The sequence below is a fragment of the Narcine bancroftii genome, unplaced genomic scaffold, assembly GCF_036971445.1.
Source record: "Narcine bancroftii isolate sNarBan1 unplaced genomic scaffold, sNarBan1.hap1 Scaffold_157, whole genome shotgun sequence".
In the NCBI taxonomy this organism is placed as follows: Eukaryota; Metazoa; Chordata; class Chondrichthyes; order Torpediniformes; family Narcinidae; genus Narcine; species Narcine bancroftii.
The window spans coordinates 3,712,134-3,784,222 of NW_027211892.1; positions in this window are offsets into that span (position 1 = coordinate 3,712,134).

The following is a 72,089-nucleotide window of genomic DNA, read 5'->3' on the forward strand; positions in this document are numbered from 1 at the left end:
GATGCCAGATGTAGAATGGTTTTCTTTTCCCAGATGCAGGATGTGGAGTGGTCGGCCTGCCAGATGCCAGATGTGGCATTCTCCACCCACTTGATGCCAGATATTGACTAGTCTGCCTGATAGATGCCAGATGTGGACTGGTCTGCCAGCGAGATGCCGCATTTAGAATTGACTACCTGCCAGATGCTGGATGTGGAATGGTCTGCCTGTAAGATGCTGAATCTGGTATCATCTTCCTGCCATTTGCTGGAATTGGACTGCTCAGCCTAACAGATGATGGATGTGGAATTGTCCACCTGGAAGATGCTGGATGTGGAATGTTCCTCTGACACATTCCGGATGTGGAATGGTACATCTGCCAGATGCCAGAGGTGGAATGTTCCTCATGTGAGACTCTGGTTGTACAATATAATTCGTGCCAGATGCCAGATGTGGAATTGTATGCTTGCCAGATCCCGGAGGTGGAATGGTCCTTCTGTGAGAATCCGGATGTGGAATGGACTTCATGACAGATGCTGGATGTGAAATGGTACAGCGGCGAGATGCCAGAGTAGAATGATCTTCTGGACAGATACCGGATGTGGAATGGAATTCGTGCCAGATGCCAGATGTGAAATGATACAACGGCGAGTTTACACTGTGGGACTCACTCACCTAAAAAGGTTACACTGAGGAACTCACTGACAAAACATGTTCAATATCGAATTTAGCAAAATTACAAGGTAACACTGTGAAACTCACCCGCATAACAAGTTTACACTGTGGGAATCTCACACAACAATGTCACACTGTCAAACTCACTCTCTAGCAATGTTACACTCTGAGGCCCACTAACTAGACAGGCTGACACTGTGGAATTCACTTCCATAACAATGTCACACTTTCAAACTCACTGACATTACAAGTTTACTCTGTGGGAATTTCTCACATAATAAGGTCAATTTGTGGGACTCACATAATAAGGTCACACTGTGAAAATTACCCACATAACAAATTTACACTGTGGGACTCACTAACATAAAGTTTACAATATGGGATGCCCTAAATACCCAAAATAATACTGTGGAACTCACCAAAATAACACGGTTACACTGTGGAACACACACACCTGAACATGTTTCATTGAGGAACTCACTAACATAACATGTTCAATATCGAATTTGGCAAAATTACAAGGTAACACTGTGAAACACACCCACATAACAAGTTTACACTGTGGGAATCTCACACATAACAATGTCACACAGTCAAACTCACTCTCTACCAATGTTACACTCTGAGGCTCACTAACTAGACAGGTTGACACTGTGGAATTAACTTCCATAACAACGTCACACTTTCAAACTCTCTCATATAACAAGGTCAAACGGTGGGACTCACTCACATAACAAATTTATACTGTCCATCGCCAGATGTGGATTTGTTTGCTGCCAAATGCCAGATGTGGAATGGTACTCCTGCCAGATACTGAATGTGAAGTGTTTGGCCTGCCAGATGCCAGATTTGGACTGGTCTGCCAGTGAGATGCCCGATTTAGAATTGACTACCTGCCACATGCTAGATGTGGAATGGTCTGCCAGTAAGATGCTGAATCTGGTATCATCTTCCTGCTATTTGCTGGACATGGACTGCTCTGCCTAACAGATGCCAGATGTGGAATTGTCCATCTGGAAGATGCTGGATGTGGAATGTTCCTCTGACACATTACGGATTTGGAATGGTACATCTGCCAGATGGTCCTCATGTGAGAATGTGGATTTACAATATAATTCGTGCCAAATGCTAGATGTGGAATTGTGCACCTGCAAGATGTCGGAGGTATAATTGTCCACCTGCAAGACGGCAGATGTGGAATGTTCCACCTGCCAGATGCCGGAGGTGGAATGGTCCTTCTGTGAGAATCCGGATGTGGAATGGACTTTGTAGAATGATCTTCTGGACGGGATGCCGGATGTGGAATGAAATTCGTGCCAGATACCAGATGTGAAATGGTATGCTTGTCAGTTGCAGGATGTGGAATGGTCCTCTGCCAGATGCTGGCTATGGAATGGTCTGCCTGGCTGAAGCTGGTGTGGAATAGACCACCTGCCAGTTGCAGGATGGGGAATGGTTTTCTGCCAGATTGCAGATGTAGAATGGGTTTATTTTCCCCAGATGCAGGATGTGGAGTGGTCGGCCTGCCAGATGCCAGATGTGGCATTCTCCACCCACTTGATGCCAGATATTGACTAGTCTGCCAGATAGATGCCAGATGTGGACTGGTCGATAGCGAGATGCCGCGTTTGGAATTGACTACCTTCCAGATGCTGGCTGTGGAATGGTCTGCCTGTAAGATGCTGAATCTGGTATCATCTTCCTGCCATTTGCTGGAATTGGACTGCTCAGCCTTACAGATGATGGATGTGGAATTGTCCACCTGGAAGATGCTGGATGTGGAATGTTCGTCAGACACATTCCGGATGTGGAACGGTACATCTACCAGATGCCGGAGGTGGAATGTTCCTCATGTGAGACTCTGGATGTACAATATAATTCGTGCCAGATGCCAGATGTGGAATTGTATGCTTGCCAGATCCCGGAGGTGGAATTGTCCACCTGCAAAAGCCCAAATGTGGAATGGTCTGCCTGCCAGATGCCAGATGTGGAATGGTCCAACTGTCAGATGCCGGAGGTGGAATCGTCCTTCTGTGAGAATCCGGATGTGGAATGGACTTCATGACAGATGCTGGATGTGTAATGGTACAGCGGCGAGATGCCAGAGTAGAATGATCTTCTGGACAGTTACCGGATGTGGAATGGAATTCGTGACAGATGCCGGATGTGAAATGGTACAGCGGTGAATTTACAGTGTGGGACTCACTCACCTAAAAAGGTTGCACTGAGGAACTCACGAACATAACTTTTTCAATATCGCATTTAGTAAAATTACAGGGTTACACTGTGAAACTCAGAAACATAACAAGTTTACATGGTGGGAATCACTCACAATAAGGTCACACTGTGTAAATGATTCACAAATCAAGTTAACACTGTGGGACTCACTTACATGAAGTTTACAATATGGGATTCCCTAAGTGAACAAAATTGGACTGTGAAACTCTCTAACATGACAAATTTACACTGTGGAACTGACTCAGATAACACGGTAACACTGTGTAATTCGCTCACTTTAAACGGTTACACTGTGGAACTCACCTAAAAAGGTTACACTGAGGAACTGACTAACATAACATTTTCAATATCGAATTTAGCAAAATTACAAGGTTACACTGTGAAACTCAGATACATAACAGGTTTACATGGTGGGAATCTCTCACACAACAAGGTCAAATTTTGGGACTCACATAATAAGGTCACACTGTGTAAATGACTCCCATAACAAGTTTACATTGTGGGACTCACTCACCTAAAAAGGTTACACTGAGGAACTCATTAACATCACATTTTCAATATCGAATTTAGCGAAATTAAAAGGTAACTCTGTGAAACTCAGACACATAACAAGTTTACACGGTGGGACTCTCACACATAACAATGTCACATTGTCAAACTCACTCTATGCCAATGTTACACTCTGAGGCCCACTAAGTAGACAGGTTGACACTGTGGAATTCACTTCCATAACAATGTTAAACTTTCAAACTCACTGACATTACAAGGTCAAATGGTGAGACTCACTCACACTGTGGAACACACTCACCTAAAAAAATTGCACTGAGGAACTCACTAACATAACATTTTCAATACTGAATTTTGCAAAATTACAAGGTTACACTGTGAAACTCACCCACATAAAAAATTTACACCTTGGGAATCTCACACATAAAATGTCACACTGTCGAACTCACTCCATACCAATGTTACACCCTGAGACTCACTAAGTAGAAAGGTTGACACTATGGAAATCACTTCAATAACAATGTCACACTTTCAAACTCACTCACAAAACAAATTTAAACTCTGGGAATCTCTCACATAATAAGGTGAATTTGTGGGACTCACATAATAAGGTCACACTGTGTAAATCACTCACATAACAAATTTACACTGTGGGACTCACTAACATAAAGTTTACAATATGGGATTCCCTCAGTACCCAAAATTATACTGTGCAACTCTCTCACATGACAAGTTTACACTGTGGAACACACTCACCTAAAAAAGTTGCACTGAGGAACTCACTAACATAACTTTTTCAATGTCGAATTTAGCAAAATTACAAGGTTAGACTGTGAAACTCAGACACATAACAAGTTTTCATGGTGGGAATCAATCACATGACAGGGTCACACTATGTAAATTACTCACAGAAGTTTACACTGTGGGACACACTAACATATAGTTTGGAATATAGGTTACACTAAGTAAACAAAATTATACTGTGCAACTCTCTCATATGACAAGTTTACACTGTGGAACTGACTCACATAACACGGTTACACTAGGGAACTCACTCACATAACAAATTTATACTGTCAATCGCCAGATGTGGATTTGTTTGCTGCCAAATGCCAGATGTGGAATGGTACTCCTGCCAGATACTAAATATGGAATGGTTGGCCTGCCAGATGCCAGATTTGGACTGGTCTGCCAGTGAGATGCCGGATTTAGCATTGACTACCTGCCAGATGCTGGATGTGGAATGGTTTGCCTGTAAGATGCTGAATCTGGTATCATCTTCCTGCCATTTGCTGGACATGGACTGCTCTGCCTAACAGATGCCAGATGTGGAATTGTCCATCTGGAAGATGCTGGATGTGGAATGTTCCTCTGACACATTCCGGATTTGGAATGGTACATCTGCCAGATGGTCCTCATGTGAGAATGTGGATGTACAATATAATTCGTGCCATTTGCTAGATGTGGAATTGCCCACCTGCAAGATATCGGAGGTATAATTGTCCACCTGCGAGTCGCCAGATGTGGAATGTTCCACCTGCCAGTTGCCGGAGGTAGAATGGTCCTTCTGTGAGAATCCGGATGTGGAATGGACTTTGTACCAGATGCCGGACGTGTAATGGTACAGCGGCGAGATGCCGGATGTAGAATGATCTTCTGGACGGATGCCGGATGTGGAATGAAATTCGTGCCAGATGCCAGATGTGAAATGGTATGCTTGTCAGTTGCAGGATGTGGAATGGTCCTCTGCCAGATGCTGGATATGGAATGGTCTGCCTGACTGATGCTGGAGTGGAATAGACCATCTGCCAGTTGCAGGATGGGGAATGGATTGCTGCCAGATGCCAGATGTAGAATGGTATTTTTTCTCCCAGATGCAGGATGTGGAGTGGTCGGCCTGCCAGATGCCAGATGTGGCATTGTCCACCCTCTTGATGCCAGATATTGACTAGTCTGCCTGATAGATGCCAGATGTGGACTGGTCTGCCAGCGAGATGCCGCATTTAGAATTGACTACCTGCCAGATGCTGGATGTGGAATGGTCTGCCTGTAAGATGCTGAATCTGGTATCATCTTCCTGCCATTTGCTGGAATTGGACTGCTCAGCCTAACAGATGATGGATGTGGAATTGTCCACCTGGAAGATGCTGGATGTGGAATGTTCGTCTGACACATTCCGGATGTGGAATGGTACATCTGCCAGATGCCGGAGGTGGAATGTTCCTCATGTGAGACTCTGGAATTACAATATAATTCGTGCCAGATGCCAGCTGTGGAATTGTATGCTTGCCAGATCCCGGAGGTGGAATTGTCCACCTGCAAAAGCCCAAATGTGGAATGGTCTGCCTGCCAGATGCCAGATGTGGAATGGTACACCTGCCAAATGCCAGATGTGGAATGGTCCACCTGCTAGATGCCGGAGGTGGAATGGTCCTTCTGTGAGAATCCGGATGTGGAATGGACTTCCTGACAGATGCTGGATGTGTAATGGTACAGCGGCGAGATGCCAGAGTAGAATGATCTTCAGGACTGATACCAGATGTGGAATGGAAGTCGTGCCAGATGCCAGATGTGAAAGTGTACAGCGGCGAGTTTACAGTGTGGGACTCACTCACCTAAAAAGGTTACACTGAGGAATTCACTAACATAACATTTTCAATGTCGAATTTAGCGAATTACAAGGTAACACTGTGAAACTCAACCACATAACAAGTTTACACGGTGAGAATCTCACATGTAACAATGTCACACTGTCGAACACACTCTATGCCAATGTTACACTCTGAGGCCCACTAAGTAGACAGGTTGACACTGTGGAATTCACTTCCATAACAATGTCACACTTTCAAACTCACTGACATTACAAGGTCAAATGGTGAGACTCACTCACACTGTGGAACACACTCACCTAAAAAAGTTGCACTGAGGAACTCACCAACAAACAATATCGAATTTAGCAAAATTACAAGGTTACACAGTGAAACTCAGACACATAACAAGTTTACATGGTGGGAATCACTCACATAACAAGGTCACACTGTGTAAATGAGTCACACAACAAGTTTACACCGTGGGACTAACTCACATGAAGTTTACAATATGGGATTCCCCAAGTGAACAAAATTATACGGTGCAACTCTCTCACACGACAAGTTTACACTGTGGAAATAACTCACATAACACGGTTACACTGTGGGAATCTCTCACCTAAAAAGGTTACACTGAGGAACTCATTAAAATCACATTTTGAATATCGAATTTAGCGAAATTAAAAGGTAACTCTGTGAAACTCAGACACATAACAAGTTTACACGGTGGGACTCTCACACATAACAATGTCACATTGTCAAACTCACTCTATGCCAATGTTACACTCTGAGGCCCACTAAGTAGACAGGTTGACACTGTGGAATTCACTTCCATAACAATGTTATACTTTCAAACTCACTGACATTACAAGGTCAAATGGTGAGACTCACTCACACTGTGGAACACACTCACCTAAAAAAGTTGCACTGAGGAACTCACTAACATAACATTTTCAATACTGAATTTTGCAAAATTACAAGGTTACACTGTGAAACTCACCCACATAAAAAATTTACACCTTGGGAATCTCACACGTAAAATGTCACACTGTCGAACTCACTCCATACCAATGTTACACCCTGAGACTCACTAAGTAGAAAGGTTGACACTATGGAAATCACTTCAATAACAATGTCACACTTTCAAACTCACTCACAAAACAAATTTAAACTCTGGGAATCTCTCACATAATAAGGTGAATTTGTGGGACTCACATAATAAGGTCACACTGTGTAAATCACTCACATAACAAATTTACACTGTGGGACTCACTAACATAAAGTTTACAATATGGGATTCCCTCAGTACCCAAAATTATACTGTGCAACTCTCTCACATGACAAGTTTACACTGTGGAACACACTCACCTAAAAAAGTTGCACTGAGGAACTCACTAACATAACTTTTTCAATGTCGAATTTAGCAAAATTACAAGGTTAGACTGTGAAACTCAGACACATAACAAGTTTACATGGTGGGAATCAATCACATGACAAGGTCACACTATGTAAATTACTCACAGAAGTTTACACTGTGGGACACACTAACATATAGTTTGGAATATAGGTTACACTAAGTAAACAAAATTATACTGTGCAACTCTCTCATATGACAAGTTTACACTGTGGAACTGACTCACATAACACGGTTACACTGGGGAACTCACTCACATAACAAATTTATACTGTCAATCGCCAGATGTGGATTTGTTTGCTGCCAAATGCCAGATGTGGAATGGTACTCCTGGCAGATACTAAATGTGGAATGGTTGGCCTGCCAGATGCCAGATTTGGACTGGTCTGCCAGTGAGATGCCGGATTTAGCATTGACTACCTGCCAGATGCTAGATATGGAATGGTCTGCCTGTAAGATGCTGAATCTGGTATCATCTTCCTGCCATTTGCTGGACATGGACTGCTCTGCCTAACAGATGCCAGATGTGGAATTGTCCATCTGGAAGATGCTGGATGTGGAATGTTCCTCTGACACATTCCGGATTTGGAATGGTACATCTATCAGGTGGTCCTCATGTGAGAATGTGGATGTACAATATAATTCGTGCCAGATGCTAGATGTGGAATTGCCCACCTGCAAGATATCGGAGGTATAATTGTCCACCTGCGAGTCGCCAGATGTGGAATGTTCCACCTGCCAGATGCCGGAGGTAGAATGGTCCTTCTGTGAGAATCCGGATGTGGAATGGACTTTGTACCAGATGCCGGACGTGTAATGGTACAGCGGCGAGATGCCGGATGTGGAATGATCTTCTGGACGGATGCCGGATGTGGAATGAAATTCGTGCCAGATGCCAGATGTGAAATGGTATGCTTGTCAGTTGCAGGATGTGGAATGGTCCTCTGCCAGATGCTGGATATGGAATGGTCTGCCTGGCTGATGCTGGAGTGGAATAGACCATCTGCCAGTTGCAGGATGGGGAATGGATTGCTGCTAGATGCCAGATATAGAATGTTTTTTTTTTTTCCCAGATGCAGCATGTGGAGTGGTCGGACTGCCTGATGCCAGATGTGGCATTGTCCACCCACTTGATGCCAAATATTGACTAGTCTGCCTGATAGATGCCAGATGTGGACTGGTCTGCCAGCGAGATGCCGCATTTAGAATTGACTACCTGCCAGATGCTGGATGTGGAATGGTCTGCCTGTAAGATGCTGAATCTGGTATCATCTTCCTGCCATTTGCTGGAATTGGACTGCTCAGCCTAACAGATGATGGATGTGGAATTGTCCACCTGGAAGATGCTGTATGTGGAATGTTCCTCTGACACATTCCGGATGTGGAATGGTACATCTACCAGATGCCGGAAGTGGAATGTTCCTCATGTGAGACTATGGATGTACAATATAATTCGTGCCAGATGCCAGATGTGGAATTGTATGCTTGCCAGATCCCGGAGGTGGAATTGTCCACCTGCAAAAGCCCAAATGTGGAATGGTCTGCCTGCCAGATGCCAGATGTGGAATGGTCCACCTGTCAGATGCCGGAGGTGGAATCGTCCTTCTGTGAGAATCCGGATGTGGAATAGACTTCATGACAGATGCTGGATGTGTAATGGAACAGCGGCGAGATGCCAGAGTAAAATGATCTTCTGGACAGTTACCGGATGTGGAATGGAATTCGTGACAGATGCCGGATGTGAAATGGTACAGCGGTGAATTTACAGTGTGGGACTCACTCACCTAAAAAGGTTGCACTGAGGAACTCACGAACATAACTTTTTCAATATCGCATTTAGTAAAATTACAGGGTTACACTGTGAAACTCAGAAACATAACAAGTTTACATGGTGGGAATCACTCACAATAAGGTCACACTGTGTAAATGATTCACAAATCAAGTTAACACTGTGGGACTCACTTACATGAAGTTTACAATATGGGATTCCCTAAGTGAACAAAATTGGACTGTGAAACTCTCTAACATGACAAGTTTACACTGTGGAACTGACTCACATAACACGGTAACACTGTGTAATTCGCTCACTTTAAACGGTTACACTGTGGAACTCACCTAAAGAGGTTACACTGAGGAACTGACTAACATAACATTTTCAATATCGAATTTAGCAAAATTACAAGGTTACACTGTGAAACTCAGATACATAACAGGTTTACATGGTGGGAATCTCTCACACAACAAGGTCAAATTTTGGGACTCACATAATAAGGTCACACTGTGTAAATGACTCCCATAACAAGTTTACATTGTGGGACTCACTCACCTAAAAAGGTTACACTGAGGAACTCATTAACATCACATTTTCAATATCAAATTTAGCGAAATTAAAAGGTAACACTGTGAAACTCAGACACATAACAAGTTTACATGGTGGGACTCTCACACATAACAATGTCACATTTTCAAACTCACTGACATTACAAGTTTACTCTGTGGGAATTTCTCACATAAAAAGGTCAATTTGTGGGACTCACATAATAAGGTCACATTGTGAAAATTACTCACAGAACAAATTTACACTGTGGGACTCACTAACATAAAGTTTACAATATGGGATGCCCTAAGTACCCAAAATTATACTGTGGAACTCTCCAAAATAACACGGTTACACTGTGGAACACACTCACCTAAACATGTTTCATTGAGGAACTCATTAATATAACATGTTCAATATCGAATTTAGCAAAATTACAAGGTTAGACTGTGAAACTCACCCACATAACAAATTTACACTGTGGGAATCTCACACATAACAATGTCACACAGTCAAACTCACTCTCTCCAATGTTACACTCTGAGGCTCACTAACTAGACAGGTTGACACTGTGGAATTCACTTCCTTCACAACGTCACACTTTCAAACTCTCTCATATAACAAGGTCAAACAGTGGGACTCACTCACATTACAAGGTCACACTGTGTAAATTACATAACAAGTTTACACTGTGGGACACACTAACATATAGTTTAGAATATGGGTTTCACAAAGTAAACAAAATTATACTGTGCATTTCACTTACATGACGTTTACACTGTGGAAATGACTCACATAACACGGTTACACTGTGGAACTCATCTGCATCAAACGGTTACAAAGTGGAACTCACTCACATAACAAGGTTATACTGTGGAACTCACTCACCTAAAAAAGTTGCACTGAGGAACTCACTAATATAACTTTTTCAATTTCGAATTTAGCAAAATTACATGGTTACACTGTGAAACTCAGGCACATAACCAGTTTACATGGTGGGAATCACTCACACAACAAGGTCAAATTTTGGGACTCACATAATACGGTCACACTGTGTAAGTTACTCCCATAACAAGTTTACACCATGGGACTTACTCACCTAAAAAGATTACACTGAGGAACTCATTAACATCACATTTTCAAAATCGAATTTAGCGAAATTAAAAGGTAACACTGTGAAACTCAGACACATAACAAGTTTACACGTTGGGACTCTCACACATAACAATGTCACACAGTCAAACTCACTCTATACCAATGTTACACTCTGAGGCTCACTAACTAGACAGGTTGACACTGTGGAATTCACTTCCATAACAACGTCACACTTTCAAACTCTCTCATATAACAAGGTCAAACGGTGGGACTCACTCACATTACAAGGTCACACTGTGTAAATTACATAACACGGTTACACTGTGGAACTCACTCACCTAAAAAAGTTGCACTGAGGAACTCACGAACAAACAATATCAAATTTAGCAAAATTACAAGGTTACAGTGAAACTCAGACACATTACAAGTTTACATGGTGGGAATCACTCACATAATAAGGTCACACTGTGTAAATTACTCACACAACAAGTTTACTCTGTGGGACACACTAACATATAGTTTGGAATATGGGTTACACTAAGTAAACAAAATTATACTGTGCAAATCTCTCATATGACAAGTTTACACTGTGGAACTGACTCACATAACAAGTTTATACTGTCCATCGCCGGATGTGGATTTGTTTGCTGCCAAATGCCAGATGTGGAATGGTACTCCTACCAGATTCTGAATGTGGAGTGATTGGCCTGCCAGATGCCAGATTTAGACTGGTCTGCCAGTGAGATGCCCGATTTAGAATTGACTACCTGCCAGATGCTAGATGTGGAATGGTTTGCCTGTAAGATGCTGAATCTGGTATCATCTTCCTGCCATTTGCTGGAATTGGACTGCTCAGCCTAACAGATGATGGATGTGGAATTGTCCACCTGGAAGATGCTGGATGTGGAATGTTCCTCTGACACATTCTGGATGTGGAATGGTACATCTGCCAGATGCCGGAGGTGGAATGTTCGTCATGTGAGACTCTGGATGTACAATATAATTCGTGCCAGATGCCAGATGTGGAATTGTATGCTTGCCAGATTCCGGAGGTGGAATTGTCCACCTGCAAAAGCCCAAATGTGGAATGGTCTGCCTGCCAGATGCCAGATGTGGAATGGTCCACCTGCCAGATGCCAGATATGGAATGGTCCACCTGCCAGATGCCGGAGGTGGAATGGTCCTTCTGTGTGAATCCGGATGTGGAATGGACTTCATGACAGTTGCTGGATGTGTAATGGTACAGCGGCGAGATGCCAGAGTAGAATGATCTTCTGGACAGATACCGGATGTGGAATGGAATTCGTGCCAGATGCCAGATGTGAAATGGTACAGCGGCGAGTTTACAGTGTGCGACTCACTCACCTAAAAAGGTTGCCCTGAGGAATTGACTAACGAAACATTTTCAATGTCGAATTTAGTGAAATACAAGGTAACACTGTGAAACTCACCCACATAACAAGTTTACACGGTGGGAATCTCACATATAACAATGTAACACTGTCGAACACACTCCATACCAATGTTACACCCTGATACTCACTAAGTAGAAAGGTTGACACTATGGAAATCACTTCGATAACAATGTCACACTTTCAAACTCACTCACATAACAAGTTTACACTCTGGGAATCTCTCACATAATAAGGTGAATTTGTGGGATGCACATAATAAGGTCACACTTTGTAAATTACTCACAGAACAAATTCACACTGTGGGACTCACTAACATAAAGTTTACAATATGGGATGCCCTAAGTACCCAAAATTATACTGTGGAACTCTCCAAAATAACACGGTTACACTGTGGAACACACTCACCTAAACATGTTTCATTGAGGAACTCACTAACATAACATGTTCAATATCGAATTTAGCAAAATTACAAGGTAACACTGTGAAACTCACCCACATAACAAGTTTACACTGTGGGAATCTCACACATCACAATGTCACACAGTCAAACTCACTCTCTACCAGTGTTACACTCTGAGGCTCACTAACTGGACAGGTTGACACTGTGTAATTCACTTCCATAACAACGTCACACTTTCAAACTCTCTCAGATAACAAGGGCAAACGGTGGGACTCACTCACATTACAAGGTCACACTGTCTAAATTACTCACACAACAAGTTTACTCTGTGGGACACACTAACATATAGTTTAGAATATGGGTTTCACAAAGTAAACAAAATTATACTGTGCATTTCTCTTACATGACGTTTACACTGTGGAAATGACTCACATAACACGGTTACACTGTGGAACTCATCTACATCACACGGTTACAAAGTGGAACTCACTCACATAACAAGTTTACACTGTGGAACTCACTCACCTAAAAAAGTTGCACTGAGGAACTCACTAATATAACTTTTTCAATTTCGAATTTAGCAAAATTACATGGTTACACTGTGAAACTCAGGCACATAACCAGTTTACATGGTGGGAATCACTCACACAACAAGGTCAAATTTTGGGACTCACATAATACGGTCACACTGTGTAAGTTACTCCCATAACAAGTTTACACCATGGGACTTACTCACCTAAAAAGATTACACTGAGGAACTCATTAACATCACATTTTCAAAATCGAATTTAGCGAAATTAAAAGGTAACACTGTGAAACTCAGACACATAACAAGTTTACACGTTGGGACTCTCACACATAACAATGTCACACAGTCAATCTCACTCTATACCAATGTTACACTCTGAGGCTCACTAACTAGACAGATTGACACTGTGGAATTCACTTCCATAACAACGTCACGCTTTCAAACTCTCTCATATAACAAGGTCAAACGGTGGGACTCACTCACATAACAAGGTCACACTGTGTAAATTACATAACACGGTTACACTGTGGAACTCACTCACCTAAAAATGTTGCACTGAGGAACTCACGAACAAACAATATCGAATTTAGCAAAATTACAAGGTTACAGTGAAACTCAGACACATTACAAGTTTACATGGTGGGAATCACTCACATAATAAGGTCACACTGTGTAAATTATTCACACAACAAGTTTACTCTGTGGGACACTCTAACATATAGTTTGGAATATGGGTTACACTAAGTAAACAAAATTATACTGTGCAACTCTCTCATATGACAAGTTTACACTGTGGAACTGACTCACATAACAAGTTTATACTGTCAATCGCCGGATGTGGATTTGTTTGCTGCCAAATGCCAGATGTGGAATGGTATTTTTTCTCCCAGATGCAGGATGTGGAGTGGTCGGACTGCCAGATGCCAGATGTGGCATTGTCCACCCACTTGATGCCAGATATTGACTAGTCTGCCTGATAGATGCCAGATGTGGACTGGTCTGCCAGCGAGATGCCGGATTTAGCGGTGACTACCTGCCAGATGCTAGATATGGAATGGTCTGCCTGTAAGATGCTGAATCTGGTATCATCTTCCTGCCATTTGCTGGAATTCGACTGCTCAGCCTAACAGATAATGGATGTGGAATTGTCCACCTGGAAGATGCTGGATGTGGAATGTTCCTCTGACACATTCCGCATGTGGAATGGTACATCTGCCAGATGACGGAGGTGGAATGTTCCTCATGTGAGGCTCTGGATGTACAATATAATTTGTGCCAGATGCCAGATGTGGATATGTATGCTTGCAAGATCCCGGAGTTGGAATTGTCGACCTGCAAACACACAAATGTGGAATGGTCTGCCTGCAAGATGCCAGATGTGGAATGGTCCACCTGCCGGATGCCGGAGGTGGAATGGTCCTTCTGTGAGAATCCGGATGTGGAATGGACTTCATGACAGATGCTGGATGTGTAATGGAACAGCGGCGAGATGCCAGAGTATAATGATCTTCTGGACAATATACCGGATGTGGAATGGAATTCGTGCCAGATGCCAGATTTAAAATGGTACAGCGGTGAGTTTACAGTATGGGACTCACTCACCTAAAAAGGTCACGCTGAGAAATTCACTAACATAACATTTTCAATACTGAATTTAGCAAAATTACAAGGTTACACTGTGAAACTCACCCACATCACAAGTTTACATGGTGGGAATCTCACATATAACAATGTAACACTGTCGAACACACTCCATACCAATGTTACACTCTGATACTCACTAAGTAGAAAGGTTGACACTATGGAAATCACTTCGATAACAATGTCACACTTTCAAACTCACTCACATAACAACTTTACACTCTGGGAATCTCTCACATAATAAGGTGAATTTGTGGGATGCACATAATAAGGTCACACTGTGTAAATTACTCACAGAACAAATTTACACTGTGGGACTCACTAACATAAAGTTTACAATATGGGATTCCCTAAGTACCCAAAATTATACTGTGCAAATCTCTCACATGACAAGTTTACACTGTGGAACTCACTCACATAACAAGTTTACACTGTGGAACTCACTCACCTAAAAAAGTTGCACTGAGGAACTCACTAATATAACTTTTTCAATTTCGAATTTTGCAAAATTACATGGTTACACTGTGAAACTCAGGCACATAACCAGTTTACATGGTGGGAATCACTCACACAACAAGGTCAAATTTTGGGACTCACATAATACGGTCACACTGTGTAAGTTACTCCCATAACAAGTTTACACCATGGGACTTACTCACCTAAAAAGATTACACTGAGGAACTCATTAACATCACATTTTCAAAATCGAATTTAGCGAAATTAAAAGGTAACACTGTGAAACTCAGACACATAACAAGTTTACACGGTGGGACTCTCACACATAACAATGTCACACTGTCAAACTCACTCTATACCAATGTTATACTCTGAGGCCCACTAACTAGACAGGTTGACACTGTGGAATTCACTTCCATAACAATGTCACACTTTCAAACTCACTGACATTACAAGTTTACTCTGTGGGAATTTCTCACATAATAAAGACAACTTGTGGGACTAACATAATAAGGTCACACTGTGAAAATTACTCACATAACAAATTTACACTGTGGGACTCACTAACATAAAGTTTACAATATGGGATGCCCTAAATACCAAAAATTATACTGTGGAACACTCCAAAATAACACGGTTACACTGTGGAACACACACACCTGAACATGTTTCATTGAGGAACTCACTAACATAACATGTTCAATATCGAATTTAGCAAAATTACAAGGTAACACTGTGAAACACACCCACATATCAAGTTTACACTGTGGGAATCTCACACTTAACAATGTCACACACTCAAACTCACTCTCTACCAATGTTACACTCTGAGGCTCACTAACTAGACAGGTTGACACTGTGGAATTCACTTCCATAACAACGTCACACTTTCAAACTCTCTCATATAACAAGGTCAAACGGTGGGACTCACTCACATAACAAGGTCACACTGTGTAAATTAAATAACACGGTTACACTGTGGAACTCACTCACCTAAAAAAGTTGCACTGAGGAACTCACGAACAAACAATATCGAATTTAGCAAAATTACAAGGTTACACAGTGAAACTCAGACACATTACAAGTTTACATGGTGGGAATCACTCACATAATAAGGTCACACTGTCTAAACTACTCACACAACAAGTTTAACCTGTGGGACACACTAACATATAGTTTGGAATATGGGTTACACTAAGTAAAAAAAATTATACTGTGCAACTCTCTCATATGACAAGTTTACACTGTGGAACTGACTCACATAACACGGTTACACTGTGGAACTCACTCACATAACAAATTTATACTGTTCATCGCCGGATGTGGATTTGTTTGCTGCCAAATGCCAGATGTGGAATGGTACTCCTGCCAGATACTGAATGTGGAGTGTTTGGCCTGCCAGATGCCAGATTTGGACTGGTCTGCCACTAAGATGCCGGATTTAGAATTGACTACCTGCCAGATGCTAGATGTGGAATGGTCTGCCAGTAAGATGCTGAATCTGGTATCATCTTCCTGCCATTTGCTGGACATGGACAGGTCTGCCTAACAGATGCCAGATGTGGAATTGTCCATCTGGAAGATGCTGGATGTGGAATGTTCCTCTGACACATTCCGGATTTGGAATGGTACATCTGCCAGATGGTCCTCATGTGAGAATGTGGATGTACAATATAATTCGTGCCAGATGATAGATGTGGAATTGTCCACCTGCAAGATGTCGGAGGTATAATTGTCTAATGCGAGTCGCCAGATGTGGAATGATCCACCTGCCAGATGCCGGAGGTGGAATGGTCCTTCTGTGAGAATCCAGATGTGGAATGGACTTTGTACCAGATGCCGGACGTGTAATGGTACAGCGGCGAGATCCCGGATGTAGAATGATCTTCTGGACGGGATGCCGGACGTGGAATGAAATTCGTGCCAGATACCAGATGTGAAATGGTATGCTTGTCAGTTTCAGGATGTGGAATGGTCCTCTGCCGGATGCTGGCTATGGAATGGTCTGCCTGGCTGAAGCTGGAGTGGAATAGACCACCTGCCAGTTGCAGGATGGGGAATGGTTTGCTGCCAGATTCCAGATGTAGAATGGGTTTATTTTCCCCAGATGCAGGATGTGGAGTGGTCGGCCTGCCAGATGCCAGATGTGGCATTGTCCACCCACTTGATGCCAGTTATTGACTAGTCTGCCTGATAGATGCCAGATGTGGACTGGTCGATAGCGAGATGCCGCATTTAGAATTGACTACCTGCCAGATGCTGGCTGTGGAATGGTCTGCCTGTAAGATGCTGAATCTGCTATCATCTTCCTGCCATTTGCTGGAATTGGACTGCTCAGCCTAACAGATGATGGATGTGGAATTGTCCACCTGGAAGATGCTGGATGTGGAATTTTCCTCTGACACATTCCGGATGTGGAATGGTACATCTGCCAGATGCCGGAGGTGGAATGTTCCTCATGTGAGACTCTGGATGTACAATATAATTCGTGCCAGATGCCAGATGTGGAATTGTATGCTTGCCAGATTCCGGAGGTGGAATTGTCCACCTGCAAAAGCCCAAATGTGGAATGGTCTGCCTGCCAGATGCCAGATGTGGAATGGTCCACCTGCCAGATGCCAGATATGGAATGGTCCATCTGCCAGATGCCGGAGGTGGAATGGTCCTTCTGTGTGAATCCGGATGTGGAAAGGACTTCATGACAGTTGCTGGATGTGTAATGGTACAGCGGCGAGATGCCAGAGTAGAATTATCTTCTGGACAGATACCGGATGTGGAATGGAATTCGTGCTAGATGCCAGATGTGAAATGGTACAGCGGCGAGTTTACAGTGTGGGACTCACTCACCTAAAAAGGTTACCCTGAGGAATTCACTAACGTAACATTTTCAATGTCGAATTTAGCGAAATACAAGGTAACACTGTGAAACTCACCCACATAACAAGTTTACACGGTGGGAATCTCACATGTAACAATGTAACACTGTCGAACACACTCCATACCAATGTTACACCCTGATACTCACTAAGTAGAAAGGTTGACACTATGGAAATCACTTCGATAACAATCTCACACTTTCAAACTCACTCACATAACAAGATTACACTCTGGGAATCTCTCACATAATAAGGTGAATTTGTGGGATGGCCTGCCAGATGCCAGATTTGGACTGGTCTGCCAGTGAGATGCCGGATTTAGCATTGATTACCTGCCAGATGCTAGATATCGAATGGTCTACCTGTAAGATGCTGAATCTGGTATCATCTTCCTGCCATTTGCTGGACATGGACTGCTCTGCCTAACAGATGCCAGATGTGGAATTGTCCATCTGGATGATGCTGGATGTGGAATGTTCCTCTGACACATTCCGAATTTGGAATGGTACATCTGCCAGATGGTCCTCATGTGAGAATGTGGATGTACAATATAATTCGTGCCAGATGAGAGATGTGGAATTGTCCACCTGCAAGATATCGGAGGTATAATTGTCCACCTGCGAGACGCCAGATGTGGAATGTTCCACCTGCCAGATGCCGGAGGTAGAATGGTCCTTCTGTGAGAATCCGGATGTGGAATGGACTTTGTACCAGATGCCGGACGTGTAATGGTACAGCGGCGAGATGCCGGATGTAGAATGATCTTCTGGACGGATGCCGGATGTGGAATGAAATTCGTGCCAGATGCCAGATGTGAAATGGTATGCTTGTCAGTTGCAGGATGTGGAATGGTCCTCTGCCAGATGCTGGATATGGAATGGTCTGCCTGACTGATGCTGGAGTGGAATAGACCATCTGCCAGTTGCAGGATGGGAAATGGTTTGCTGCCAGATGCCAGATGTAGAATGGTATTTTTTCTCCCAGATGCAGGATGTGGAGTGGTCGGCCTGCCAGATGCCAGATGTGGCATTGTCCACCCACTTGATGCCAGATATTGACTAGCCTGCCTGATAGATGCCAGATGTGGACTGGTCTGCCAGCGAGATGCCGCATTTAGAATTGACTACCTGCCAGATGCTGGATGTGGAATGGTCTGCCTGTAAGATGCTGATTCTGGTATCATCTTCCTGCCATTTGCTGGAATTGGACTGCTCAGCCTAACAGATGATGGATGTGGAATTGTCCACCGGGAAGATGCTGGATGTGGAATGTTCGTCTGACACATTCCGGATGAGCAATGGTACATCTGCCAGATGCCGGAGGTGGAATGTTCCTCATGTGAGACTCTGGAATTACAATATAATTCGTGCCAGATGCCAGATGTGGAATTGTATGCTTGCCAGATCCTGGAGGTGGAATTGTCCACCTGCAAAAGCCCAAATGTGGAATGGTCTGCCTGCCAGATGCCAGATGTGGAATGGTACACCTGCCAAATGCCAGATGTGGAATGGTCCACCTGCCAGATGCCGGAGGTGGAATGGTCCTTCTGTGAGAATCTGGATGTGGAATGGACTTCCTGACAGATGCTGGATGTGTAATGGTACAGCGGCGAGATGCCAGAGTAGAATGATCTTCAGGACAGATACCAGATGTGGAATGGAATTCGTGCCAGATGCCAGATGTGAAAGTGTACAGCGGCGAGTTTACAGTGTGGGACTCACTCACCTAAAAAGGTTACACTGAGGAATTCACTAACATAACATTTTCAATGTCGAATTTAGCGAATTACAAGGTAACACTGTGAAACTCAACCACATAACAAGTTTACACGGTGAGAATCTCACATATAACAATGTCACAATGTCGAACACACTCTATACCAATGTTACACTCTGAGGCCCATTAACTAGACAGGTTGACACTGTGGAATTCACTTCCATAACAATGTCACACTTACAAACTCACTGACATTACAAGGTCAAATGGTGAGACTCACTCACACTGTGGAACACACTCACCTAAAAAAAGTTGCACTGAGGAACTCACCAACAAACAATATCGAATTTAGCAAAATTACAAGGTTACACAGTGAAACTCAGACACATAACAAGTTTACATGGTGGGAATCACTCACATAACAAGGTCACACTGTGTAAATGACTCACACAACAAGTTTACACTGTGGGACTAACTCACATGAAGTTTACAATATGGGATTCCACAAGTGAACAAAATTATACGGTGCAACTCTCTCACACGACAAGTTTACACTGTGGAAATAACTCACGTAACACGGTTACACTGTGGGAATCTGTCACCTAAAAAGGTTACACTGAGGAACTCATTAAAATCACATTTTGAATATCGAATTTAGCGAAATTAAAAGGTAACTCTGTCAAACTCAGACACATAACAAGTTTACACGGTGGGACTCTCACACATAACAATGTCACACTGTCAAACTCACTCAAAACCAATGTTACACTCTGAGGCTCACTAACTAGACAGGTTGACACTGTGGAATTCAGTTCCATAACAATGTCACACTTTCAAACTCACTGACATTACAAGGTCAAATGGTGAGACTCACTCACACTGTGGAACACACTCACCTAAAAAAGTTGCACTGAGGAACTCACTAACATAACATTTTCAATACTGAATTTAGCAAAATTACAAGGTTACACTGTGAAACTCACCCACATAAAAAATTTACACTTTGGGAATCTCACACATAAAATGTCACACTGTCGAACGCACTCCATACCAATGTTACACCCTGAGACTCACTAAGTAGAAAGGTTGACACTATGGAAATCACTTCGATAACAATGTCACACTTTCAAACTCACTCACATAACAAGTTTACACTATGGGAATCTCTCACATAATAAGGTGAATTTGTGGGACTCACATAATAAGGTCACACTGTGTAAATCACTCACATAACAAATTTACACTGTGGGACTCACTAACATAAAGTTTACAATATGGGATTCCCTCAGTACCCAAAATTATACTGTGCAACTCTCTCACATGGCAAGTTTACACTGTGGAACACACTCACCTAAAAAAGTTACACTGAGGAACTCACCAACATAACTTTTTCAATGTCGAATTTAGCAAAATTACAAGGTTAGACTGTGAAACTCAGACACATAACAAGTTTACATGGTGGGAATCAATCACATGACAAGGTCACACTATGTAAATTACTCACAGAAGTTTACACTGTGGGTCACACTAACATATAGTTTGGAATATAGGTTACACTAAGTAAACAAAATTATACTGTGCAACTCTCTCATATGACAAGTTTACACTGTGGAACTGACTCACATAACACGGTTACACTGTGGAACTCACTCACGTAACAAATTTATACTGTCAATCGCCGGATGTGGATTTGTTTGCTGCCAAATGCCAGATGTGGAATGGTACTCCTGCCAGATTCTGAATGTGGAGTGGTTGGCCTGCCAGATGCCAGATTTGGACTGGTCTGCCAGTGTGATGCGGATTTAAAATTGACTACCTGCCAGATGCTAGATGTGGAATGGTCTGCCAGTAAGATGCTGAATCTGGTATCATCTTCCTGCCATTTGCTGGACATGGACTGCTCTGCCTAACAGATGCCAGATGTGGAATTGTCCATCTGGATGATGCTGGATGTGGAATGTTCCTCTGACACATTCCGAATTTGGAATGGTACATCTGCCAGATGGTCCTCATGTGAGACTCTGGAATTACAATATAATTCGTGCCAGATGCCAGATGTGGAATTGTATGCTTGCCAGATCCTGGAGGTGGAATTGTCCACCTGCAAAAGCCCAAATGTGGAATGGTCTGCCTGCCAGATGCCAGATGTGGAATGGTACACCTGCCAAATGCCAGATGTGGAATGGTCCACCTGCCAGATGCCGGAGGTGGAATGGTCCTTCTGTGAGAATCTGGATGTGGAATGGACTTCCTGACAGATGCTGGATGTGTAATGGTACAGCGGCGAGATGCCAGAGTAGAATGATCTTCAGGACAGATACCAGATGTGGAATGGAATTCGTGCCAGATGCCAGATGTGAAAGTGTACAGCGGCGAGTTTACAGTGTGGGACTCACTCACCTAAAAAGGTTACACTGAGGAATTCACTAACATAACATTTTCAATGTCGAATTTAGCGAATTACAAGGTAACACTGTGAAACTCAACCACATAACAAGTTTACACGGTGAGAATCTCACATATAACAATGTCACAATGTCGAACACACTCTATACCAATGTTACACTCTGAGGCCCATTAACTAGACAGGTTGACACTGTGGAATTCACTTCCATAACAATGTCACACTTTCAAACTCACTGACATTACAAGGTCAAATGGTGAGACTCACTCACACTGTGGAACACACTCACCTAAAAAAAGTTGCACTGAGGAACTCACCAACAAACAATATCGAATTTAGCAAAATTACAAGGTTACACAGTGAAACTCAGACACATAACAAGTTTACATGGTGGGAATCACTCACATAACAAGGTCACACTGTGTAAATGACTCACACAACAAGTTTACACTGTGGGACTAACTCACATGAAGTTTACAATATGGGATTCCACAAGTGAACAAAATTATACGGTGCAACTCTCTCACACGACAAGTTTACACTGTGGAAATAACTCACATAACACGGTTACACTGTGGGAATCTCTCACCTAAAAAGGTTACACTGAGGAACTCATTAAAATCACATTTTGAATATCGAATTTAGCGAAATTAAAAGGTAACTCTGTCAAACTCAGACACATAACAAGTTTACACGGTGGGACTCTCACACATAACAATGTCACACTGTCAAACTCACTCAAAACCAATGTTACACTCTGAGGCTCACTAACTAGACAGGTTGACACTGTGGAATTCAGTTCCATAACAATGTCACACTTTCAAACTCACTGACATTACAAGGTCAAATGGTGAGACTCACTCACACTGTGGAACACACTCACCTAAAAAAGTTGCACTGAGGAACTCACTAACATAACATTTTCAATACTGAATTTAGCAAAATTACAAGGTTACACTGTGAAACTCACCCACATAAAAAATTTACACTTTGGGAATCTCACACATAAAATGTCACACTGTCGAACGCACTCCATACCAATGTTACACCCTGAGACTCACTAAGTAGAAAGGTTGACACTATGGAAATCACTTCGATAACAATGTCACACTTTCAAACTCACTCACATAACAAGTTTACACTATGGGAATCTCTCACATAATAAGGTGAATTTGTGGGACTCACATAATAAGGTCACACTGTGTAAATCACTCACATAACAAATTTACACTGTGGGACTCACTAACATAAAGTTTACAATATGGGATTCCCTCAGTACCCAAAATTATACTGTGCAACTCTCTCACATGGCAAGTTTACACTGTGGAACACACTCACCTAAAAAAGTTACACTGAGGAACTCACCAACATAACTTTTTCAATGTCGAATTTAGCAAAATTACAAGGTTAGACTGTGAAACTCAGACACATAACAAGTTTACATGGTGGGAATCAATCACATGACAAGGTCACACTATGTAAATTACTCACAGAAGTTTACACTGTGGGTCACACTAACATATAGTTTGGAATATAGGTTACACTAAGTAAACAAAATTATACTGTGCAACTCTCTCATATGACAAGTTTACACTGTGGAACTGACTCACATAACACGGTTACACTGTGGAACTCACTCACGTAACAAATTTATACTGTCAATCGCCGGATGTGGATTTGTTTGCTGCCAAATGCCAGATGTGGAATGGTACTCCTGCCAGATTCTGAATGTGGAGTGGTTGGCCTGCCAGATGCCAGATTTGGACTGGTCTGCCAGTGAGATGCGGATTTAAAATTGACTACCTGCCAGATGCTAGATGTGGAATGGTCTGCCAGTAAGATGCTGAATCTGGTATCATCTTCCTGCCATTTGCTGGACATGGACTGCTCTGCCTAACAGATGCCAGATGTGGAATTGTCCATCTGGATGATGCTGGATGTGGAATGTTCCTCTGACACATTCCGGATTTGGAATGGTACATCTGCCAGATGGTCCTCATGTGAGAATGTGGATGTACAATATAATTCGTGCCAGATGCTAGATGTGGAATTGTCCACCTGCAAGATATCGGAGGTATAATTGTCCACCTGCGAGACGCCAGATGTGGAATGTTCCACCTGCCAGATGCCGGAGGTAGAATGGTCCTTCTGTGAGAATCCGGATGTGGAATGGACTTTGTACCAGATGCCGGACGTGTAATGGTACAGCGGCGAGATGCCGGATGTCGAATGATCTTCTGGACGGATGCCGGATGTGGAATGAAATTCGTGCCAGATGCCAGATGTGAAATGGTATGCTTGTCAGTTGCAGGATGTGGAATGGTCCTCTGCCAGATGCTGGATATGGAATGGTCTGCCTGACTGATGCTGGAGTGGAATAGACCATCTGCCAGTTGCAGGATGGGAAATTGTTTGCTGCCAGATGCCAGATGTAGAATGGTATTTTTTCTCCCAGATGCAGGATGTGGAGTGGTCGGCCTGCCAGATGCCAGATGTGGCATTGTCCACCCACTTGATGCCAGATATTGACTAGCCTGCCTGATAGATGCCAGATGTGGACTGGTCTGCCAGCGAGATGCCGCATTTAGAATTGACTACCTGCCAGATGCTGGATGTGGAATGGTCTGCCTGTAAGATGCTGATTCTGGTATCATCTTCCTGCCATTTGCTGGAATTGGACTGCTCAGCCTAACAGATGATGGATGTGGAATTGTCCACCGGGAAGATGCTGGATGTGGATTGTTCGTCTGACACATTCCGGATGAGCAATGGTACATCTGCCAGATGCCGGAGGTGGAATGTTCCTCATGTGAGACTCTGGAATTACAATATAATTCGTGCCAGATGCCAGATGTGGAATTGTATGCTTGCCAGATCCTGGAGGTGGAATTGTCCACCTGCAAAAGCCCAAATGTGGAATGGTCTGCCTGCCAGATGCCAGATGTGGAATGGTACACCTGCCAAATGCCAGATGTGGAATGGTCCACCTGCCAGATGCCGGAGGTGGAATGGTCCTTCTGTGAGAATCTGGATGTGGAATGGACTTCCTGACAGATGCTGGATGTGTAATGGTACAGCGGCGAGATGCCAGAGTAGAATGATCTTCAGGACAGATACCAGATGTGGAATGGAATTCGTGCCAGATGCCAGATGTGAAAGTGTACAGCGGCGAGTTTACAGTGTGGGACTCACTCACCTAAAAAGGTTACACTGAGGAATTCACTAACATAACATTTTCAATGTCGAATTTAGCGAATTACAAGGTAACACTGTGAAACTCAACCACATAACAAGTTTACACGGTGAGAATCTCACATATAACAATGTCACAATGTCGAACACACTCTATACCAATGTTACACTCTGAGGCCCATTAACTAGACAGGTTGACACTGTGGAATTCACTTCCATAACAATGTCACACTTTCAAACTCACTGACATTACAAGGTCAAATGGTGAGACTCACTCACACTGTGGAACACACTCACCTAAAAAAAGTTGCACTGAGGAACTCACCAACAAACAATATCGAATTTAGCAAAATTACAAGGTTACACAGTGAAACTCAGACACATAACAAGTTTACATGGTGGGAATCACTCACATAACAAGGTCACACTGTGTAAATGACTCACACAACAAGTTTACACTGTGGGACTAACTCACATGAAGTTTACAATATGGGATTCCACAAGTGAACAAAATTATACGGTGCAACTCTCTCACACGACAAGTTTACACTGTGGAAATAACTCACATAACACGGTTACACTGTGGGAATCTGTCACCTAAAAAGGTTACACTGAGGAACTCATTAAAATCACATTATGAATATCGAATTTAGCGAAATTAAAAGGTAACTCTGTCAAACTCAGACACATAACAAGTTTACACGGTGGGACTCTCACACATAACAATGTCACACTGTCAAACTCACTCTATACCAATGTTACACTCTGAGGCTCACTAACTAGACAGGTTGACACTGTGGAATTCAGTTCCATAACAATGTCACACTTTCAAACTCACTGACATTACAAGGTCAAATGGTGAGACTCACTCACACTGTGGAACACACTCACCTAAAAAAGTTGCACTGAGGAACTCACTAACATAACATTTTCAATACTGAATTTAGCAAAATTACAAGGTTACACTGTGAAACTCACCCACATAAAAAATTTACACTTTGGGAATCTCACACATAAAATGTCACACTGTCGAACGCACTCCATACCAATGTTACACCCTGAGACTCACTAAGTAGAAAGGTTGACACTATGGAAATCACTTCGATAACAATGTCACACTTTCAAACTCACTCACAAAACAAGTTTACACTATGGGAATCTCTCACATAATAAGGTGAATTTGTGGGACTCACATAATAAGGTCACACTGTGTAAATCACTCACATAACAAATTTACACTGTGCGACTCACTAACATAAAGTTTACAATATGGGATTCCCTCAGTACCCAAAATTATACTGTGCAACTCTCTCACATGGCAAGTTTACACTGTGGAACACACTCACCTAAAAAAGTTACACTGAGGAACTCACCAACATAACTTTTTCAATGTCGAATTTAGCAAAATTACAAGGTTAGACTGTGAAACTCAGACACATAACAAGTTTACATGGTGGGAATCAATCACATGACAAGGTCACACTATGTAAATTACTCACAGAAGTTTACACTGTGGGTCACACTAACATATAGTTTGGAATATAGGTTACACTAAGTAAACAAAATTATACTGTGCAACTCTCTCATATGACAAGTTTACACTGTGGAACTGACTCACATAACACGGTTACACTGTGGAACTCACTCACGTAACAAATTTATACTGTCAATCGCCGGATGTGGATTTGTTTGCTGCCAAATGCCAGATGTGGAATGGTACTCCTGCCAGATTCTGAATGTGGAGTGGTTGGCCTGCCAGATGCCAGATTTGGACTGGTCTGCCAGTGAGATGCGGATTTAAAATTGACTACCTGTCAGATGCTAGATGTGGAATGGTCTGCCAGTAAGATGCTGAATCTGGTATCATCTTCCTGCCATTTGCTGGACATGGACAGGTCTGCCTAACAGATGCCAGATGTGGAATTGTCCATCTGGAAGATGCTGGATGTGGAATGTTCCTCTGGCACATTCTGGATTTGGAATGGTACATCTATCAGGTGGTTCTCATGTGAGAATGTGGTTGTACAATATAATTCGTGCCAGATGCTAGATGTGGAATTGTCCACCTGCAAGATGTCGGAGGTATAATTGTCCACCTGCGAGTCGCCAGATGTGGAATGTTCCACCTGCCAGATGCCGGAGGTGGAATGGTCCTTCTGTGAGAATCCGGATGTGGAATGGACTTTGTACCAGATGCCGGACGTGTAATGGTACTGCGGCGAGATGCCGGATGTAGAATGATCTTCTGGACGGATGCCAGATGTGGAATGAAATTCGTGCCAGATGCCAGATGTGAAATGGTATGCTTGTCAGTTTCAGGATGTGGAATGGTCCTCTGCCAGATGCTGGATATGGAATGGTCTGCCTGGCTGATGCTGGTGTGGAATAGACCACCTGTCAGTTGCAGGATGGGGAATGGTTTGCTGCCAGATGCCAGATATAGAATGTTTTTTTTTTCCCAGATGCAGCATGTGGAGTGGTCGGACTGCCTGATGCCAGATGTGGCATTGTCCACCCACTTGATGCCAGATATTGACTAGTCTGCCTGCCAGATGCCAGATGTGGAATGGTACACCTGCCAAATGCCAGATGTGGAATGGTCCACCTGCCAGATGCCGGAGGTAGAATGGTCCTTCTGTGAGAATCCGGATGTGGAATGGACTTTGTACCAGATGCCGGACGTGTAATGGTACAGCGGCGAGATGCCGGATGTAGAATGATCTTCTGGACGGATGCCGGATCTGGAATGAAATTCGTGCCAGATGCCTGATGTGAAATGGTATGCTTGTCAGTTGCAGGATGTGGAATGGTCCTCTGCCAGATGCTGGATATGGAATGGTCTTCCTGGCTGATGCTGGAGTGGAATAGACCATCTGCCAGTTGCAGGATGGGGAATGGTTTGCTGCCAGATGCCAGATGTAGAATGGTATTTTTTTCCCAGATGCAGGATGTGGAGTGGTCGGCCTGCCAGATGCCAGATGTGGCATTGTCCACCCACTTGATGCCAGATATTGACTAGTCTGCCTGATAGATGCCAGATGAGGACTGGTCTAACAGCGAGTTGCCGCATTTAGAATTGACTACCTGCCAGATGCTGGATGTGGAATGGTCTGCCTGTAAGATGCTGAATCTGGTATCATCTTCCTGCCATTTGCTGGAATTGGACTGCTCAGCCTAATAGATGATGGATGTGGAATTGTCCACCTGGAAGATGCTGGATGTGGAATGTTCGTCTGACACATTCCGGATGTGGAATGGTACATCTGCCAGTTGCCGGAGGTGGAATGTTCCTCATGTGAGACTCTGGAATTACAATATAATTCGTGCCAGATGCCAGATGTGGAATTGTATGCTTGCCAGATCCCGGAGGTGGAATTGTCCACCTGCAAAACCCCAAATGTGGAATGGTCTGCCTGCCAGATGCCAGATGTGGAATGGTACACCTGCCAAATGCCAGATGTGGAATGGTCCACCTGCCAGATGCCGGAGGTGGAATGATCCTTCTGTGAGAATCCGGATGTGGATGGACTTCCTGACAGATGCTGGATGTGTAATGGTACAGCGGCGAGATGCCAGAGTAGAATGATCTTCAGGACAGATACCAGATGTGGAATGGAATTCGTGCCAGATGCCAGATGTGAAAGTGTACAGCGGCGAGTTTACAGTGTGGGACTCACTCACCTAAAAAGGTTGCCCTGAGGAATTCACTAACGTAACATTTTCAATGTCGAATTTAGCGAAATACAAGGTAACACTGTGAAACTCACCCACATAACAAGTTTACACGATGGGAATCTCACATATAACAATGTAACACTGTCGAACACACCCCATACCAATGTTACACCCTGATACTCACTAAGTAGAAAGGTTGACACTATGGAAATCACATCGATAACAATGTCACACTTTCAAACTCACTCACATAACAAGTTTACACTCTGGGAATCTCTCACATAATAAGGTGAATTTGTGGGATGCACATAATAAGGTCACACTTTGTAAATTACACACAGAACAGATTTACACTGTAGGACTCACTAACATAAAGTTTACAATATGGGATGCCCTAAGTACCCAAAATTATACTGTGGAACTCTCCAAAATAACACGGTTACACTGTGGAACACACTCACCTCAACATGTTTCATTGAGGAACTCACTAACATAACATGTTCAATATCAATTTAGCAAAATTACAAGGTAACACTGTGAAACTCACCCACATAACAAGTTTACACTGTGGGAATCTCACACATAACAATGTCACACAGTCAAACTCACTCTCTACCAATGTTACACTCTGAGGCTCACTAACTAGACAGGTTGACACTGTGGAATTCACTTCCATAACAACGTCACACTTTCAAACTCTCTCAGATAACAAGGGCAAACGGTGGGACTCACTCACATAATAAGGTCACACTGTCTAAATTACTCACACAACAAGTTTAATCTGTGGGACACACTAACATATAGTTTGGAATATGGGTTACACTAAGTAAACAAAATTATACTGTTGAACTCTCTCATATGACAAGTTTACACTGTGGAACTGACTCACATAACACGGTTACACTGGGGAACTCACTCACCTAAACATGTTTCATTGAGGAACTCATTAATATAACATGTTCAATATCGAATTTAGCAAAATTACAAGGTTAGACTGTGAAACTCACCCACATAACAAATTTACACTGTGGGAATCTCACACATAACAATGTCACACAGTCAAACTCACTCTCTCCAATGTTACACTCTGAGGCTCACAAACTAGACAGGTTGACACTGTGGAATTCACTTCCATAACAACGTCTCACTTTAAAACTCTCTCATATAACAAGGTCAAACGGTGGGACTCACTCACCTAAAAAAGTTGCACTGAGGAACTCACGAACAAACAATATCGAATTTAGCAAAATTACAAGGTTACACAGTGAAACTCAGACACATTACAAGTTTACATGGTGGGAATCACTCACATAATAAGGTCACACTGTGTAAATTACTCACACAACAAGTTTACTCTGTGGGACACACTAACATATAGTTTGGAATATGGATTACACTAAGTAAACAAAAGTATACTGTGCAACTCTCTCATATGACAAGTTTACACTGTGGAACTGACTCACATAACAAGTTTATACTCTCCATCGCCGGATGTGGATTTGTTTGCTGCCAAATGCCAGATGTGGAATGGTACTCCTACCAGATTCTGAATGTGGAGTGGCTGGCCTGCCAGATGCCAGATTTAGACTGGTCTGCCAGTGAGATGCCCAATTTAGAATTGACTACCTGCCAGATGCTAGATGTGGAATGGTTTGCCTGTAAGATGCTGAATCTGGTATTATCTTCCTGCCATTTGCTGGACATGGACTGCTCTGCCTAACAGATGCCAGATGTGGAATTGTCCATCTGGAAGATGCTGGATGTGGAATGTTCCTCTGACACATTCCGGATTTGGAATGGTACATCTGCCAGATGGTCCTCATGTGAGAATGTGGATTTACAATATAATTCGTGCCAGATGCTAGATGTGGAATTGTGCACCTGCAAGATGTCGGAGGTATAATTGTCCACCTGCGAGACGCCAGATGTGGAATGTTCCACCTACCAGATGCCGGAGGTTGAATGGTCCTTCTGTGAGAATCCGGATGTGGAATGGACTTTGTACCAGATGCCGGACGTGTAATGGTACAGCGGCGAGATGCCGGATGTAGAATGATCTTCTGGACGGATGCCGGATGTGGAATGAAATTCGTGTCAGATGCCAGATGTGAAATGGTATGCTTGTCAGTTTCAGGATGTGGAATGGTCCTCTGCCAGATGCTGGATATGGAATGGTCTGCCTGGCTGATGCTGGTGTGGAATAGACCACCTGTCAGTTGCAGGATGGGGAATGGTTTGCTGCCAGATGCCAGATATAGAATGTTTTTTTTTTCCCAGATGCAGCATGTGGAGTGGTCGGACTGCCTGATGCCAGATGTGGCATTGTCCACCCACTTGATGCCAGATATTGACTAGTCTGCCTGCCAGATGTGGAATGGTACACCTGCCAAATGCCAGATGTGGAATGGTCCACCTGTCAGATGCCGGAGGTAGAATGGTCCTTCTGTGAGAATCCGGATGTGGAATGGACTTTGTACCAGATGCCGGACGTGTAATGGTACAGCGGCGAGATGCCGGATGTAGAATGATCTTCTGGACGGATGCCGGATGTGGAATGAAATTCGTGCCAGATGCCAGATGTGAAATGGTATGCTTGTCAGTTGCAGGATGTGGAATGGTCCTCTGCCAGATGCTGGATATGGAATGGTCTTCCTGGCTGATGCTGGAGTGGAATAGACCATCTGCCAGTTGCAGGATGGGGAATGGTTTGCTGCCAGATGCCAGATGTAGAATGGTATTTTTTTCCCAGATGCAGGATGTGGAGTGGTCGGCCTGCCAGATGCCAGATGTGGCATTGTCCACCCACTTGATGCCAGATATTGACTAGTCTGCCTGATAGATGCCAGATGAGGACTGGTCTAACAGCGAGTTGCCGCATTTAGAATTGACTACCTGCCAGATGCTGGATGTGGAATGGTCTGCCTGTAAGATGCTGAATCTGGTATCATCTTCCTGCCATTTGCTGGAATTGGACTGCTCAGCCTAACAGATGATGGATGTGGAATTGTCCACCTGGAAGATGCTGGATGTGGAATGTTCGTCTGACACATTCCGGATGTGGAAGGGTACATCTGCCAGTTGCCGGAGGTGGAATGTTCCTCATGTGAGACTCTGGAATTACAATATAATTCGTGCCAGATGCCAGATGTGGAATTGTATGCTTGCCAGATCCCGGAGGTGGAATTGTCCACCTGCAAAAGCCCAAATGTGGAATGGTCTGCCTGCCAGATGCCAGATGTGGAATGGTACACCTGCCAAATGCCAGATGTGGAATGGTCCACCTGCCAGATGCCGGAGGTGGAATGGTCCTTCTGTGAGAATCCGGATGTGGAATGGACTTCCTGACAGATGCTGGATGTGTAATGGTACAGCGGCGAGATGCCAGAGTAGAATGATCTTCAGGACAGATACCAGATGTGGAATGGAATTCGTGCCAGATGCCAGATGTGAAAGTGTACAGCGGCGAGTTTACAGTGTGGGACTCACTCACCTAAAAAGGTTACCCTGAGGAATTCACTAACGTAACATTTTCAATGTCGAATTTAGCGAAATTCAAGGTAACACTGTGAAACTCACCCACTTAACAAGTTTACACGGTGGGAATCTCACATATAACAATGTAACACTGTCGAACACACTTCATACCAATGTTACACCCTGATACTCACTAAGTAGAAAGGTTGACACTATGGAAATCACTTCGATAACAATGTCACACTTTCAAACTCACTCACATAACAAGTTTACACTCTGGGAATCCCTCACATAATAAGGTGAATTTGTGGGATGCACATAATAAGGTCACACTTTGTAAATTACTCACAGAACAGATTTACACTGTAGGACTCACTAACATAAAGTTTACAATATGGGATGCCCTAAGTACCCAAAATTATACTGTGGAACTCTCCAAAATAACACGGTTACACTGTGGAACACACTCACCTCAACATGTTTCATTGAGGAACTCACTAACATAACATGTTCAATATCAATTTAGCAAAATTACAAGGTAACACTGTGAAACTCATCCACATAACAAGTTTACACTGTGGGAATCTCACACTTAACAATGTCACACAGTCAAACTCACTCTCTACCAATGTTACACTCTGAGGCTCACTAACTAGACAGGTTGACACTGTGGAATTCACTTCCATAACAACGTCACACTTTCAAACTCTCTCAGATAACAAGGGCAAACGGTGGGACTCACTCACATAATAAGGTCACACTGTCTAAATTACTCACACAACAAGTTTACTCTGTGGGACACATTAACATATAGTTTGGAATATGGGTTACACTAAGTAAACAAAATTATACTGTGCAACTCTCTCATATGACAAGTTTACACCGTGGAACTGACTCACATAACACGGTTACACTGGGGAACTCACTCACATAACAAATTTATACTGTCAATCGCCAGATGTGGATTTGTTTGCTGCCAAATGCCAGATGTGGAATGGTACTCCTGCCAGATACTAAATGTGGAATGGTTGGCCTGCCAGATGCCAGATTTGGACTGTCTGCCAGTGAGATGCCGGATTTAGCATTGACTACCTGCCAGATGCTAGATATGGAATGGTCTGTCTGTAAGATGCTGAATCTGGTATCATCTTCCTGCCATTTGCTGGACATGGACTGCTCTGCCTAACAGATGCCAGATGTGGAATTGTCCATCTGGAAGATGCTGGATGTGGAATGTTCCTCTGACACATTCCGGATTTGGAATGGTACATCTGCCAGATGGTCCTCAAGTGAGAATGTGGATGTACAATATAATTCGTGCAAGATTCTAGATGTGGAATTGCCCACCTGCAAGATATCGGAGGTATAATTGTCCACCTGCGAGACGCCAGATGTGGAATGTTCCACCTGCCAGATGCTGGAGGTAGAATGGTCCTTCTGTGAGAATCCGGATGTGGAATGGACTTTGTACCAGATGCCGGACGTGTAATGGTACAGCGGCGAGATGCCGGATGTAGAATGATCTTCTGGACGGATGCCGGATGTGGAATGAAATTCGTGCCAGATGCCAGATGTGAAATGGTATGCTTGTCAGTTGCAGGATGTGGAATGGTCCTCTGCCAGATGCTGGATATGGAATGGTCTGCCTGGCTGATGCTGGAGTGGAATAGACCATCTGCCAGTTGCAGGATGGGGAATGGTTTGCTGCCAGATGCCAGATGTAGAATGGTATTTTTTCTCCCAGATGCAGGATGTGGAGTGGTTGGCCTGCCAGATGCCAGATGTGGCATTGTCCACCCACTTGATGCCAGATATTGACTAGTCTGCATGATAGATGCCAGATGTGGAATGGTCTGCCAGCATGATGCCGCATTTAGAATTGACTACCTGCCAGATGCTGGATGTGGAATGGTCTGCCTGTAAGATGCTGAATCTGGTATCATCTTCCTGCCATTTGCTGGAATTGGACTGCTCAGCCTAACAGATGATGGATGTGGAATTGTCCACCTGGAAGATGCTGGATGTGGAATGTTCGTCTGACACATTCTGGATGTGGAATGGTACATCTGCCAGATGCCGGAGGTGGAATGTTCCTCATGTGAGACTCTGGAATTACAATATAATTCGTGCCAGATGCCAGATGTGGAATTGTATGCTTGCCAGATCCCGGAGGTGGAATTGTCCACCTGCAAAAGCCCAAATGTGGAATGGTCTGTCTGCCAGATGCCAGATGTGGAATGGTACAACTGCCAAATGCCAGATGTGGAATGGTCCACCTGCCAGATGCCGGAGGTGGAATGGTCCTTCTGTGAGAATCCGGATGTGGAATGGACTTCCTGACAGATGCTGGATGTGTAATGGTACAGCGGCGAGATGCCAGAGTAGAATGATCTTCAGGACAGATACCAGATGTGGAATGGAATTCGTGCCAGATGCCAGATGTGAAAGTGTACAGCGGCGAGTTTACAGTGTGGGACTCACTCACCTAAAAAGGTTACACTGAGGAATTCACTAACATAACATTTTCAATGTCGAAATTAGCGAATTACAAGGTAACACTGTGAAACTCAACCACATAACAAGTTTACACGGTGAGAATCTCACATATAACAATGTCACACTGTCGAACACACTCTATACCAATGTTACACTCTGATGCCCATTAACAAGACAGGTTGACACTGTGGAATTCACTTCCATAACAATGTCACACTTTCAAACTCACTGACATTACAAGGTCAAATGGTGAGACTCACTCACACTGTGGAACACACTCACCTAAAAAAGTTGCACTGAGGAACTCACCAACAAACAATATCGAATTTAGCAAAATTACAAGGTTACACAGTGAAACTCAGACACATAACAAGTTTACATGGTGGGAATCACTCACATAACAAGGTCACACTGTGTAAATGACTCACACAACAAGTTTACACTGTGGGACTAACTCACATGAAGTTTACAGTATGGGATTCCCCAAGTGAACAAAATTATACGGTGCAACTCTCTCACACGACAAGTTTACACTGTGGAAATAACTCACATAACATGGTTACACTGTGAGAATCTCTCACCTAAAAAGGTTACACTGAGGAACTCATTAAAATCACATTTTGAATATCGAATTTAGCGAAATTAAAAGGTAACTCTGTGAAACTCAGACACATAACAAGTTTACACGGTGGGCCTCTCACACATAACAATGTCACATTGTCAAACTCACTCTATGCCAATGTTACACTCTGGGGCCCACTAAGTAGACAGGTTGACACTGTGGAATTCACTTCCATAACAATGTTAAACTTTCAAACTCACTGACATTACAAGGTCAAATGGTGAGACTCACTCACACTGTGGAACACACTCACCTAAAAAAGTTGCACTGAGGAACTCACTAACATAACATTTTCAATACTGAATTTAGCAAAATTACAAGGTTACACTGTGAAACTCACCCACATAAAAAATTTACACTTTGGGAATCTCACACATAAAATGTCACACTGTCGAACGCACTCCATACCAATGTTACACCCTGAGACTCACTAAGTAGAAAGGTTGACACTATGGAAATCACTTCGATAACAATGTCACACTTTCAAACTCACTCACAAAACAAATTTAAACTCTGGGAATCTCTCACATAATAAGGTGAATTTGTGGGACTCACATAATAAGGTCACACTGTGTAAATCACTCACATAACAAATTTACACTGTGGGACTCACTAACATAAAGTTTACAATATGGGATTCCCTCAGTACCCAAAATTATACTGTGCAACTCTCTCACATGACAAGTTTACACTGTGGAACACACTCACCTAAAAAAGTTGCACTGAGGAACTCACTAACATAACTTATTCAATGTTGAATTTAGCAAAATTACAAGGTTAGACTGTGAAACTCAGACACATAACAAGTTTACATGGTGGGAATCAATCACATGACAAGGTCACACTATGTAAATTACTCACAGAAGTTTACACTGTGGGACACACTAACATATAGTTTGGAATATAGGTTACACTAAGTAAACAAAATTATACTGTGCAACTCTCTCATATGACAAGTTTACACTGTGGAACTGACTCATATAACACGGTTAAACTGTGGAACTCACTCACGTAACAAATTTATACTGTCAATCGCCGGATGTGGATTTGTTTGCAGCCAAATGCCAGATGTGGAATGGTACTCCTGCCAGATACTGAATGTGGAGTGGTTGGCCTGCCAGATGCCAGATTTGGACTGGTCTGCCAGTGAGATGCGGATTTAAAATTGTCTACCTGCCAGATGCTAGATGTGGAATGGTCTCCTAGTAAGATGCTGAAACTGGTATCATCTTCCTGCCATTTGCTGGACATGGACAGCTCTGCCTAACAGATGCCAGATGTGGAATTGTCCATTTGGAAGATGCTGGATGTGGAATGTTCCTCTGCCACATTCCGGATTTGGAATGGTACATCTATCAGGTGGTCCTCATGTGAGAATGTGGATGTACAATATAATTCGTGCCAGATGCTAGAAGTGGAATTGTCCACCTGCAAGATGTCAGAGGTATAATTTTCCACCTGCGAGTCGCCAGATGTGGAATGTTCCACCTGCCAGATGCCGGAGGTGGAATGGTCCTTCTGTTAGAATCCGGATGTGGAATGGACTTTGTACCAGATGCCGGACATGTAATGGAACAGCGGCGAGATGCCGGATGTAGAATGATCTTCTGGACGGATGCCGGATCTGGAATGAAATTCGTGCCAGATGCCAAATGTGAAATGGTATGCTTGTCAGTTGCAGGATGTGGAATGGTCCTCTGCCAGATGCTGGATATGGAATGGTCTGCCTGGCTGATGCTGGAGTGGAGTAGACCACCTGCCAGTTGCAGGATGGGGAATGGTTTGCTGCCAGATGCCAGATGTAGAATTTTTTTTTTCCCAGATGCAGGATGTGGAGTGGTCGGCCTGCCAGATGCCAGATGTGGCATTGTCAACCCAATTGATGCCAGATATTGACTAGTCTGCCTGATAGATGCCAGATGTGGACTGGTCTGCCAGCGAGATGCCGCATTTAGAATTGACTACCTGCCAGATGCTGGATGTGGAATGGTCTGCCTGTAAGATGCTGAATCTGGTATCATCTTCCTGCCATTTGCTGGAATTGGACTGCTGAGCCAAACAGATGATGGATGTGGAATTGTCCACCTGGAAGATGCTGGATGTGGAATGTTACTCTGACACATTCCGGATGTGGAATGGTACATCTACCAGATGCCGGAGGTGGAATGTTCCTCATGTGAGACTATGGATGTACAATATAATTCGTGCCAGATGCCAGATGTGGAATTGTATGCCTGCCAGATCCCGGAGGTGGAATTGTCCACCTGCAAAAGCCCAAATGTGGAATGGTCTGCCTGCCAGATGCCAGATGTGGAATGGTCCACCTGTCAGATGCCGGAGTTGGAATCGTCCTTCTGTGAGAATCCATATGTGGAATGGACTTCATGACAGATGCTGGATGTGTAATGGTACAGCGGCGAGATGCCAGAGTAGAATGATCTTCTGGACAGTTACCGGATGTGGAATGGAATTCGTGCCAGATGCCGGATGTGAAATGGTACAGCGGTGAATTTACAGTGTGGGACTCACTCACCTAAAAAGGTTGCACTGAGGAACTCACGAACATAACTTTTTCAATATCGCATTTAGTAAAATTACAGGGTTACACTGTGAAACTCAGACACATAACAAGTTTACATGGTGGGAATCACTCACAATAAGGTCACACTGTGTAAATGATTCACAAATCAAGTTAACACTGTGGGACTCACTTACATGAAGTTTACAATATGGGATTCCCTAAGTGAACAAAATTGGACTGTGAAACTCTCTAACATGACAAGTTTACACTGTGGAACTGACTCACATAACACGGTAACACTGTGTAATTCGCTCACTTTAAACGGTTACACGGTGGAACTCACCTAAAAAGGTTACACTGAGGAACTGACTAACATAACATTTTCAATATCGAATTTAGCAAAATTACAAGGTTACACTGTGAAACTCAGATACATAACAGGTTTACATGGTGGGAATCTCTCACACAACAAGGTCAAATTTTGGGACTCACATAATAAGGTCACACTGTGTAAATGACTCCCATAACAAGTTTACATTGTGGGACTCACTCACCTAAAAAGGTTACACTGAGGAACTCATTAACATCACATTTTCAATATCGAATTTAGCGAAATTAAAAGATAACACTGTGAAACTCAGACACATAACAAGTTTACATGGTGGGACTCTCACACATAACAATATCACATTTTCAAACTCACTGACATTACAAGTTTACTCTGTGGGAATTTCTCACATAAAAAGGTCAATTTGTGGGACTCACATAATAAGGTCACATTGTGAAAATTACTCACAGAACAAATTTACACTGTGGGACTCACTAACATAAAGTTTACAATATGGGATGCCCTAAGTACCCAAAATTATACTGTGGAACTCTCCAAAATAACACGGTTACACTGTGGAACACACTCACCTAAACATGTTTCATTGAGGAACTCACTAATATAACATGTTCAATATCGAATTTAGCAAAATTACAAGGTTAGACTGTGAAACTCACCCACATAACAAATTTACACTGTGGGAATTTCACACATAACAATGTCACACAGTCAAACTCACTCTCTCCAATGTTACACTCTGAGGCTCACTAACTAGACAGGTTGACACTGTGGAATTCACTTCCATAACAACGTCACACTTTCAAACTCTCTCATATAACAAGGTCAAACGGTGGGACTCACTCACATTACAAGGTCACACTGTGTAAATTACATAACAAGTTTACACTGTGGGACACACTAACATATAGTTTAGAATATGGGTTTCACAAAGTAAACAAAATTATACTGTGCATTTCTCTTACATGACGTTTACACTGTGGAAATGACTCACATAACACGGTTACACTGTGGAACTCATCTACATCACACGGTTACAAAGTGGAACTCACTCACATAACAAGGTTATACTGTGGAACTCACTCACCTAAAAAAGTTGCACTGAGGAACTCACTAATATAACTTTTTCAATTTCGAATTTAGCAAAATTACATGGTTACACTGTGAAACTCAGGCACATAACCAGTTTACATGGTGGGAATCACTCACACAACAAGGTCAAATTTTGGGACTCACATAATACGGTCACACTGTGTAAGTTACTCCCATAACAAGTTTACACCATGGGACTTACTCACCTAAAAAGATTACACTGGGTAACTCATTAACATCACATTTTCAAAATCGAATTTAGCGAAATTAAAAGGTAACACTGTGAAACTCAGACACATAACAAGTTTACAGGTTGGGACTCTCACACATAACAATGTCACACAGTCAAACTCACTCTATACCAATGTTACACTCTGAGGCTCACTAACTAGACAGGTTGACACTGTGGAATTCACTTCCATAACAACGTCACACTTTCAAACTCTCTCATATAACAAGGTCAAACGGTGGGACTCACTCACATAACAAGGTCACACTGTGTAAATTACATAACACGGTTACACTGTGGAACTCACTCACCTAAAAAAGTTGCACTGAGGAACTCACGAACAAACAATATCGAATTTAGCAAAATTACAAGGTTACAGTGAAACTCAGACACATTACAAGTTTATATGGTGGGAATCACTCACATAATAAGGTCACACTGTGTAAATTACTCACACAACAAGTTTACTCTGTGGGACACACTAACATATAGTTTGGAATATGGGTTACACTAAGTAAACAAAATTATACTGTGCAACTCTCTCATATGACAAGTTTACACTGTGGAACTGACTCACATAACAAATTTAGACTGTCAATCGCCAGATGTGGATTTGTTTGCTGCCAAATGCCAGATGTGGAATGGTACTCCTGCCAGATACTAAATGTGGAATGGTTGGCCTCTCAGATGCCAGATTTGGACTGTCTGCCAGTGAGATGCCAGATTTAGCATTGACTACCTGCCACATGCTAGATGAGGAAAGGTCTGCCTGTAAGATGCTGAATCTGGTATCATCTTCCTGCCATTTGCTGGACATGGACTGCTCTGCCTAACAGATGCCAGATGTGGAATTGTCCATCTGGAAGATGCTGGATGTGGAATGTTCCTCTGACACATTCCGGATTTGGAATGGTACATCTGCCAGATGGTCCTCATGTGAGAATGTGGATGTACAATATAATTCGTGCCAGATGCTAGATGTGGAATTGCCCACCTGCAAGATATCGGAGGTATAATTGTCCACCTGCGAGTCGCCAGATGTGGAATGTTCCACCTGCCAGATGCCGGAGGTAGAATGGTCCTTCTGTGAGAATCCGGATGTGGAATGGACTTTGTACCAGATGCCGGACGTGTAATGGTACAGCGGCGAGATGCCGGATGTAGAATGATCTTCTGGACGGATGCCGGATGTGGAATGAAATTCGTGCCAGATGCCAGAAGTGAAATGGTATGCTTGTCAGTTGCAGGATGTGGAATGGTCCTCTGCCAGATGCTTGATATGGAATGGTCTGCCTGGCTGATGCTGGAGTGGAATAGACCATCTGCCAGTTGCAGGATGGGGAATGGTTTGCTGCCAGATGCCAGATGTAGAATGGTATTTTTTCTCCCAGATGCAGGATGTGCAGTGGTCGGCCTGCCAGATGCCAGATGTGGCATTGTCCACCCACTTAATGCCAGATATTGACTAGTCTGCCTGATAGATGCCAGATGTGGACTGGTCTGCCAGCGAGATGCCGCATTTAGAATTGACTACCTGCCAGATGCTGGATGTGGAATGGTCTGCCTGTAAGATGCTGAATCTGGTATCATCTTCCTGCCATTTGCTGGAATTGGACTGCTCAGCCTAACAGAGGATGGATGTGGAATTGTCCACCTGGAAGATGCTGGATGTGGAATGTTCGTCTGACATATTCCGGATGTGGAATGGTACATCTGCCAGATGCCGGAGGTGGAATGTTCCTCATGTGAGACTCTGGAATTACAATATAATTCGTGCCAGATGCCAGATGTGGAATTGTATGCTTGCCAGATCCCGGAGGTGGAATTGTCCACCTGCAAAAGTCCAAATGTGGAATGGTCTGCCTGCCAGATGCCAGATGTGGAATGGTACACCTGCCAAATGCCAGATGTGGAATGGTCCACCTGCCAGTTGCCGGAGGTGGAATGGTCCTTCTATGAGAATCCAGATGTGGAATGGACTTCCTGACAGATGCTGGATGTGTAATGGTACAGCGGCGAGATGCCAGAGTAGAATGATCTTCAGGACAGATACCAGATGTGGAATGGAATTCGTGCCAGATGCCAGATGTGAAAGTGTACAGCGGCGAGTTTACAGTGTGGGACTCACTCACCTAAAAAGGTTACACTGAGGAATTCACTAACATAACATTTTCAATGTCGAAATTAGCGAATTACAAGGTAACACTGTGAAACTCAACCACATAACAAGTTTACACGGTGAGAATCTCACATATAACAATGTCACACTGTCGAACACACTCTATACCAATGTTACACTCTGATGCCCATTAACAAGACAGGTTGACACTGTGGAATTCACTTCCATAACAATGTCACACTTTCAAACTCACTGACATTACAAGGTCAAATGGTGAGACTCACTCACACTGTGGAACACACTCACCTAAAAAAGTTGCACTGAGGAACTCACCAACAAACAATATCGAATTTAGCAAAATTACAAGGTTACACAGTGAAACTCAGACACATAACAAGTTTACATGGTGGGAATCACTCACATAACAAGGTCACACTGTGTAAATGACTCACACAACAAGTTTACACTGTGGGACTAACTCACATGAAGTTTACAGTATGGGATTCCCCAAGTGAACAAAATTATACGGTGCAACTCTCTCACACGACAAGTTTACACTGTGGAAATAACTCACATAACATGGTTACACTGTGAGAATCTCTCACCTAAAAAGGTTACACTGAGGAACTCATTAAAATCACATTTTGAATATCGAATTTAGCGAAATTAAAAGGTAACTCTGTGAAACTCAGACACATAACAAGTTTACACGGTGGGCCTCTCACACATAACAATGTCACATTGTCAAACTCACTCTATGCCAATGTTACACTCTGGGGCCCACTAAGTAGACAGGTTGACACTGTGGAATTCACTTCCATAACAATGTTAAACTTTCAAACTCACTGACATTACAAGGTCAAATGGTGAGACTCACTCACACTGTGGAACACACTCACCTAAAAAAGTTGCACTGAGGAACTCACTAACATAACATTTTCAATACTGAATTTAGCAAAATTACAAGGTTACACTGTGAAACTCACCCACATAAAAAATTTACACTTTGGGAATCTCACACATAAAATGTCACACTGTCGAACGCACTCCATACCAATGTTACACCCTGAGACTCACTAAGTAGAAAGGTTGACACTATGGAAATCACTTCGATAACAATGTCACACTTTCAAACTCACTCACAAAACAAATTTAAACTCTGGGAATCTCTCACATAATAAGGTGAATTTGTGGGACTCACATAATAAGGTCACACTGTGTAAATCACTCACATAACAAATTTACACTGTGGGACTCACTAACATAAAGTTTACAATATGGGATTCCCTCAGTACCCAAAATTATACTGTGCAACTCTCTCACATGACAAGTTTACACTGTGGAACACACTCACCTAAAAAAGTTGCACTGAGGAACTCACTAACATAACTTATTCAATGTTGAATTTAGCAAAATTACAAGGTTAGACTGTGAAACTCAGACACATAACAAGTTTACATGGTGGGAATCAATCACATGACAAGGTCACACTATGTAAATTACTCACAGAAGTTTACACTGTGGGACACACTAACATATAGTTTGGAATATAGGTTACACTAAGTAAACAAAATTATACTGTGCAACTCTCTCATATGACAAGTTTACACTGTGGAACTGACTCATATAACACGGTTAAACTGTGGAACTCACTCACGTAACAAATTTATACTGTCAATCGCCGGATGTGGATTTGTTTGCAGCCAAATGCCAGATGTGGAATGGTACTCCTGCCAGATACTGAATGTGGAGTGGTTGGCCTGCCAGATGCCAGATTTGGACTGGTCTGCCAGTGAGATGCGGATTTAAAATTGTCTACCTGCCAGATGCTAGATGTGGAATGGTCTCCTAGTAAGATGCTGAAACTGGTATCATCTTCCTGCCATTTGCTGGACATGGACAGCTCTGCCTAACAGATGCCAGATGTGGAATTGTCCATTTGGAAGATGCTGGATGTGGAATGTTCCTCTGCCACATTCCGGATTTGGAATGGTACATCTATCAGGTGGTCCTCATGTGAGAATGTGGATGTACAATATAATTCGTGCCAGATGCTAGAAGTGGAATTGTCCACCTGCAAGATGTCAGAGGTATAATTTTCCACCTGCGAGTCGCCAGATGTGGAATGTTCCACCTGCCAGATGCCGGAGGTGGAATGGTCCTTCTGTTAGAATCCGGATGTGGAATGGACTTTGTACCAGATGCCGGACATGTAATGGAACAGCGGCGAGATGCCGGATGTAGAATGATCTTCTGGACGGATGCCGGATCTGGAATGAAATTCGTGCCAGATGCCAAATGTGAAATGGTATGCTTGTCAGTTGCAGGATGTGGAATGGTCCTCTGCCAGATGCTGGATATGGAATGGTCTGCCTGGCTGATGCTGGAGTGGAGTAGACCACCTGCCAGTTGCAGGATGGGGAATGGTTTGCTGCCAGATGCCAGATGTAGAATTTTTTTTTTCCCAGATGCAGGATGTGGAGTGGTCGGCCTGCCAGATGCCAGATGTGGCATTGTCAACCCAATTGATGCCAGATATTGACTAGTCTGCCTGATAGATGCCAGATGTGGACTGGTCTGCCAGCGAGATGCCGCATTTAGAATTGACTACCTGCCAGATGCTGGATGTGGAATGGTCTGCCTGTAAGATGCTGAATCTGGTATCATCTTCCTGCCATTTGCTGGAATTGGACTGCTGAGCCAAACAGATGATGGATGTGGAATTGTCCACCTGGAAGATGCTGGATGTGGAATGTTACTCTGACACATTCCGGATGTGGAATGGTACATCTACCAGATGCCGGAGGTGGAATGTTCCTCATGTGAGACTATGGATGTACAATATAATTCGTGCCAGATGCCAGATGTGGAATTGTATGCCTGCCAGATCCCGGAGGTGGAATTGTCCACCTGCAAAAGCCCAAATGTGGAATGGTCTGCCTGCCAGATGCCAGATGTGGAATGGTCCACCTGTCAGATGCCGGAGTTGGAATCGTCCTTCTGTGAGAATCCATATGTGGAATGGACTTCATGACAGATGCTGGATGTGTAATGGTACAGCGGCGAGATGCCAGAGTAGAATGATCTTCTGGACAGTTACCGGATGTGGAATGGAATTCGTGCCAGATGCCGGATGTGAAATGGTACAGCGGTGAATTTACAGTGTGGGACTCACTCACCTAAAAAGGTTGCACTGAGGAACTCACGAACATAACTTTTTCAATATCGCATTTAGTAAAATTACAGGGTTACACTGTGAAACTCAGACACATAACAAGTTTACATGGTGGGAATCACTCACAATAAGGTCACACTGTGTAAATGATTCACAAATCAAGTTAACACTGTGGGACTCACTTACATGAAGTTTACAATATGGGATTCCCTAAGTGAACAAAATTGGACTGTGAAACTCTCTAACATGACAAGTTTACACTGTGGAACTGACTCACATAACACGGTAACACTGTGTAATTCGCTCACTTTAAACGGTTACACGGTGGAACTCACCTAAAAAGGTTACACTGAGGAACTGACTAACATAACATTTTCAATATCGAATTTAGCAAAATTACAAGGTTACACTGTGAAACTCAGATACATAACAGGTTTACATGGTGGGAATCTCTCACACAACAAGGTCAAATTTTGGGACTCACATAATAAGGTCACACTGTGTAAATGACTCCCATAACAAGTTTACATTGTGGGACTCACTCACCTAAAAAGGTTACACTGAGGAACTCATTAACATCACATTTTCAATATCGAATTTAGCGAAATTAAAAGATAACACTGTGAAACTCAGACACATAACAAGTTTACATGGTGGGACTCTCACACATAACAATATCACATTTTCAAACTCACTGACATTACAAGTTTACTCTGTGGGAATTTCTCACATAAAAAGGTCAATTTGTGGGACTCACATAATAAGGTCACATTGTGAAAATTACTCACAGAACAAATTTACACTGTGGGACTCACTAACATAAAGTTTACAATATGGGATGCCCTAAGTACCCAAAATTATACTGTGGAACTCTCCAAAATAACACGGTTACACTGTGGAACACACTCACCTAAACATGTTTCATTGAGGAACTCACTAATATAACATGTTCAATATCGAATTTAGCAAAATTACAAGGTTAGACTGTGAAACTCACCCACATAACAAATTTACACTGTGGGAATTTCACACATAACAATGTCACACAGTCAAACTCACTCTCTCCAATGTTACACTCTGAGGCTCACTAACTAGACAGGTTGACACTGTGGAATTCACTTCCATAACAACGTCACACTTTCAAACTCTCTCATATAACAAGGTCAAACGGTGGGACTCACTCACATTACAAGGTCACACTGTGTAAATTACATAACAAGTTTACACTGTGGGACACACTAACATATAGTTTAGAATATGGGTTTCACAAAGTAAACAAAATTATACTGTGCATTTCTCTTACATGACGTTTACACTGTGGAAATGACTCACATAACACGGTTACACTGTGGAACTCATCTACATCACACGGTTACAAAGTGGAACTCACTCACATAACAAGGTTATACTGTGGAACTCACTCACCTAAAAAAGTTGCACTGAGGAACTCACTAATATAACTTTTTCAATTTCGAATTTAGCAAAATTACATGGTTACACTGTGAAACTCAGGCACATAACCAGTTTACATGGTGGGAATCACTCACACAACAAGGTCAAATTTTGGGACTCACATAATACGGTCACACTGTGTAAGTTACTCCCATAACAAGTTTACACCATGGGACTTACTCACCTAAAAAGATTACACTGGGTAACTCATTAACATCACATTTTCAAAATCGAATTTAGCGAAATTAAAAGGTAACACTGTGAAACTCAGACACATAACAAGTTTACAGGTTGGGACTCTCACACATAACAATGTCACACAGTCAAACTCACTCTATACCAATGTTACACTCTGAGGCTCACTAACTAGACAGGTTGACACTGTGGAATTCACTTCCATAACAACGTCACACTTTCAAACTCTCTCATATAACAAGGTCAAACGGTGGGACTCACTCACATAACAAGGTCACACTGTGTAAATTACATAACACGGTTACACTGTGGAACTCACTCACCTAAAAAAGTTGCACTGAGGAACTCACGAACAAACAATATCGAATTTAGCAAAATTACAAGGTTACAGTGAAACTCAGACACATTACAAGTTTATATGGTGGGAATCACTCACATAATAAGGTCACACTGTGTAAATTACTCACACAACAAGTTTACTCTGTGGGACACACTAACATATAGTTTGGAATATGGGTTACACTAAGTAAACAAAATTATACTGTGCAACTCTCTCATATGACAAGTTTACACTGTGGAACTGACTCACATAACAAATTTAGACTGTCAATCGCCAGATGTGGATTTGTTTGCTGCCAAATGCCAGATGTGGAATGGTACTCCTGCCAGATACTAAATGTGGAATGGTTGGCCTCTCAGATGCCAGATTTGGACTGTCTGCCAGTGAGATGCCAGATTTAGCATTGACTACCTGCCACATGCTAGATGAGGAAAGGTCTGCCTGTAAGATGCTGAATCTGGTATCATCTTCCTGCCATTTGCTGGACATGGACTGCTCTGCCTAACAGATGCCAGATGTGGAATTGTCCATCTGGAAGATGCTGGATGTGGAATGTTCCTCTGACACATTCCGGATTTGGAATGGTACATCTGCCAGATGGTCCTCATGTGAGAATGTGGATGTACAATATAATTCGTGCCAGATGCTAGATGTGGAATTGCCCACCTGCAAGATATCGGAGGTATAATTGTCCACCTGCGAGTCGCCAGATGTGGAATGTTCCACCTGCCAGATGCCGGAGGTAGAATGGTCCTTCTGTGAGAATCCGGATGTGGAATGGACTTTGTACCAGATGCCGGACGTGTAATGGTACAGCGGCGAGATGCCGGATGTAGAATGATCTTCTGGACGGATGCCGGATGTGGAATGAAATTCGTGCCAGATGCCAGAAGTGAAATGGTATGCTTGTCAGTTGCAGGATGTGGAATGGTCCTCTGCCAGATGCTTGATATGGAATGGTCTGCCTGGCTGATGCTGGAGTGGAATAGACCATCTGCCAGTTGCAGGATGGGGAATGGTTTGCTGCCAGATGCCAGATGTAGAATGGTATTTTTTCTCCCAGATGCAGGATGTGCAGTGGTCGGCCTGCCAGATGCCAGATGTGGCATTGTCCACCCACTTAATGCCAGATATTGACTAGTCTGCCTGATAGATGCCAGATGTGGACTGGTCTGCCAGCGAGATGCCGCATTTAGAATTGACTACCTGCCAGATGCTGGATGTGGAATGGTCTGCCTGTAAGATGCTGAATCTGGTATCATCTTCCTGCCATTTGCTGGAATTGGACTGCTCAGCCTAACAGAGGATGGATGTGGAATTGTCCACCTGGAAGATGCTGGATGTGGAATGTTCGTCTGACATATTCCGGATGTGGAATGGTACATCTGCCAGATGCCGGAGGTGGAATGTTCCTCATGTGAGACTCTGGAATTACAATATAATTCGTGCCAGATGCCAGATGTGGAATTGTATGCTTGCCAGATCCCGGAGGTGGAATTGTCCACCTGCAAAAGTCCAAATGTGGAATGGTCTGCCTGCCAGATGCCAGATGTGGAATGGTACACCTGCCAAATGCCAGATGTGGAATGGTCCACCTGCCAGTTGCCGGAGGTGGAATGGTCCTTCTATGAGAATCCAGATGTGGAATGGACTTCCTGACAGATGCTGGATGTGTAATGGTACAGCGGCGAGATGCCAGAGTAGAATGATCTTCAGGACAGATACCAGATGTGGAATGGAATTCGTGCCAGATGCCAGATGTGAAAGTGTACAGCGGCAGTTTACAGTGTGGGACTCACTCACCTAAAAAGGTTACACTGAGGAATTCACTAACATAACATTTTCAATGTCGAATTTAGCGAATTACAAGGTAACACTGTGAAACTCAACCACATAACAAGTTTACACGGTGAGAATCTCACATGTAACAATGTCACACTGTCGAACACACTCTATGCCAATGTTACACTCTGAGGCCCACTAAGTAGACAGGTTGACACTGTGGAATTCACTTCCATAACAATGTCACACTTTCAAACTCACTGACATTACAAGGTCAAATGGTGAGACTCACTCACACTGTGGAACACACTCACCTAAAAAAGTTGCACTGAGGAACTCACCAACAAACAATATCGAATTTAGCAAAATTACAAGGTTACACAGTGAAACTCAGACACATAACAAGTTTACATGGTGGGAATCACTCACATAACAAGGTCACACTGTGTAAATGACTCACACAACAAGTTTACACTGTGGGACTAACTCACATGAAGTTTACAATATGGGATTCCCCAAGTGAACAAAATTATACGGTGCAACTCTCTCACACGACAAGTTTACACTCTGGAAATAACTCACATAACATGGTTACACTGTGGGAATCTCTCACCTAAAAAGGTTACACTGAGGAACTCATTAAAATCACATTTTGAATATAGAATTTAGCGAAATTAAAAGGTAACTCTGTGAAACTCAGACACATAACAAGTTTACACGGTGGGACTCTCACACATAACAATGTCACATTGTCAAACTCACTCTATGCCAATGTTACACTCTGAGGACCACTAAGTAGACAGGTTGACACTGTGGAATTCACTTCCATAACAATGTTAAACTTTCAAACTCACTGACATTACAAGTTCAAATGGTGAGACTCACTCACACTGTGGAACACACTCACCTAAAAAAGTTGCACTGAGGAACTCACTAACATAACATTTTCAATACTGAATTTAGCAAAATTACAAGGTTACACTGTGAAACTCACCCACATAAAAAATTTACACCTTGGGAATCTCACACATAAAATGTCACACTGTCGAACTCACTCCATACCAATGTTACACCCTGATACTCACTAAGTAGAAAGGTTGACACTATGTAAATCACTTCAATAACAATGTCACACTTTCAAACTCACTCACAAAACAAATTTAAACTCTGGGAATCTCTCACATAATAAGGTGAATTTGTGGGACTCACATAATAAGGTCACACTGTGTAAATCACTCACATAACAAATTTACACTGTGGGACTCACTAACATAAAGTTTACAATAAGGGATTCCCTCAGTACCCAAAATTATACTGTGCAACTCTCTCACATGACAAGTTTACACTGTGGAACACACTCACCTAAAAAAGTTGCACTGAGGAACTCACTAACATAACTTTTTCAATGTTAAATTTAGCAAAATTACAAGGTTAGACTGTGAAACTCAGACACATAACAAGTTTACATGGTGGGAATCAATCACATGACAAGGTCACACTATGTAAATTACTCACAGAAGTTTACACTGTGGGACACACTAACATATAGTTTGGAATATAGGTTACACTAAGTAAACAAAATTATACTGTGCAACTCTCTCATATGACAAGTTTACACTGTGGAACTGACTCACATAACACGGTTACACTGGGGAACTCACTCACATAACAAATTTATACTGTCAATCGCCAGATTTGGATTTGTTTGCTGCCAAATGCCAGATGTTGAATGGTACTCCTGCCAGATACTAAATGTGGAATGGTTGGCCTGCCAGATGCCAGATTTGGACTGGTCTGCCAGTGAGATGCCGGATTTAGCATTGACTACCTGCCAGATGCTAGATATGGAATGGTCTGCCTGTAAGATGCTGAATCTGGTATCATCTTCCTGCCATTTGCTGGACATGGACTGCTCTGCCTAACAGATGCCAGATGTGGAATTGTCCATCTGGAAGATGCTGGTTGTGGAATGTTCCTCTGACACATTCCGGATTTGGAATGGTACATCTATCAGGTGGTCCTCATGTGAGAATGTGGATGTACAATATAATTCGTGCCAGATGCTATATGTGGAATTGCCCACCTGCCAGATATCGGAGGTATAATTGTCCACCTGCGAGTCGCCAGATGTGGATTGTTCCACCTGCCAGATGCCGGAGGTAGAATGGTCCTTCTGTGAGAATCCGGATGTGGAATGGACTTTGTACCAGATGCCGGACGTGTAATGGTACAGCGGCGAGATGCCGGATGTAGAATGATCTTCTGGACGGATGACGGATGTGGAATGAAATTCGTGCCAGATGCCAGATGTGAAATGGTATGCTTGTCAGTTTCAGGATGTGGAATGGTCCTCTGCCAGATGCTGGATATGGAATGGTCTTCCTGGCTGATGCTGGAGTGGAATAGACCATCTGCCAGTTGCAGGATGGGGAATGGTTTGCTGCCAGATGCCAGATGTAGAATGGTATTTTTTCTCCCAGATGCAGGATGTGGAGTGGTCGGCCTGCCAGATGCCAGATATGGCATTGTCCACCCACTTGATGCCAGATATTGACTAGTCTGCCTGATAGATGCCAGATGTGGACTGGTCTGCCAGCGAGATGCCGCATTTAGAATTGACTACCTGCCAGATGCTGGATGTGGAATGGTCTGCCTGCCAGATGCCAGATGTGGAATGGTCTGCCTGCCAGATGCTAGATGTGGAATGGTCTGCCTGTAAGATGTTGAATCTGGTATCATCTTCCTGCCATTTGCTGGAATTGGACTGCTCAGCCTAACAGATGATGGATGTGGAATTGTCCACCTGGAAGATGCTCGATGTGGAATGTTCGTCTGACACATTTCGGATGTGGAATGATACATCTGCCAGATGCCGGAGGTGGAATGTTCTTCATGTGAGACTCTGGAATTACAATATAATTCGTGCCAGATGCCAGATGTGGAATTGTATGCTTGCCAGATCCCGGAGGTGGAATGGTCCACCTGCAAAAGCCCAAATGTGGAATGGTCTGCCTGCCAGATGCCAGATGTGGAATGGTACACCTCCCAAATGCCAGATGTGGAATGGTCCACCTGCCAGATGCCGGAGGTGGAATGAACCTTCTGTGAGAATCCGGATGTGGAATGGACTTCCTGACAGATGCTGGGTGTAATGGTACAGCGGCGAGATGCCAGAGTAGAATGATCTTCAGGACAGATACCAGATGTGGAATGGAATTCGTGCCAGATGCCAGATGTGAAAGTGTACAGCGACAGTTTACAGTGTGGGACTCACTCACCTAAAAAGGTTACACTGAGGAATTCACTAACATAACATTTTCAATGTCGAATTTAGCGAATTACAAGGTAACACTGTGAAACTCAGACACATAACAAGTTTACACGGTGGGACTCTCACACATAACAATGTCACATTGTCAAACTCACTCTATGCCAATGTTACACTCTGAGGCCCACTAAGTAGAGAGGTTGACACTGTGGAATTCACTTCCATAACAATGTTAAACTTTCAAACTCACTGACATTACAAGGTCAAATGGTGAGACTCACTCACACTGTGGAACACACTCACCTAAAAAAGTTGCACTGAGGAACTCACTAACATAACATTTTCAATACTGAATTTAGCAAAATTACAAGGTTACACTGTGAAACTCACCCACATAAAAAATTTACACCTTGGGAATCTCACACATAAAATGTCACACTGTCGAACTCACTCCATACCAATGTTACACCCTGAGACTCACTAAGTAGAAAGGTTGACACTATGGAAATCACTTCAATAACAATGTCACACTTTCAAACTCACTCACAAAACAAATTTAAACTCTGGGAATCTCTCACATAATAAGGTGAATTTGTGGGACTCACATAATAAGGTCACACTGTGTAAATCACTCACATAACAAATTTACACTGTGGGACTCACTAACATAAAGTTTACAATATGGGATTCCCTCAGTACCCAAAATTATACTGTGCAACTCTCTCACATGACAAGTTTACACTGTGGAACACACTCACCTAAAAAAGTTGCACTGAGGAACTCACTAACATAACTTTTTCAATGTCGAATTTAGCAAAATTACAAGGTTAGACTGTGAAACTCAGACACAGAACAAGTTTACATGGTGGGAATTAATCACATGACAAGGTCACACAATGTAAATTACTCACAGAAGTTTACACTGTGGGACACACTAACATATAGTTTGGAATATAGGTTACACTAAGTAAACAAAATTATACTGTTCAACTCTCTCATATGGCAAGTTTACACTGTGGAACTGACTCACATAACACGGTTACACTGTGGAACTCACTCACGTAACAAATTTATACTGTCAATCGCCGGATGTGGATTTGTTTGCAGCCAAATGCCAGATGTGGAATGGTACTCCTGCCAGATACTGGATATGGAATGGTCTGCCTGGCTGATGCTGGCGTGGAATAGACCACCTGCCAGTTGCAGGATGGGGAATGGTTTGCTGCCAGATGCCAGATGTAGAATTTTTTTTTTCCCAGATGCAGGATGTGGAGTGGTCGGCCTGCCAGATGCCAGATGTGGCATTGTCAACCCACTTGATGCCAGATATTGACTAGTCTGCCTGATAGATGCCAGATGTGGACTGGTCTGTCAGCGAGATGCCGCATTTTGACTTGACTACCTGCCAGATGCTGGATGTGGAATGGTCTGCCTGTAAGATGCTGAATCTGGTATCATCTTCCTGCCATTTGCTGGAATTGGACTGCTGAGCCAAACAGATGATGGATGTGGAATTGTCCACCTGGAAGATGCTGGATGTGGAATGTTCCTCTGACACATTCCGGATGTGGAATGGTACATCTTCCAGATGCCGGAGGTGGAATGTTCCTCATGTGAGACTATGGATGTACAATATAATTCGTGCCAGATGCCAGATGTGGAATTGTATGCTTGCCAGATCCCGGAGGTGGAATTGTCCACCTGCAAAAGCCCAAATGTGGAATGGTCTGCCTGCCACATGCCAGATGTGGAATGGTCCACCTGTCAGATGCCGGAGGTGGAATCGTGCTTCTGTGAGAATCCGGATGTGGAATGGACTTCATGACAGATGCTGGATGTGTAATGGTACAGCGGCGAGATGCCAGAGTAGAATGATCTTCTGGACAGTTACCGGATGTGGAATGGAATTCGTGCCAGATGCCGGATGTGAAATGGTACAGCGGTGAATTTACAGTGTGGGACTCACTCACCTAAAAAGGTTGCACTGAGGAACTCACGAACATAACTTTTTCAATATCGCATTTAGTAAAATTACAGGGTTACACTGTGAAACTCAGACACATAATAAGTTTACATGGTGGGAATCACTCACAATAAGGTCACACTGTGTAAATGATTCACAAATCAAGTTAACACTGTGGGACTCACTTACATGAAGTTTACAATATGGGATTCCCTAAGTGAACAAAATTGGACTGTGAAACTCTCTAACATGACAAGTTTACACTGTGGAACTGACTCACATAACACGGTAACACTGTGTAATTCGCTCACTTTAAACGGTTACACTGTGGAACTCACCTAAAAAGGTTACACTGAGGAACTGACTAACATAACATTTTCAATATCGAATTTAGCAAAATTACAAGGTTACACTGTGAAACTCAGATACATAACAGGTTTACATGGTGGGAATCTCTCACACAACAAGGTCAAATTTTGGGACTCACATAATAAGGTCACACTGTGTAAATGACTCCCATAACAAGTTTACATTTTGGGACTCACTCACCTAAAAAGGTTACACTGAGGAACTCATTAACATCACATTTTCAAAATCGAATTTAGCGAAATTAAAAGGTAACACTGTGAAACTCAACCACATAACAAGTTTACACGTTGGGACTCTCACACATAACAATGTCACACAGTCAAACTCACTCTATACCAATGTTACACTCTGAGGCTCACTAACTAGACAGGTTGACACTGTGGAATTCACTTCCATAACAACGTCACACTTTCAAACTCTCTCATATAACAACGTCAAACGGTGGGACTCACTCACATAACACGGTCACACTGTGTAAATTACATAACACGGTTCCACTGTGGAACTCACTCACCTAAAAAAGTTGCACTGAGGAACTCACGAACAAACAATATCGATTTTAGCAAAATTACAAGGTTACAGTGAAACTCAGACACATTACAAGTTTACATGGTGGGAATCACTCACATAATAAGGTCACACTGTGTAAATTACTCACACAACAAGTTTACTCTGTGGGACACACTAACATATAGTTTGGAATATGGGTTACACTAAGTAAACAAAATTATACTGTGCAACTCTCTCATATGACAAATTTACACTGTGGAACTGACTCACATAACAAGTTTATACTGTCCATCGCCGGATGTGGATTTGTTTGCTGCCAAATGCCAGATGTGGAATGGTACTCCTACCAGATTCTGAATGTGGAGTGGTTGGCCTGCCAGAGGCCAGATTTAGACTGGTCTGCCAGTGAGATGCCCGATTTAGAATTCACTACCTGCCAGATGCTAGATGTGGAATGGTTTGCCAGTAAGATGCTGAATCTGGTATCATCTTCCTGACATTTGCTGCACATGGACTGCTCTGCCTAACAGATGCCAGATGTGGAATTGTCCATCTGGAAGATGCTGGATGTGGAATGTTCCTCTGACACATTCCGGATTTGGAATGGTACATCTGCCAGATGGTCCTCATGTGAGAATGTGGATTTACAAAATAATTCGTGCCAGATGCTAGATGTGGAATTGTGCACCTGCAAGATGTCGGAGGTATAATTGTCCACCTGCGAGACGGCAGATGTGGAATGTTCCGCCTGCCAGATGCCGGAGGTGTAATGGTCCTTCTGTGAGAATCCGGATGTGGAATGGACTTTGTACCAGATGCCGGACGTGTAATGGTACAGGGGCGAGATGCCGGATGTAGAATGATCTTCTGGACGGATGCCGGATGTGGAATGAAATTTGTGCCAGATGCCAGATGTGAAATGGTATACTTGTCAGTTTCAGGATGTGGAATGGTCCTCTGCCAGATGCTGGATATGGAATGGTCTGCCTGGCTGATGCTGGTGTGGAATAGACCACCTGCCAGTTGCAGGATGGGGAATGGTTTGCTGCCAGATGCCAGATATAGAATGTTTTTTTTATCCCCAGATGCAGCATGTGGAGTGGTCGGACTGCCTGATGCCAGATGTGGCATTGTCCACCCACTTGATGCCAAATATTGACTAGTCTGCCTGATAGATGCCAGATGTGGACTGGTCTGCCAGCGAGATGCCGGATTTAGAATTGACTACCTGCCAGATGCTGGATGTGGAATGGTCTGCCTGTAAGATGCTGAATCTGGTATCATCTTCCTGCCATTTGCTGGAATTGGACTGCTCAGCCTAACAGATGAGGGATGTGGAATTGTTCACCTGGAAGATGCTGGATGTGGAATGTTCCTCTGACACATTCCGGATGTGGAACGGCAAATCTGCCAGATGCCGGAGGTGGAATGTTCCTCATGTGAGACTATGGATGTACAATATAATTCGTGCCAGATGCCAGATGTGGAATTGTATGCTTGCCAGATCCCGGAGGTGGAATTGTCCACCTGCAAAAGCCCAAATGTGGAATGGTCTGCCTGCCAGATTCCAGATGTGGAATGGTCCACCTGCCAGATGCCGGAGGTGGAATGGTCCTTCTGTGAGAATCCGGATGTGGAATGGACTTTGTACCAGATGCCGGACGTGTAATGGTACAGGGGCGAGATGCCGGATGTAGAATGATCTTCTGGACGGATGCCGGATGTGGAATGAAATTCGTGCCAGATGCCAGATGTGAAATGGTACAGCGGTGAGTTTACAGTGTGGGACTCACTCACCTAAAAAGGTTACACTGAGGAATTCACTAACATGACATTTTCAATCTCGAATTTAGCGAAATACAAGGTAACACTGTGAAACTCACCCACATAACAAGTTTACACGGTGGGAATCTCACATATAACAATGTCACACTGTCGCACACACTCCAAACCAATGTTACACCCTGATACTCACTAAGTAGAAAGGTTGACACTATGGAAATCACTTCAATAACAATGTCACACTTTCAAACTCACTCACAAAACAAATTTAAACTCTGGGAATCTCTCACATAATAAGGTGAATTTTTGGGACGCACATAATAAGGTCACACTGTGTAAATTACTCACAGAACAAATTTACACTGTGGGACTCACTAACATAAAGTTTACAATATGGGATGCCCTAAGTACCCAAAATTATACTGTGGAACTCTCCAAAATAACACGGTTACACTGTGGAACACACTCACCTAAACATGTTTCATTGAGGAACTCACTAACATAACATGTTCAATATCGAATTTAGCAAAATTACAAGGTCACACTGTGAAACTCACCCACATAACAAGTTTACACGTTGGGACTCTCACACATAACAATGTCACACAGTCAAACTCACTCTTTCCCAATGTTACACACTGAGGCTAACTAACTAGACAGGTTGACACTGTGGAATTCACTTCCATAACAACGTCACACTTTCAAACTCTCTCATATAACAAGGTCAAACGGTGGGACTCACTCACATAACAAGGTCACACTGTGTAAATTACATAACACGGTTACACTGTGGTACTCACTCACCTAAAAAAGTTGCACTGAGGAACTCACGAACAAACAATATCGAATTTAGCAAAATTACAAGGTTACAGTGAAACTCAGACACATTACAAGTTTACATGGTGGGAATCACTCACATGATAAGGTTACACTGTGTAAATTACTCACACAACAAGTTTACTCTGTGGGACACACTAACATATAGTTTGGAATATGGGTTACACTAAGTAAACAAAATTATACTGTGCAACTCTCTCATATGACAAGTTTACACTGTGGAACTGACTCACATAACAAGTTTATACTGTCCATCGCCGGATGTGGATTTGTTTGCTGCCAAATGCCAGATGTGGAATGGTACTCCTACCAGATTCTGAATGTGGAGTGGTTGGCCTGCCAGATGCCAGATTTAGACTGGTCTGCCAGTGAGATGCCCGATTTAGAATTGACTACCTGCCAGATGCTAGATGTGGAATGGTCTGCCTGTAAGATGCTGAATCTGGTATCATCTTCCTGCCATTTGCTGGACATGGACTGCTCTGCCTAACAGATGCCAGATGTGGAATTGTCATCTGGAACATGCTGGATGTGGAATGTTCCTCTGACACATTCCGGATTTGGAATGGTACATCTGCCAGATGGTCCTCATGTGAGAATGTGGATTTACAATATAATTCGTGCCAGATGCTAGATGTGGAATTGTGCACCTGCAAGATGTCGGAGGTATAATTGTCCACCTGCGAGACGGCAGATGTGGAATGTTCCGCCTGCCAAATGCCGGAGGTGGAATGGTCCTTCTGTGAGAATCCGGATGTGGAATGGACTTTGTACCAGATGCCGGACGTGTAATGGTACAGCGGCGAGATGCCGGATGTACAATTATCTTCTGGACGGATGCCGGATCTGGAATGAGATTCGTGCCAGATGCCAGATGTGAAATGGTATGCTTGTCAGTTTCAGGATGTGGAATGGTCCTCTGCCAGAAGCTGGATATGGAATGGTCTGCCTGGCTGATGCTGGTGTGGAATAGACCACCTGCCAGTTGCAGGATGGGGAATGGTTTGCTGCCAAATGCCAGATATAGAATGTTTTTTTTTTCCCAGATGCAGCATGTGGAGTGGTCGGACTGCTTGATGCCAGATGTGGTATTGTCCACCCACTTGATGCCAAATATTGACTAGTCTGCCTGATAGATGCCAGATGTGGACTGGTCTGCCAGCGAGATGCCGCATTTAGAATTGACTACCTGCCAGATGCTGGATGTGGAATGGTCTGCCTGTAAGATGCTGAATCTGGTATCATCTTCCTGCCATTTGCTGGAATTGGACTGCTCAGCCTAACAGATGATGGATGTGGAATTGTCCACCTGGAAGATGCTAATGTGGAATGTTCCTCTGACACATTCCGCATGTGGAATGGTACATCTGCCAGATGCCGGAGGTGGAATGTTCCTCATGTGAGGCTCTGGAAGTACAATATAATTTGTGCCAGATGCCAGATGTGGAATTATATGCTTGCCAGATCCCTGAGTTGGAATTGTCCACCTGCAAACACCCAAATGTGGAATGGTCTGCCTGCCAGATGCCAGATGTGGAATGGTCCACCTGCCAGATGCCAGAGGTGGAACGGTCCTTCTGTGAGAATCTGGATGTGGAATGGACTTCATGACAGGTGCTGGATGTGTAATGGTACAGCGGCGAGATGCCAGAGTAGAATGATCTTCTGGACAGATACCGGATGTGGAATTGAATTCATGCCAGATACCAGATTTGAAATGGTACAGCGGTGAGTTTACAGTGTGGGACTCACTCACCTAAAAAGGTCACGCTGACGAATTCACTAACATAACATTTTCAATGTCGAATTTCGCGAAATACAAGGTAACACTGTGAAACTCACCCACATAACAAGTTTACACGGTGGGAATCTCACATATAACAATGTCACACTGTCGAACACACTCCATACCAATGTTACACTCTGATACTCACTAAGTAGAAAGGTTGACACTATGGAAATCACTTCGATAACAATGTCACACTTTCAAACTCACTCACATAACAAGTTTACACTCTGGGAATCTCTCACATAATAAGGTGAATTTGTGGGATGCACATAATAAGGTCACACTGTGTAAATTACTCACAGAACATATTTACACTGTGGGACTCACTAACATAAAGTTTACAATATGGGATTCCCTAAGTACCCAAAATTATACTGTGCAAATCTCTCACATGACAAGTTTACACTGTGGAACTCACTCACCTAAAAAAGTTGCACTGAGGAACTCACTAATATAACTTTTTAAATTTCGAATTTAGCAAAATTACAACGTTACACTGTGAAACTCAGGCACATAACCAGTTTACATGGTGGGAATCACTCACACAACAAGGTCAAATTTTGGGACTCACATAATACGGTCACACTGTGTAAGTTACTCCCATAACAAGTTTACACCATGGGACTTACTCACCTAAAAAGATTACACTGAGGAACTCATTAACATCACATTTTCAAAATCGAATTTAGCGAAATTAAAAGGTAACACTGTGAAACTCAGACACATAACAAGTTTACACGGTGGGACTCTCACACATAACAATGTCACACTGTAAAACTCACTCTATACCAATGTTATACTCTGAGGCCCACTAACTAGACAGGTTGACACTGTGGAATTCACTTCCATAACAATGTCACACTTTCAAACTCACTGACATTACAAGGTCAAATGGTGAGACTCACTCACACTGTGGAACACACTCACCTAAAAAAGTTGCACTGAGGAACTCACTAACATAACATTTTCAATACTGAATTTTGCAAAATTACAAGGTTACACTGTGAAACTCACCCACATAACAAATTTACACCTTGGGAATTTCACACATAAAATGTCACACTGTCGAACGCACTCCGTACCAATGTTACACCCTGAGACTCACTAAGTAGAAAGGTTGACACTGTGGAAATCACTTCTATAACAATGTCACACTTTCAAACTCACTGACATTACAAGTTTACTCTGTGGGAATTTCTCACATAATAAGGACAACTTGTGGGACTAACATAATAAGGTCACACTGTGAAAATTACTCACGTAACAAATTTACACTGTGGGACTCACTAACATAAAGTTTACAATATGGGATGCCCTAAATACCCAAAATCATACTGTGGAACTCTCCAACATAACACGGTTACACTGTGGAACACACACACCAGAACATGTTTCATTGAGGAACTCACTAACATAACATGTTCAATATCGAATTTAGCAAAATTACAAGGTAACACTGTGAAACACACCCACATAACAAGTTTACACTGTGGGAATCTCACACATAACAATGTCACACAGTCAAACTCACTCTCTACCAATGTTACACTCTGAGGGTCACTAACTAGACAGGTTGACACTGTGGAATTCACTTCCATAACAACGTCGCACTTTCAAACTCTCTCATATAACAAGGTCAAACGGTGGGACACACTCACATAACAAGGTCACACTGTGTAAATTACATAACACGGTTACACTGTGGAACTCACTCACCTAAAAAAGTTGCACTGAGGAACTCACGTACAAACAATATCGAATTTAGCAAAATTATAAGGTTACACAGTGAAACTCAGACACATAACAAGTTTACATGGTGGGAATCACTCACATAATAAGGTCACACAGTCTTAATTACATACACAACAAGTTTACTCTGTGGGACACACTAACATATAGTTTGGAATATGGGTTACACTAAGTAAACAAAATTATACTGTGCAACTCTCTCATATGACAAGTTTACATTGTGGAACTGACTCACATAACACGGTTACACTGGGGAACTCACTCACGTAACAAATTTATACTGTCCATCGCCGGATGTGGATTTGTTTGCTGCCAAATGCCAGATGTGGAATGGTACTCCTGCCAGATACTGAATGTGGAGTGTTTGGCCTGCCAGATGCCAGATTTGGACTGGTCTGCCAGTGAGATGCCGGATTTAGAATTGACTACCTGCCACATGCTAGATGTGGAATGGTCTGCCAGTAAGATGCTGAATCTGGTATCATCTTCCTGCCATTTGCTGGACATGGACTGCTCTGCCTAACAGATGCCAGATGTGGAATTGTCCATCAGGAAGATGCTGGATGTGGAATGTTCCTCTGACACATTCCGGATTTGGAATGGTACATCTGCCAGATGGTCCTCATGTAAGAATGTGGATGTACAATATAATTCGTGCCAGATGCTAGATGTGGAATTGTCCACCTGCAAGATGTCGGAAGGATAATTGTCCACCTGCGAGTCGCCAGATGTGGAATGTTCCACCTGCCAGATGCCGGAGGTGGAATGGTCCTTCTGTGAGAATCCGGATGTGGAATGGACTTTGTACCAGATGCCGGATGTGTAATCGTACAGCGGCGAGATGCCGGATGTAGAATGATCTTCTGGACGGGATGCCGGATGTGGAATGAAATTCGTGCCAGATGCCAGATGTGAAATGGTATGCTTGTCAGTTTCAGGATGTGGAATGGTCCCCTGCCAGATGCTGGCTATGGAATGGTCCGCCTGGCTGATGCTGGAGTGGAATAGACCACCTGCCAGTTGCAGGATGGGGAATGGTTTGCTGCCAGATTCCAGATGTAGTATGGGTTTTTTTTCCCCAGATGCAGGATGTGGAGTGGTCGGCCTGCCAGATGCCAGATGTGGCATTGTCCACCTACTTGATGCCAGATATTGACTAGTCTACCTGATAGATGACAGATGTGGACTGGTCGCTAGCGAGATGCCGCATTTAGAATTGACTACCTGCCAGATGCTGGATGTGGAATGGTCTGCCTGTAAGATGCTGAATCTGCTATCATCTTCCTGCCATTTGCTGGAATTGGACTGCTCAGCCTAACAGATGATGGATGTGGAATTGTCCGCCTGGAAGATGCTGGATGTGGAATGTTCCTCTGACACATTCCGGATGTGGAATGGTACATCTGCCAGATGCCGGAGGTGGAATGTTCCTCATGTGAGACTCTGGAATTACAATATAATTCGTGTCAGATGCCAGATTTGGAATTGTATGCTTGCCAGATTCCGGAGGTGGAATTGTCCACCTGCAAAAGCCCAAATGTGGAATGGTCTGCCTGCCAGATGCCAGATGTGGAATGGTACACCTGCTAGATGCCAGATATGGAATGGTCCACCTGCCAGATGCCGGAGGTGGAATGGAATTCGTGCTAGATGCCAGATGTGAAATGGTACAGCGGCGAGTTTACAGTGTGCGACTCACTCACCTAAAAAGGTTGCTCTGAGGAATTCACTAACGTAACATTTTCAATGTCGAATTTAGCGAAATACAAGGTAACACTGTGAAACTCACCCACATAACAAGTTTACACGGTGGGAATCTCACATATAACAATGTAACACTGTCGAACACACTCCATACCAATGTTACACCCTGATACTCACTAAGTAGAAAGGTTGACACTATGGAAATCACTTCGATAACAATGTCACACTTTCAAACTCACTCACATAACAACTTTACACTCTGGGAATCTCTCACATAATAAGGTGAATTTGTGGGATGCACATAATAAGGTCACACTTTGTAAATTACTCACAGAACAAATTTACACTGTGGGACTCACTAACATAAAGTTTACAATATGGGATGCCCTAAGTACCCAAAATTATACTGTGGAACTCTCCAAAATAACACGGTTACACTGTGGAACACACTCACCTCAACATGTTTCATTGAGGAACTCACTAACATAACATGTTCAATATCAATTTAGCAAAATTACAAGGTAACACTGTGAAACTCACCCACATAACAAGTTTACACTGTGGGAATCTCACACATAACAATGTCACACAGTCAAACTCACTCTCTACCAATGTTACACTCTGAGGCTCACTAACTAGACAGGTTGACACTGTGGAATTCACTTCCATAACAACGTCACACTTTCAAACTCTCTCAGATAACAAGGGCAAACGGTGGGACTCACTCACATAATAAGGTCACACTGTCTAAATTACTCACACAACAAGTTTAATCTGTGGGACACACTAACATATAGTTTGGAATATGGGTTACACTAAGTAAACAAAATTATACTGTTGAACTCTCTCATATGACAAGTTTACACTGTGGAACTGACTCACATAACACGGTTACACTGGGGAACTCACTCACCTAAACATGTTTCATTGAGGAACTCATTAATATAACATGTTCAATATCGAGTTTAGCAAAATTACAAGGTTAGACTGTGAAACTCACCCACATAACAAATTTACACTGTGGGAATCTCACACATAACAATGTCACACAGTCAAACTCACTCTCTCCAATGTTACACTCTGAGGCTCACAAACTAGACAGGTTGACACTGTGGAATTCACTTCCATAACAACGTCTCACTTTAAAACTCTCTCATATAACAAGGTCAAACGGTGGGACTCACTCACCTAAAAAAGTTGCACTGAGGAACTCACGAACAAACAATATCGAATTTAGCAAAATTACAAGGTTACACAGTGAAACTCAGACACATTACAAGTTTACATGGTGGGAATCACTCACATAATAAGGTCACACTGTGTAAATTACTCACACAACAAGTTTACTCTGTGGGACACACTAACATATAGTTTGGAATATGGATTACACTAAGTAAACAAAAGTATACTGTGCAACTCTCTCATATGACAAGTTTACACTGTGGAACTGACTCACATAACAAGTTTATACTGTCCATCGCCGGATGTGGATTTGTTTGCTGCCAAATGCCAGATGTGGAATGGTACTCCTACCAGATTCTGAATGTGGAGTGGCTGGCCTGCCAGATGCCAGATTTAGACTGGTCTGCCAGTGAGATGCCCGATTTAGAATTGACTACCTGCCAGATGCTAGATGTGGAATGGTTTGCCTGTAAGATGCTGAATCTGGTATTATCTTCCTGCCATTTGCTGGACATGGACTGCTCTGCCTAACAGATGCCAGATGTGGAATTGTCCATCTGGAAGATGCTGGATGTGGAATGTTCCTCTGACACATTCCGGATTTGGAATGGTACATCTGCCAGATGGTCCTCATGTGAGAATGTGGATTTACAATATAATTCGTGCCAGATGCTAGATGTGGAATTGTGCACCTGCAAGATGTCGGAGGTATAATTGTCCACCTGCGAGACGCCAGATGTGGAATGTTCCACCTACCAGATGCCGGAGGTTGAATGGTCCTTCTGTGAGAATCCGGATGTGGAATGGACTTTGTACCAGATGCCGGACGTGTAATGGTACAGCGGCGAGATGCCGGATGTAGAATGATCTTCTGGACGGATGCCGGATGTGGAATGAAATTCGTGCCAGATGCCAGATGTGAAATGGTATGCTTGTCAGTTTCAGGATGTGGAATGGTCCTCTGCCAGATGCTGGATATGGAATGGTCTGCCTGGCTGATGCTGGTGTGGAATAGACCACCTGTCAGTTGCAGGATGGGGAATGGTTTGCTGCCAGATGCCAGATATAGAATGCTTTTTTTTTCCCAGATGCAGCATGTGGAGTGGTCGGACTGCCTGATGCCAGATGTGGCATTGTCCACCCACTTGATGCCAGATATTGACTAGTCTGCCTGCCAGATGTGGAATGGTACACCTGCCAAATGCCAGATGTGGAATGGTCCACCTGTCAGATGCCGGAGGTAGAATGGTCCTTCTGTGAGAATCCGGATGTGGAATGGACTTTGTACCAGATGCCGGACGTGTAATGGTACAGCGGCGAGATGCCGGATGTAGAATGATCTGCTGGACGGATGCCGGATGTGGAATGAAATTCGTGCCAGATGCCAGATGTGAAATGGTATGCTTGTCAGTTGCAGGATGTGGAATGGTCCTCTGCCAGATGCTGGATATGGAATGGTCTTCCTGGCTGATGCTGGAGTGGAATAGACCATCTGCCAGTTGCAGGATGGGGAATGGTTTGCTGCCAGATGCCAGATGTAGAATGGTATTTTTTTCCCAGATGCAGGATGTGGAGTGGTCGGCCTGCCAGATGCCAGATGTGGCATTGTCCACCCACTTGATGCCAGATATTGACTAGTCTGCCTGATAGATGCCAGATGAGGACTGGTCTAACAGCGAGTTGCCGCATTTAGAATTGACTACCTGCCAGATGCTGGATGTGGAATGGTCTGCCTGTAAGATGCTGAATCTGGTATCATCTTCCTGCCATTTGCTGGAATTGGACTGCTCAGCCTAACAGATGATGGATGTGGAATTGTCCACCTGGAAGATGCTGGATGTGGAATGTTCGTCTGACACATTCCGGATGTGGAAGGGTACATCTGCCAGTTGCCGGAGGTGGAATGTTCCTCATGTGAGACTCTGGAATTACAATATAATTCGTGCCAGATGCCAGATGTGGAATTGTATGCTTGCCAGATCCCGGAGGTGGAATTGTCCACCTGCAAAAGCCCAAATGTGGAATGGTCTGCCTGCCAGATGCCAGATGTGGAATGGTACACCTGCCAAATGCCAGATGTGGAATGGTCCACCTGCCAGATGCCGGAGGTGGAATGGTCCTTCTGTGAGAATCCGGATGTGGAATGGACTTCCTGACAGATGCTGGATGTGTAATGGTACAGCGGCGAGATGCCAGAGTAGAATGATCTTCAGGACAGATACCAGATGTGGAATGGAATTCGTGCCAGATGCCAGATGTGAAAGTGTACAGCGGCGAGTTTACAGTGTGGGACTCACTCACCTAAGAAGGTTGCCCTGAGGAATTCACTAACGTAACATTTTCAATGTCGAATTTAGCGAAATTCAAGGTAACACTGTGAAACTCACCCACTTAACAAGTTTACACGGTGGGAATCTCACATATAACAATGTTACACTGTCGAACACACTTCATACCAATGTTACACCCTGATACTCACTAAGTAGAAAGGTTGACACTATGGAAATCACTTCGATAACAATGTCACACTTTCAAACTCACTCACATAACAAGTTTACACTCTGGGAATCTCTCACATAATAAGGTGAATTTGTGGGATGCACATAATAAGGTCACACTTTGTAAATTACTCACAGAACAGATTTACACTGTAGGACTCACTAACATAAAGTTTACAATATGGGATGCCCTAAGTACCCAAAATTATACTGTGGAACTCTCCAAAATAACACGGTTACACTGTGGAACACACTCACCTCAACATGTTTCATTGAGGAACTCACTAACATAACATGTTCAATATCAATTTAGCAAAATTACAAGGTAACACTGTGAAACTCATCCACATAACAAGTTTACACTGTGGGAATCTCACACTTAACAATGTCACACAGTCAAACTCACTCTCTACCAATGTTACACTCTGAGGCTCACTAACTAGACAGGTTGACACTGTGGAATTCACTTCCATAACAACGTCACACTTTCAAACTCTCTCAGATAACAAGGGCAAACGGTGGGACTCACTCACATAATAAGGTCACACTGTCTAAATTACTCACACAACAAGTTTACTCTGTGGGACACATTAACATATAGTTTGGAATATGGGTTACACTAAGTAAACAAAATTATACTGTGCAACTCTCTCATATGACAAGTTTACACCGTGGAACTGACTCACATAACACGGTTACACTGGGGAACTCACTCACATAACAAATTTATACTGTCAATCGCCAGATGTGGATTTGTTTGCTGCCAAATGCCAGATGTGGAATGGTACTCCTGCCAGATACTAAATGTGGAATGGTTGGCCTGCCAGATGCCAGATTTGGACTGTCTGCCAGTGAGATGCCGGATTTAGCATTGACTACCTGCCAGATGCTAGATATGGAATGGTCTGTCTGTAAGATGCTGAATCTGGTATCATCTTCCTGCCATTTGCTGGACATGGACTGCTCTGCCTAACAGATGCCAGATGTGGAATTGTCCATCTGGAAGATGCTGGATGTGGAATGTTCCTCTGACACATTCCGGATTTGGAATGGTACATCTGCCAGATGGTCCTCAAGTGAGAATGTGGATGTACAATATAATTCGTGCAAGATTCTAGATGTGGAATTTCCCACCTGCAAGATATCGGAGGTATAATTGTCCACCTGCGAGACGCCAGATGTGGAATGTTCCACCTGCCAGATGCTGGAGGTAGAATGGTCCTTCTGTGAGAATCCGGATGTGGAATGGACTTTGTACCAGATGCCGGACGTGTAATGGTACAGCGGCGAGATGCCGGATGTAGAATGATCTTCTGGACGGATGCCGGATGTGGAATGAAATTCGTGCCAGATGCCAGATGTGAAATGGTATGCTTGTCAGTTGCAGGATGTGGAATGGTCCTCTGCCAGATGCTGGATATGGAATGGTCTGCCTGGCTGATGCTGGAGTGGAATAGACCATCTGCCAGTTGCAGGATGGGGAATGGTTTGCTGCCAGATGCCAGATGTAGAATGGTATTTTTTCTCCCAGATGCAGGATGTGGAGTGGTTGGCCTGCCAGATGCCAGATGTGGCATTGTCCACCCACTTGATGCCAGATATTGACTAGTCTGCATGATAGATGCCAGATGTGGAATGGTCTGCCAGCATGATGCCGCATTTAGAATTGACTACCTGCCAGATGCTGGATGTGGAATGGTCTGCCTGTAAGATGCTGAATCTGGTATCATCTTCCTGCCATTTGCTGGAATTGGACTGCTCAGCCTAACAGATGATGGATGTGGAATTGTCCACCTGGAAGATGCTGGATGTGGAATGTTCGTCTGACACATTCTGGATGTGGAATGGTACATCTGCCAGATGCCGGAGGTGGAATGTTCCTCATGTGAGACTCTGGAATTACAATATAATTCGTGCCAGATGCCAGATGTGGAATTGTATGCTTGCCAGATCCCGGAGGTGGAATTGTCCACCTGCAAAAGCCCAAATGTGGAATGGTCTGTCTGCCAGATGCCAGATGTGGAATGGTACAACTGCCAAATGCCAGATGTGGAATGGTCCACCTGCCAGATGCCGGAGGTGGAATGGTCCTTCTGTGAGAATCCGGATGTGGAATGGACTTCCTGACAGATGCTGGATGTGTAATGGTACAGCGGCGAGATGCCAGAGTAGAATGATCTTCAGGACAGATACCAGATGTGGAATGGAATTCGTGCCAGATGCCAGATGTGAAAGTGTACAGCGGCGAGTTTACAGTGTGGGACTCACTCACCTAAAAAGGTTACACTGAGGAATTCACTAACATAACATTTTCAATGTCGAAATTAGCGAATTACAAGGTAACACTGTGAAACTCAACCACATAACAAGTTTACACGGTGAGAATCTCACATATAACAATGTCACACTGTCGAACACACTCTATACCAATGTTACACTCTGATGCCCATTAACTAGACAGGTTGACACTGTGGAATTCACTTCCATAACAATGTCACACTTTCAAACTCACTGACATTACAAGGTCAAATGGTGAGACTGACTCACACTGTGGAACACACTCACCTAAAAAAGTTGCACTGAGGAACTCACCAACAAACAATATCGAATTTAGCAAAATTACAAGGTTACACAGTGAAACTCAGACACATAACAAGTTTACATGGTGGGAATCACTCACATAACAAGGTCACACTGTGTAAATGACTCACACAACAAGTTTACACTGTGGGACTAACTCACATGAAGTTTACAGTATGGGATTCCCCAAGTGAACAAAATTATACGGTGCAACTCTCTCACACGACAAGTTTACACTGTGGAAATAACTCACATAACATGGTTACACTGTGAGAATCTCTCACCTAAAAAGGTTACACTGAGGAACTCATTAAAATCACATTTTGAATATCGAATTTAGCGAAATTAAAAGGTAACTCTGTGAAACTCAGACACATAACAAGTTTACACGGTGGGCCTCTCACACATAACAATGTCACATTGTCAAACTCACTCTATGCCAATGTTACACTCTGAGGCCCACTAAGTAGACAGGTTGACACTGTGGAATTCACTTCCATAACAATGTTAAACTTTCAAACTCACTGACATTACAAGGTCAAATGGTGAGACTCACTCACACTGTGGAACACACTCACCTAAAAAAGTTGCACTGAGGAACTCACTAACATAACATTTTCAATACTGAATTTAGCAAAATTACAAGGTTACACTGTGAAACTCACCCACATAAAAAATTTACACCTTGGGAATCTCACACATAAAATGTCACACTGTCGAACTCACTCCATACCAATGTTACACCCTGAGACTCATTAAGTAGAAAGGTTGACACTATGGAAATCACTTCAATAACAATGTCACACTTTCAAACTCACTCACAAAACAAATTTAAACTCTGGGAATCTCTCACATAATAAGGTGAATTTGTGGGACTCACATAATAAGGTCACACTGTGTAAATCACTCACATAACAAATTTACACTGTGGGACTCACTAACATAAAGTTTACAATATGGGATTCCCTCAGTACCCAAAATTATACTGTGCAACTCTCTCACATGACAAGTTTACACTGTGGAACACACTCACATAAAAAAGTTGCACTGAGGAACTCACTAACATAACTTATTCAATGTTGAATTTAGCAAAATTACAAGGTTAGACTGTGAAACTCAGACACATAACAAGTTTACATGGTGGGAATCAATCACATGACAAGGTCACACTATGTAAATTACTCACAGAAGTTTACACTGTGGGACACACTAACATATAGTTTGGAATATAGGTTACACTAAGTAAACAAAATTATACTGTGCAACTCTCTCATATGACAAGTTTACACTGTGGAACTGACTCATATAACACGGTTAAACTGTGGAACTCACTCACGTAACAAATTTATACTGTCAATCGCCGGATGTGGATTTGTTTGCTGCCAAATGCCAGATGTGGAATGGTACTCCTGCCAGATACTGAATGTGGAGTGGCTGGCCTGCCAGATGCCAGATTTGGACTGGTCTGCCAGTGAGATGCGGATTTAAAATTGTCTACCTGCCAGATGCTAGATGTGGAATGGTCTCCTAGTAAGATGCTGAAACTGGTATCATCTTCCTGCCATTTGCTGGACATGGACAGCTCTGCCTAACAGATGCCAGATGTGGAATTGTCCATCTGGAAGATGCTGGATGTGGAATGTTCCTCTGCCACATTCCGGATTTGGAATGGTACATCTATCAGGTGGTCCTCATGTGAGAATGTGGATGTACAATATAATTCGTGCCAGATGCTAGAAGTGGAATTGTCCACCTGCAAGATGTCGGAGGTATAATTTTCCACCTGCGAGTCGCCAGATGTGGAATGTTCCACCTGCCAGATGCCGGAGGTGGAATGGTCCTTCTGTTAGAATCCGGATGTGGAATGGACTTTGTACCAGATGCCGGACATGTAATGGAACAGCGGCGAGATGCCGGATGTAGAATGATCTTCTGGACGGATGCCGGATCTGGAATGAAATTCGTGCCAGATGCCAAATGTGAAATGGTATGCTTGTCAGTTGCAGGATGTGGAATGGTCCTCTGCCAGATGCTGGATATGGAATGGTCTGCCTGGCTGATGCTGGAGTGGAGTAGACCACCTGCCAGTTGCAGGATGGGGAATGGTTTGCTGCCAGATGCCAGATGTAGAATTTTTTTTTTTCCCAGATGCAGGATGTGGAGTGGTCGGCCTGCCAGATGCCAGATGTGGAATTGTCAACCCAATTGATGCCAGATATTGACTAGTCTGCCTGATAGATGCCAGATGTGGACTGGTCTGCCAGCGAGATGCCGCATTTAGAATTGACTACCTGCCAGATGCTGGATGTGGAATGGTCTGCCTGTAAGATGCTGAATCTGGTATCATCTTCCTGCCATTTGCTGGAATTGGACTGCTGAGCCAAACAGATGATGGATGTGGAATTGTCCACCTGGAAGATGCTGGATGTGGAATGTTACTCTGACACATTCCGGATGTGGAATGGTACATCTACCAGATGCCGGAGGTGGAATGTTCCTCATGTGAGACTATGGATGTACAATATAATTCGTGCCAGATGCCAGATGTGGAATTGTATGCTTGCCAGATCCCGGAGGTGGAATTGTCCACCTGCAAAAGCCCAAATGTGGAATGGTCTGCCTGCCAGATGCCAGATGTGGAATGGTCCACCTGTCAGATGCCGGAGTTGGAATCGTCCTTCTGTGAGAATCCATATGTGGAATGGACTTCATGACAGATGCTGGATGTGTAATGGTACAGCGGCGAGATGCCAGAGTAGAATGATCTTCTGGACAGTTACCGGATGTGGAATGGAATTCGTGCCAGATGCCGGATGTGAAATGGTACAGCGGTGAATTTACAGTGTGGGACTCACTCACCTAAAAAGGTTGCACTGAGGAACTCACGAACATAACTTT